The sequence below is a fragment of the Boleophthalmus pectinirostris genome, unplaced genomic scaffold (assembly GCF_026225935.1).
Source record: "Boleophthalmus pectinirostris isolate CB_2022bp ecotype Guang Dong unplaced genomic scaffold, ASM2622593v1 HiC_scaffold_7, whole genome shotgun sequence".
NCBI lineage: Eukaryota > Metazoa > Chordata > Actinopteri > Gobiiformes > Gobiidae > Boleophthalmus > Boleophthalmus pectinirostris.
In genome coordinates, this window is record NW_026571473.1 from 27,443,330 (window position 1) to 27,515,418 (window position 72,089).

General features: G+C 37.5%; 3 protein-coding genes across 3 annotated transcripts; 2 read left to right on the forward strand and 1 right to left on the reverse strand.

Moving 5' to 3' along the window:
- The first annotated feature begins 2,536 nt into the window (after positions 1–2,536).
- On the forward strand, positions 2,537–38,782 carry btbd8 (BTB domain containing 8). Its single transcript, XM_055165080.1, is given in 22 exon segments — positions 2,537–2,839; positions 4,008–4,126; positions 5,952–6,120; positions 6,122–6,132; positions 6,793–6,917; positions 7,169–7,283; positions 11,831–11,920; positions 12,624–12,704; positions 12,784–12,880; positions 15,649–15,737; positions 17,715–17,817; positions 19,654–19,836; positions 20,991–21,158; positions 22,691–22,820; positions 23,832–23,893; positions 25,984–26,250; positions 27,066–27,300; positions 29,353–29,440; positions 30,564–30,679; positions 32,183–33,267; positions 34,303–34,948; positions 36,726–38,782. Coding segments are annotated over 21 exon segments (4,440 nt in total). The 5' UTR covers positions 2,537–2,839; positions 4,008–4,022; the 3' UTR covers positions 37,202–38,782.
- Positions 38,783–40,303: 1,521 nt separating this feature from the next.
- Positions 40,304–42,598, forward strand: LOC110154915 (protein SPO16 homolog). Its single transcript, XM_020918963.2, has 5 exons — positions 40,304–40,445; positions 40,592–40,685; positions 41,862–42,027; positions 42,223–42,301; positions 42,379–42,598. The coding sequence occupies exons 1-5, from the start codon at positions 40,374–40,376 to the stop codon at positions 42,484–42,486; spliced, it is 519 nt and encodes a 172-aa protein (XP_020774622.1). The 5' UTR covers positions 40,304–40,373; the 3' UTR covers positions 42,487–42,598.
- A 535-nt stretch (positions 42,599–43,133) lies between these two features.
- Positions 43,134–54,617, reverse strand: LOC110154916 (glomulin-like). The gene is made up of 18 exons (XM_055165069.1): positions 54,579–54,617; positions 54,135–54,260; positions 49,649–49,759; positions 49,468–49,576; positions 47,460–47,709; positions 46,633–46,723; positions 46,400–46,563; positions 46,272–46,325; positions 46,179–46,209; positions 45,697–45,786; positions 45,570–45,611; positions 45,403–45,476; positions 45,099–45,183; positions 44,902–45,011; positions 44,264–44,327; positions 44,049–44,184; positions 43,431–43,525; positions 43,134–43,348 (listed from the first exon to the last, which is right to left on the reverse strand). The coding sequence occupies exons 1-18, from the start codon at positions 54,615–54,617 to the stop codon at positions 43,259–43,261; spliced, it is 1,761 nt and encodes a 586-aa protein (XP_055021044.1). The 3' UTR covers positions 43,134–43,258.
- Positions 54,618–72,089: the final 17,472 nt, after the last annotated feature.

Here is a 72,089-nt window from a genome sequence, read left to right on the forward strand (position 1 = left end):
TGAATGCTGGAATAACTATTACAAGTACAAGCAAAATGCATGAACTTCTAAAACTAAGAAATTTCAGGCTTTAATTGCATATGATGAGAGTTGAATCAGAGAATTAATGGACCCGTATTACTTTATTTTTTAATCTATGTTATAATGTTGTTTCCTCATCAAAAACATACCTGAAGTTTTGTTGTTTAAGACACAAACCAACCCTGCATATTTAAGCTGAGTTCTTCTTTCAAACAGAAAACACTCTTCCACCTTGTGATGTCATGTGGTGATACAAAAGTGCCCCACTGTGTTTTTAAACTCCATACACCTTCACTAGAAACATTTGGAGATGAAGACAGCGTAATGCAGGTTTCTCAAACATGTGTGGATGAAACAAAACACAATTCGAGGTATGTGTTTGATGAGATAAGTGATACGTTTATTTATTTATGAGAGTCGGTTTTGCGTAATATAGAACCTTTAAGAATGAGATGACCATTCCAAATGAAATGAAACACAACTCCATAAAGGAACATTATAACATAGTAAAAGCTAAAAAAAAAAAAAAACTGTGCATAAAATGTGATCTCTATGACATCCGCCTTAAAGCGTGTGAGTAACTTGTGGCTCGTACTTTTGTGGTGCCTTCTTGAACTTCATGTTGAGAGTGAATGGGCTTTGTCTGCTGTAGTTTCACCACTTTGCTCCACGCTCAATATCAGGCACTGTTGTTGATCAGGTGATGTTGTCTAAAAAAAGTGTTTATGTTTTATAATTTTTCTTTCTATGGTTCAAATGTACTCCGGATGTTGTTGTAGATTTTCCTCAGTGGGGAATCTGTGTTCACTGTGTGTAGAATTTTCTTGGAAATTTAGAGAAATGTGTTTCTATTTGTGAATCCAGGACAAACCCAAGGAGCAATGACTTTATTATGAGATAAATTTTTTGTTTTAAAGGCAAAATTATATGAAAGAGATGGTGTTTTACACAGAACATGAACAATAATAGTTTGAGTTACTTTGTACCACCTATGATTGAGGATCAAATTATTATAAATTTAGCCCACTTATCGATATGCCCAGTACAGTTTTAATAAGTCTTAGTGTTCAACATATGAGGACTGTTTTCTTCTATGTTTAGTAATACTGAACTTGGTTTATAACTATAGTAAACTAACTAACTAACTAACTAACTAACTCAGTAAACTAACTGTGAAAAAACTTCAGTTTGTTTGACATAATAGCTTTAATAATGCCAGCTCATTGTTTTCATGTGGTCCTGGAGTTACAAATAGAAAGATGTTTTTCTGAAGTCAGATACACAGAAAATCACATAGGGCGTTTATGTGTAGAGACATTAGTGATGGACTTCTGTAACTATTTTGTATCACTGCATTTTGGAAACTCGAGCCAGAACAATGCCATTTGATTTTATAAATAAAACAAAGAAGTGTCATTTTCTTGTTCTAAAATACACACAAATGACAGTGCTAAATTTGAAGAGGTATTGTGTCACCCCAGGCTTCTAAATTTATCAAAGTGAGCAGAAATAGAAACAGCTTGTAGTTAATTGTAGCATTTTCCATTCAACAAAGAGGTATTTTTATTAGTAGGTGTCATTAGAAGGTTGTATTTTTAATACATTTAAATACATGTTTTCTATGGTGTACAGTCAGTAGGCTTAATCATATTTTGAAAGCAGATTGCAATTTTTTGGTAGACTGCTAGCCTCCTCACTAAAATTTGTGAACCCATTCCATAACAAAAAGGTTAAAGTTCAACATTTACGTTTTTGCAATATTTCATCTGCGCACCATTTGAAATTATCATCATATTCACACACAAACAGATAAAATGTATTTAAAAACTAAATATTTGTATAAAACTACATTTTTAGGCTGACCAGATTTTCTAAATAAACAAAAAGGACACCCTGGTTTATGGTGGTTGGTAATAATACAATTGTGAAATGAGTGCATAGTTCAGGAAAATGGTTATGCAGAGACCGTTCATGACGCATGTGAGTCAGTATAGTCACATTTTCTTTGTGTTTTGGTCGTTTTTAAGCTGATATTTTTGGATTTTACCTACACACATTACAATCTATTCTTCTCTTCACCGTTGGTAGGTATCAAATTGGTCAAAAATGGGGACACCTGGGACACTGGTTTGGATAAATCCAATGTCTGGTCACCGTATATATTTTCCAAGTGATACAACCAGATACACAGTGATGTCATGAGCTGGACGTGCCAATTTACTGTTGCATTCACGTGCTAATTGAAGCGAACGTTTTTAAAGTAACCGTTGCTATCCTGCGTCGTGCAACTGAGTGAAAATTAAAATGTACTTGTTATCTAATGTTACTCAATGACGCATTTGGTTATATTAGTGTTAATCGATTAAAATTTGCTTTGTGCACGAAAGCCCATTTTGCTGGATAAACAAAAGCCTTTATCAAATACAAAGTACCACATATTCCGAGTCACACTTGAAGCGATCGTGGGAGCTGTTGGGAGTCTGCGCATGCGCCGTAGACTCCGAGCTGAGTTGGAGGCAGCGCGCGGTGAAAGGCGTGAGGAGGATGTCAACAACAGCGGGCACTGGGTCAGCACCTCTGTAAAGGCTAAAGAAGAACCTCTACAACTTCAACCTTTTCATCCAACACCACAGATACACAGATTTTTTGTCATTTTTGCGCAGACAGTCAAAATAGAAGCTCTTAATGTTAGCAAATGTAGCTAGTCGGCAGTTGGAGGATGCATGCTAGCTACTGTCAAAAAAATGAGAGTGGTTGCATTATATTTTTACTTGGATTAACAGGATCAGGACGAACTTTGCCTTTTTCCAATGGCCTGGTAGGTATGCGTGTAAGAGCACTGAAATATTGCGTTTGATTTTAATAGGGGTTCCTCTATGCCACAGCCCGTGCTAAAACTGACGATTGTGATGTCTGTAGCAGCCATAATTGTATTGCTTATTGTTTTTCCTAAGCTGTATTTGTATAGATATCTATTCAATGCAGTTTTAGGTCAAATAGTTTCAGAAATGTGATCTTTCCCTCTGGTGTTGCTTATCAGATAAGCACGTTTCAGTTTTTCATTGTTGTATTGTAAAACAGCGACCCACCTGGGAAAAAGATGTAACAGACACCAATGGGAAACTTATGATCACGTTTCTCATCATTTTTTTTTTTTTTTTTTTTTTTCATATTTTATTTTCAGATTAGTCCAGAAGGATCATAACTATTGTTACTGTCACAACTTTCACTTTTCAGAGAATCTTCATGTCCTTTGATTCTCATGAAAGAGCCTTTGTGTCCTAAAGCAAACTGTGTGCTCCAGGTCTTACACCATGTGTTTTTTCAACAGTAAAAGTATTATATTTACTTACCCACTGAGCTGACCACACAGATGTCAGATATGTCACTGATAATTAGACGTTGTGGACTGTGGCAATGGGTAGGATGTAAGTTTATGTTTGTTTATGAATAATACATACATATAATAATACACCACCAATTTTTTTCTGGGGTTGATGCCACCTCTGATTTTGGACAGTCATGGGTAGATAAATCAAACCAAAGTAAGTTTTATTTAATTTTGTGGATAATATTTGCTAAGTAGAGCAGGCCACACGATTTGGGGAAAAATCTAATTGTGAGTGAGATTAGATTTGATGTTAAAAAGCATGTCTCTGTTCGCAGTGCACATTGTAAACAATTCCGGGACTGTTAACATTTAGAGAAAAGTGAAATATGAACTGATATTACAGAAATCCTGTGCATTTCAGAACATGTCTGTAGGGGGCTACTTAACTGCAGGTGCAACAAGATTTTTCTATTAAATACAGGATATTTTGTTCTTTGCAGAGTACATTCTATAATCGAAATAACTGCTGCTTTTGGATTTGATAAATTGAGATTTTCATTGTGCAGCCTTAATAGAATAGTTATTATGCATCATCGCTTTCTGTTTCCCCCAATCCTTCCATAATATGATTTCTTTTCATTTTTGTTTATCCTAGAGACCTTAAGAAGTCATGCTCACCACGGAGGCAGCGAGAGAGTTCCATGCCAAAGAGCGGAGGTTCAAAGAGCAGCTGAGGAGATGTCTCTCTTCAGCGCTGTCTGCAGATCTCCTCAGGTGAAGTGTCTGACAGGAGCTCCCCAATGTACGGGATAAGCACTGGTCAGGGAAATGCTTGACGTCAGTAGCCAGAGTCCTCTAGTTTTCATTATGCAAGCGTATTATGGTGATGACTTGGGACTTTGAAATAATAAGCTAGTCATTCCATTATAAAACAGTATTATTAGTAACAGTGTATTACGAGGTCAGGAAAGTACACATACATTATAATTACACATAAATACAGGTATGCCCAAAATTATTATTCTAGAGCTGAACGATTTGGGAACAGTAACTAATTGCAAATTTTCTGACAAACTTTGCACTTGCCATTGGTTCTATTTTTTGATAGTAGGATTCTGTTGTCGTGTCCTGAAGAACTGGCAAAAGATTGAAATATGAACTGACAAACTAATACAAGACATGTATTTCAGAACATATTTGAGCAGATCTAAACTTCAGGGTTAGTAGTTTGTATGCAGAATAAGACAAGATATTTTGTTTGTGGAGGAAATTATGGTACATCAAAATCAGCAGCCTTTGAGATTTTCTATTTGCAGCCATTCAAATTGTGATTTTAATGCGATTTCCTTTAATCTTGCAGCACATAAATAAATTTTTTGTTCATTCTTTTCCACCAGTTTTATTTGAGCATATATTGAGCATACACTGTAGCTCAAATGTGGTATTTGTACAATGAAACCAAGACTTACCCCCACACAACAAGAAAAGAAAATCTGCTTTATAACTACAAAATGGGGATTGAAATACCAAATCAAAGCAACTGTAATAAAATGACCAACCATTCATAGATGTGTTAATAAATGTGGTATAGAAGCCATCATAGCTCAAAAATGACTTGCACTAATTGACCTTGTGTCTGCAGTTGCTTCATTAAGCCACTAGTAGGCTCTATAAAGTCACAATCATGATAAATTGCTTTGCTTCCTGAAAGAATGCTTACTTGTCTATTTTCCCTCATTTCCGCTGCAGCTTGGGGGGATGACCTGAGCCAGCTAGGACATTAAAAAAAACACATTTTATCCAACAATAAAGAACCCTACGAAATGTCTGTATGCTGTGCAACCAATGGCCCTTATTGTTGTAAATATGTATTAAATTTTTATTTCTTCCATATTAAACCAACCTCTAAAGCTCTTTGGCTCACATGGAGCACGCAATGTGTTATTTCAAGTTACAAGACATCTTATCAGGTCAGGCGGTCTAAAGTGTGTCCAAAGTTTAGACATTATAGACAGTGTTTGGACTTGTCTTGCCCCAGTAGCCTGGAGCTGAGTGCTTTCGGGTCACCAGGATTATCTACTGAAGCAGGAGCTAATGATAAGGAAGAGCCAAGAAGTAGGAAATAGGTCATCAGATCCAATCCATTTGGCACAGTAGATTTATCATGTTATGGTATGTGGTTTCTTGCAGAGTTGAATTTTTTCTGTGACAAATATTGGAACTGATTTAAAATGTATATTCTGTTAGATTCAGTTCATAGTTGTTATTTTAAAACGGCAATAACATTTGAGAGCAGAGTGAAATAAAAAAAATGCGAAACTAATACAAAAATGAAACAAATATGTTCAACTAACTAAGTTTTATATCTAAACCCCATAGATGCACACATTTTAATAATATGCACTTTTAAATATAGATTTGTAGACTGTATTGCTTTATTTGCAATATAGATAATTGGGAAAGGTATTTATTTTATTATTATGCTTTACAGTAATTGTGTCAGTGAAAGTGCACGTCAATATTTTGATTTCTAATTAGTTTCAGATAGACACTGACTTTATTATTGCTGACCTAAAACCCTAGTGTTGTATGTCCCCAGGCTGCTGCAGGAGGAGATGGAGACTGATGTTACCCTGTGTACAAGCGCTGGTTCTCTCAAGGCACACAGAGCGGTTCTTTTGGCCCGGGCGCCTCGGCTCCTGAAAGGACAGTCCCACAAAGATCCCACCACAGTCCACGTGCCGGGACTGGACCTCTCAGGGCTCAAGAGAACTCATCAGGTAGAGCATGTGTTTTAAAAATGATTGTCTTGTGTACATCTTAACAGTGAATGAGTGTGTAATTATGTCACTCTGCTTGGGAATGCACCTGGAATGAATGTCTTGACAGCTTTTTATGAAAATTACGGTTGGCGCAATATTAGTGTGTTAACGCATCATTTAATTAATCATGATTAATTAAAGGAGTGATCTGCGAACTGTTTAATTCTCTCTTTGCTCACTGCTTGAGAAACAGAGGGTGTGTTTTTTAAGATCTTCAAGGAGTGGTCAACAAAATAAAAAAGAAGTTGTGTTTATTATTTAATTATTGTGTTTCCATTTTCAAAATAAAATGTGATTACTTTATTCAACACACCCAATTTTCCCAATAATGACAAAAAATAACCTAATCAAAGCTTGCAACAGGCTAATTGGTAATCAAAGAGGGACTGAACAGTTAAATAGAATAAAGCTAATCATTATGAGTATGCCTGGCATTTCTGTCATCACAGACTAGTTTAATACTAGTTAAATATTTGCTTTCACAGTAATCGTGAAACTATGATATGTTTCTTATTCTGATGTGGTCCTAAATGCAACACATTTGATCCTTTTGGTAATGACAGAATTGTCGTAATTAGTGATGAACAGTTGGTCTAAATGAGCCCATATTGCCCACAGGCGCGTGTACACAGCAGAGCAGAGTATGCGCTCAGGGGAAATCCTCCCAGATGCGGAACGGGCTAACCCAGATGTGGAACGGGCTGCCCCAGATGTTACAGACCTCCACTGCTCCTCTAACTCCGGTATTGACAAACTCACGTGGTTTTAAATTGTTTTTAAATGGTTTATTGCAGATGGAAAATTACTGGCTCAATTGCACAAAAACATTTTTATAAGTAAGTAATATTGAGTCTGCTTAGACCAAAGTGAAAAAGGTGCTGTAAACTACTGAGCAAAATATGGACTAGTTTTTAAGATTTGTAAATTTACATGAAAACACATCTCCAAATTAAACTAGCACAAATGTCTCAAATTGTTGTGACCCTCTGTCCAGACGGTGGACTGGAGCCAGCCTCAGGACTTGGGGCCGACCTGTTGGGTTTGTATCAGCGAGGAGAGCAGTGTGACATCACCATTCAGGTCTCTGAGCAGCTCTTCCCCTGCCACAGGTAATACACAAATTAATGCAAACAAAATAAGCCAAACAATGAAGCATAAAAACTTTCTGAATTATTACACTATTGTCTGTCTGTTGTCTACACGATGTTGTAATATTGTTTTCTCACCAAAAGCATACCCCTAGTTGTCTTTTGTTTCATTAATACACACTCAACTCCCAAATCATGTGTATTTGAGCTGAGTTCTTTTCTCAAACTGAAAACACTGTTCCACCTTGTGATGTGTTGTGGTAATACAGGAAGTGCTCCACTAAACTCCATGCACCTTCAATAGAATAATTTGGATGACCAATGACCAATCTCTACTGAACAAAAGGTGAAAGGAGCTTCATAACATCACAAGGTGGAACAGAGAATTTTGATCTTTGGAGATGTAGACAGACTAATAAACCAGGATTACTCAAACATTTGTAAATGAAACAAAACCTAACTCCAGGTATGTTTTTGATGTGGTAACATCATTGTAACATGGCTTAAAGCTCACAACAGTCAGTAGACATGTTCATAAATGTGGTACAATATAGCACCTTAATAAAAAATAATGATTTCTAGTAGAGCCCGACCAATATGGATTTTGCTGTGGCCGATATGAAACCGATATAATGGGAGTTGGCGCTGCCGATAGCCGATATAATCGCCAATATATTTAGTGATGTAAAAATTCACTGTAAATGTTGAATTGTTTAAAAAACTTAGGTTTGGCTCTGGTGGATTTTAAATTGGGTTTATTTAGGCAACATTTATTGTTATTCTGCCTCTTTACATCATATTTACAGACAGTAGGTTGACTTAATGGCATTTTTGCATCACATTCTAGACACTAGTGATGGGTATTCCAGTTCTTTTTAGAGAACCGGCTCTTTTGGCTCGGCTCACTAAAAGCTACTGGTTCTTTTGGCTCCCAAGTGGCTCTTCAGATTGTTTTGTTGCAAGCAGGACTGAATCAGGACTGAACCAGGTCTAAACCAGGACTGAAAAAGGACAAAACCGGGACTTATTTATTTTATGCTAAACTACAGTCAAATATGCTAGTTTTTTTATTTTATTTTTTTTTAATCCTACGTACACGTAAATTTCTCAAAGTTTCGTTTTTAGCCGCTGCCGCTGTCAAACCACGTATCACGCGGCGTGAAGAGAAATGAGAGAAAGAGAAAACAAGGCTCCCAATAAGGATCAGGCTCCCGTCGTTCCCTTCAAAGAGCCGGTTCTAAGAGTCATTTCGTTCGCGACGGACCCATAACTAGTAAAGAAAGTAGCGCTATTAGCCTTTAGCCGTGGTAATTAATTATATGCGCAAATGTCATAATTCACACGTCTGTTCACAGCTCATTTACATATCAGTGCAGGTCCAGTAGCAAATATACGGCTAATATAGTCACTTTAGAACAGACCAATAGAAAACAGTCTGTTTATGTGCGGGAGCTACAGCAGCTAACCCATAACAAATGACAAAAACTAGCTTCAGAGTCAACATATTTCCAACACTCACCGCTCATACAGGCTCCTCCTCACATCACAAATCTGCACTAATAAATGTCCTTTTAATCCAGACTCAAACCGATTGTCCGTAAAAAGAATATCATCTCAGTGTTTGGATCTGTGTCTGCAGGTGTAAACAAACACACGTGAGTGACGCGACTCTGTGGTGTGTTCAGGGACAGTACGGACACACACAGACAAATGACTCCGTAGATAAATACTGATGTGGAGCCACATATTAGGACATTTATCTGTCTGTAAATTGGATTAAATGAACAGAATGTAGAGAGTCTAAGCTTTATAACGAGGTATAACATGCCCACGTGAAATATCGGCCCCTATCAGCAAGCATATCGGCCGATAGCCGATATGCCTAAAGTTGCCCATATCAGCCGATAATATCGGTCAACCGATATATCGGTCGGGCTCTAATTTCTAGTACCATACTGCCCACCCCTAAACTGGATGTTGACCTATCCAGCAGCAATTTGTCAGAACCAAGTTTCCATGGAGACCTGTCTTCGAGTCCACAGAGGTCCACGTCAGAGCAGAGCCTGGTTCTCAGTCTCTGCTGCAGTGATGTGTATGACAGCCTTTTAGAGGAGTCTGCTGCTGCTGCTTTCACTTTAGAGTGCCTTTCCCATGAAATATTGACTCACAATAATCTAATATTAGATCAGGGCAGTAACAGCCATGTCTACATTTTATTTGTCAAGGTGGCACCTATGCACAGTGCACAGCGTTTTATATATAGTTCCTGTCTCATGTCTCCTCAATGATAAAGGTTGGCTAAAAATAGCACTATACCTGAGTGGGGCTATAAAAACTCCTCTAAAGATCAAATCACTTGTTTGACTTGTGCCGCTGCATCTGTGAGTTTATGTAAAATGGCATCTTTACCCACTAGACAGTGTGGCACTTTTTGTAGCTATTTTAAACATTAGAATGAGGGCTGCTTGATTATTCAAGATTATAATTGGCAAATGTCACCCTCTGGAACAAATTAACATCTGCAAGTACTTGATTTTGTGTCAGCATTTAGTCATAATCATTATTTTTTCCCTTATTAAGAGGAACTGTTGAGTAATCTTAATGATATTACATTAACTTACGCTTCACATTGCGTCATGTGTGGGCAGCAAAATACATTTCTTAAATCTCCTGACATGACATTTGCCTCACTCTGATAATTAACGTGTTTTAATTTTTAAAGGGGAAATTGTCTAGATGAAATCAAACTCCAAAATCCATAACACACAGACTGTAGTTTATGATGTATAATTATACTGTAGGCCTATATTTTGTTCTACTGTGATATTATTATGAACAAATGATTAGATCTCTCTGCTTGTCACAATACTAAAAACTAGGGATTTTGTATCTGAATTTCTATACTTTTGGCAACCCTACTGTTTATTATTATAATACTGAACACTTAACAAATATAATCTCCAGAGCCCTGTTTGACCTCTGTCTGGTCAATCTAACAACATAAGCTTTTAGCATGGGGTGTAAAAAGTTCAATCTCATTTTAAAATATTTGTTTTATACATCCTGTAATCCCTCGTTCATCTAAGGGTGTTTTCACACCGACAGTATTTGGTGCGCACCAAACGGTCCATTCGAACCAGAAGTGGTTAGTTCGGTTCGTTTGCGTTGGTGTGAAAGCGTCAATCGGACTTGGACCCAAACCAAATCAAGCGGACCGAGACCGCAAAAAAGAGGTGGTCTCGGTTCGCTTGAATCCGCACCAAATGACCAACTTTGGTGCGGTTCCTCTGGTGTGAACGCGAACCCGGGTCCAAACCATAGACAGTATGGACAAACGGACTATTCGAAATGCATCATGGGAGGGACACGCGTCTCCTCTGCCTGAAATGACGCGCTGTACGACTCCAGCGCAGTAACAGATTGTTGTCAAGATGCAGACGCGATTCATTTTCGAATCATTTACCAACAATGGCCATTACTGAGAACGTAATACACGAAGATCAGAGCAAGAACGTGCGAACGTGTGGCTCCAGAGTGAGTAAAAATTGGGGGTGCGTACCCCTGTTCGGGACCTACACGCACAGAGAAGTCCCGGTGTTCCCCGTGATCACGCAGCAACCAACATTTGTTATTTTAGGCTTTAATTAACCAAATAATTTTATGGCAATAGGCAATCGCCCATTCAATTGATACAACTTAAAAAAGTCCCTGCTTTTAGCCTAGTGTGAGAAATACAGTCGGACTAGATCCAAACCAGAGTCCCGAACCAGCGGGGGCAGCTCCGGTTCAGTCCGGGCTCAGAGGAGCTGGAGCGGGGAGCCTCGACCTGAGGAAGCCCTTTCCCCGGGAAGAACCAAATGCGCCAAGGACGGACGCTCAGAACAACATATGACAAACCAAACTGGACTCACGCTTCTGTCCGGATGCTGCACCACCTCGGAACCAGCCGTGGTTCTTGAGCGCGGAGGACAGGAGCAGCGCGCCTGGACCTGTAGTCCACAGCGCATTCTCGCTTTCCCGCACAGAACCAGCGCGCAGACGACGGAACGTACCCGCTCAGACCCAGTCATTGCGCACTGGTCTTGCTCGCCACCGTTTGGAACCAGCACATGGAGGATGAAGCCTCCGGACCATCTGACCAACGAGCTTGTAACAGAAGACCAAGGACCAGACCCCAGCCCCGTCCTGAGGAGCTGCGCGCTACTTTGAGCACTGTTGGCTGCTGCTGTTACCCGAACTCTGGGCTGATGCGATGAGTTTGTACAAAGTTCTACATGTTGTTGTTTTATAAGTTCATGGTGATAATTTGAGATGAGGACGGCCCGTGGTATTGACAGGAACGTCAGTGTTGATAACTGGAGTATCGCTGTTTTACCGGGGAAACAGAGACACGTGAATCGAACCAGTTTTGGTTTGTTTGCCGGTGTGAAAGCGGACCACACTGGAGTGTATTTGCTACATAATAACAATTTTATTGCCTGGTGCGGACCAAATAATCGAACTAGCGGTGTGAAAACGACCTAAGAGTGGTCCAAGGTTTTATAATTTCTTTCCATTTAATGTTTTAGGGCAATTCTGTGTGCACGATCTCAGTACTTCCGGGCCATGCTGAGTGGGAGCTGGATGGAGAGCTCTCGGCAATGCATCACACTGCAGGGGTAAGCACCGGGATCTGTTTAGCATTAAATATACATAACGGGTTGACTTTGGACTGGCCAGAGTGATGTAACTTTACTGATTTTATCCACTTCCCCCTATCTCACAGGATAAGTGAAATCATTTATATTTGTTTACATTTAGACGATCTCCAACCAGCAGCCATCAAATAGAATGATGCAGCAAAGACAACCATCAATATTATGGTTTATTATGAGATTAAAGGCACTGATTATTAAATCATCTGGGTATCATTAAGAAGTTGCTGCTACAATAGATACCTCGATACACAGGCCACGATACGATACATATGTCAATATAGTGCACTTTCGATGTGATACGATATATTTCAAATCGATTCGATATGGTTAAATAAAAATAATGGTTAAATCATGGCTGTGATATTAAAAGTCTTCGTTAAACCACTTCTTGTGCCAAGTGAATATGAAACACACCGATTTTAATCATGAAAATAGTGAAAATGTCAAATGTGCCGCATAAATGAGTTTCCTTCCTCTAAACCACCAACAAAACTGTAGCTCTGAGAGATGCAGGAGACATAGTTTGACCTCAAGAGCTGCTTATATTTGTACTGAGGCAAGACACATTTAGAAATTTCTATAAAAAATGGGCACAGGGCCTTAAATGTTTCTGCTCTGGTCTAATTGCATTGTTTGTTTACGTATCACTTAAACTCTTTTATAGCTTGGGGCCTGAAGAGATGGAGATACTGCTACAGTTTATGTACGGGGCTATTGTGGATTTACCATCAGGGGCCAGTGCCAGGTAAAAAGAGTTTAAATTTTGCCAAAGTGTATTATTATCACACATCTGACCCTTTCTAATCTCTGTTCTCTGGCCACAGTCAGGTGACGCTGGCGGCGGACATGTTGGGGCTGGACGGACTTAAAGATGTGGTGGACATGGTTCTGATCAGAGATTACTGCCGCTTCTTCCCCAAGGTCAGACAAACCTAATGTATAACACATTATCATAGATGTATGTTTTATTCTGATAATGAAATCAGTATATAATTTAAATATTATGTGGTTATACAAGTACTATACAGTACCTGACAAAAGTCTTGTCGCTTATCCATTTTGTAGAAACAAAAGCTTATAACCTGACTTTAAATTAATCGATTGGTTTTAGAAATGTCTCATATGAAAGCTAAAACCCTCCCAAATTATGCTCAGTATACTAAAATAAATTTGCTTCACTGAAGAAAGATTGATCATTTAATGAACACAGAAAGGTCAGATTTTGGCAAGACAAAAGTTTTGTCGCCTACAGAAAATTGAGCAAATAATTTACTTCAAATACAAAAATATGTTGCATAACGTCAGTGAATTAAGTAGTGGTGCTGTGAGATCCATATTTCATATCTTGTATGACTTCCATGAGCTTGAAGGACTGCATCCATGCGGTTCGACAATGATTCATACAATTTGTTGATGAAGTCATCAGGAATAGCAAAGAAAGCAGTCTTACATGCCTCCCAGAGTTCATCAAGATTCTTTGGTTTTGCCTTCCATGCTTCCTCTTTCATTTTACCCCAGACATGCTCAATGATGTTCATGTCTGGTGACTGGGCTGGCCAGTCCTGGAGCACCTTGATCTTCTTCGCCTTGAGAAACTTTGATGTAGAGATAGCAGTATGCGATGGAGCACCATCCTGCTGCAAAATTTGACCCCTTTTATGATTGGGAATGTAAGAGGTAGCTAATACTTCTTTATATTTTAGGCTATTGATATTGCCTTCCACCCTGCAAATGTCTCGCACACCCCCATACTGGATGTAACCCCAGACCAGGATTTTTCCGCCACCAAACTTAACTGTTTTCTAGGTGAATCTTGGATCCATGCGGGCTCCAGTAGGTCTCCTGCAATATTTGTGGCAACTGTGATGTATTTCAACCGAGGATTCATCTGAGAAATCCACCTTCTGCCAGTGTCCATCCTTTTAGCAGGCTGTGGGCCTTGGCAAATGCCACACGGTTTTTTTAATTGCCTTTTGTTTAGTGCTGGTTTCTGTGCACTGATTCGACCATGGAGGCCATTTCGAGACAGAATTCTACAAACTGTTGTGGTTGACACAGGGACTTGAGGTGACCAGGCCTGGTGGAGCTCTGCTGCAGTGGAAAAGGGGCTGGCCTTGGATTTTTGAATCAACAAACGGTCCTCCCGAGCAGTTGTCTTGCGGCGTCTGCCGGACCTGGGCTTGTCAAAAACATCTCCAGTCATTTCAGATCTTTTTCTTATTCTTTGTACTTGACGCTGAGACACATTGAAGGTGTCAGCCACCTCAGCAGTGGATCTGGTCTTCAGCCTCTTGATAATTAACGCTTTGGTCTCAGGGTGGATCTTAGGCATGTTGTCAGAGGTCAAGTTGCAGTTGATGTGAAGGTCCGGTGTGCTGGGGTTCTTTTTATACACACCCACTAATTGATTGATCAGTAACTGATCACAGGTGAGGCTGTAATCTAGGATTGGGTGCATCATATGACAAGGCGACAAGACTTTTGTCTTTCCAAAATCTGACCTTTCTGTGTTCATTAAATGATCAATCTTTCTTCAGTGAAGCAAATTTATTTTAGTATATTGAGCATAATTTGGGAGGGTTTTAGCTTTCATATGAGACATTTCTAAAACCAATCGATTAATTTAAAGTCAGGTTATAAGCTTTTGTTTCTACAAAATGGATAAGCGACAAGACTTTTGTCAGGGACTGTATTTCTCAGACTATAACTGCACCGAATTAAAAAGCGCAATATCAATAATGTTGAATTTTCTCGTCTATTTTCATACATGAGGCGCACCGGATTATAAGGCACAGTAAGCGAAATAAACGAATGACACTTGAGACTGATCCCTTAGCCTAGGCATCCATGATCCATTGGCAGATCGTGACGTAATTCGCCCAGCGTTGCCTCCCTGTCTTGGTGAATGTGTATTATGAATGTGAATGTGGGTGGATAATTTAAGTTTGTTTTTTTATTTCCTACGAGGAGGACCCAAATATACATTGAGTAATAATGTGTTTAATGCAGCTTTGTGCACATTTGTTTACGTTTTGCAGAAATAAAACTTAAAACCACATGGCTCATTTGCATAAACTATAAGCACTGAAAAAAACAGCTCGCTCCTTGTGCACTGACGCTTTCAGCTTCTGTCAGACTAAAGGACACGAGTCCTGACTACGGTAGTCGTAATGCTCCAACAATCCATCAAGCGGTGCAGCTTGGTAGCTTACTAAAGTCGTACTAAAACATTCTGACAGATTTTTGAGTGTACCACATAAAATCAGTTCAAGGTCAGTAAGCACAACCAGAAATAATACATAAGGCACACCGGATTATAAGGTGCACTGTTGATTTTTGAGAAAATTAAAGGATTTTAAGTGTGCTTTATATTCCGAAAAAACAGCACTACTACCAAAAGCAAAAATAAATCACTTAATCCGATAAAATAATCTTCTAAGTAGCTTGACAATAAATCCCTGTATTCACTACTATCTCTTTATCTCATACGTATTTATTATAATATTACAGACTGAATTATGTGACTACAGCTTGGTTCAGTGCTATAAAAACATTGTTTCATAGTTACCAGGGAAAACGTCAGTAACACATCAGTTTTTCTTTCAGAATATGATATGGTCTTTGTTCTTCATTTTACAGCTAACATTGAACTCATTTATCTTATGATCTCTGTATTGTCTCTGGTGCAGCCGAGTGAAGGGGTCCAGAAGGGTGTCCTTGAGTGCCTGTGCCTCACCCATGCCTTAGGCCTTCACAGCCTCAACCTGCAGTGTAAGAGGTAAGAGCACATATAAGCAGAGTGATGGGACTGATATAGAAGCCACCAAACTACCAAACTTTATATATAAGGGCTGTTATCTCACTGGCTAATTCAATGTCACAAGAAGCTAATGTATTAAAGGCACTGTCCCTGAGTTTTACCGTCTTAATAATGTAAAAAACAGAAGTTCATTTTAAGTTCCGAGTTCAAAAGATGCTGCTTATACAGTATATCTGTACTGGGGCAAGACAAATTTTGCTCAAATCACAAATAATTCTATAGACTAAATCAAAATGAAAAATGTTGTCCCTAATAATCAATAATAATAGATTCAATTAATGCAAGTGAAATATCAGAAATTTGGATCCAAATACAGTATGTTATAAAGATCTCTAGACTATAGGGTTAGCAGGTCTTATACAAGTCTCACTCCATTATTTTGTGCTGTATTGCAGTAGCTGATCAAGTTGATACGAAGTCTTTATGAGAGAGTAGAGTGTGTCTGTTCACCACTTACTGTATCAGCTGCGCATTAAAGCCTCTAGTCCTATTCCCTTGTTAAGTGGGATAACATCACATTTATGGTTGACTTTCCGTGATTGCTTGTCCATTTACTGTTTCATTAGTCCTAAACACATGCAGCACTCCCTAACAACAAGCTCATCAGAACTGTTATTATGGCCTGTACGCACCACATCCTCGCAACTAGTTCGGCAGAAAATGAGATGTAGTTTGCATTTCTTTTGTAAATGAGATTTTCGGCTTACATTGTCATTCTTCTCGTGATTTATCTCGTTATTGCTATTGTATATTTTGTGAGCACTTCTTAAATTTGAGAGTATCATTGACATTACAATACTTGTTAAAACCAATGTTGTATCATAACACTTATGCCAATGAGCATACTGGCTTTTATTGACACAAGAGGTAATATTTAGGGATGCACCGATACTAGGGGTGTAACGATATCCAAGTCTCACGATACGATATCGTCACAGTATGAACCTCACAGTATGATATTTATTGTGATATTTTGGGAAAGCTCATGATATTGTGGGGAGGCTCCTGATTAGGGATGTAACAATATCCAATAATACAACAATAACAATAACTATAACCTTGACAAGACTTAATCCAAAGAACTAAGACTTAAAAAGTGCTTAGAACTGTTATTTCTTTCTGTAGTCTACACTGAAATGGAGCAAAGGATCATGGTCTATGTAGTTCCCTATGTAGTCTTTTTTTTAGCTATTGCTGCATCATAACTCTTCATTTAAGCAAAGAAACTTGTAATTTGATATATTGTGATGGTCCATGATATTATTGTGAGAACTTTGACGATATGATATCACAGTATTTCAGTTATTGTTACATCCCTAACCGATACCCATACTGCTATTGAATATTGACGCTGGAGTAGGTATTGGTTCCATGATATCCTGGTTAGGGCTTTTTTGGATGTAATAAGACTATTTTACTGACAAACGTTTCATAATGTTTGAACTTATATTCATACAAAGCTGTTTAAAAGTTACTTGCTGGATAAGACATACAATTTTGTACTTGCCTTTTTCAGTCCCTATGCTGAATATTGGTTAATATCAGCTACTGACAAATACCAAAACCCAAAATATGAATATTGTATCAGAACTGAAAAAGCTGGATTGGTGCATCTCTTTTTAAGATTTGTGATTCTTGGCACCAAAAGTTTGGTGACCAGTCCCCGGTGTACTCAATTGTCTTTATTTTGTCTTTTTATGCATTATTCATGTAAACAGTGATTAATTTATTAGTTATTCATTATTCATTGCTTATTTTCAGTTCTATTTAGCGTTGTCATTTTATGCCCTGAGTTGGCTGTATCCTTGCAAATTCAGGTCAGGAAAGATTTACATATTAAGTTGCAGATTTAGCTGACAGCTCTGGATATGACCCTGCTGTGCTACTGTTGACAAAGATGTTCAAAGAGTTTAAAATAAGCATTTCTATTTCCAGGTGGATTGCAGAGCATTTTGTGAAGACGTGGTCAGAGCGAAACTTCTCCCTCTTATCTCCGGAGCTTCAGAGAGTCTGTTTTAATGCTGTAGCCGAAACTATGGTCAGTGCTTCCTCCCTCAGCTCTCTCCCTGTCTCCCCTTATTTCCATTTTATCTCTTCTCTGTTTCTTCTCTCTATCTCCTTTCTCTCTAATCTTCTTTTCCCTTCTCTCCTCTTTTTCTCATTCTCTCTCCCTTGCTCCTCTCTTTCTCTTTCCCCATATCTTCTTTTTCTCTACATCTTTTTTCCTTTTTATCCTCTTTTGCACTCTCTATCCCTCTCTTCTCTCTTCTGAACTGTTTTTCTTTCTTAGTTTTTCTTAGTTTTCTCTTCTGTTCTCTTTCTCCCCTTATGTCTCCTCCCTCACCAACTTTCTCTTTTTTTCTGTCTCCCCTCCCTCGTGTTTCTTTCTCTCTATCTTGCCCCTCTCTACTTCCTCTCCTTCCTCCTCGCAATCGCAGAATTATCCTCCACTCATCCTCAAGCGATTTGTCCACAGGAAGCAAATTTGAATGTGATCTAATTAAGGAACGCTTTATTCAATTCTCAGTTATTAAAGACAAGCTAATTTAGGATTATGAGGCTACAGACAGATGGGGAGGGAACCAGAGGCCTAATTGATAATGCAGTCTGTCTTTCGTCACATCCAAGTGGAGCGTTGTGTTCTCGAAGGCAGACACATAAACACTTGTACAGACTTGGCAAAACTCTAGCACACGTCTGCCAAGAAAACTATTTGGATCGTACACCCGCTGATCAATATAAACAACCTAGTTTTAGAGCAAGTCTGTAATACCTGCATTATACAACAGATTGAGCTCTCTATTCAGAACTGTTTCATGTTTACAGCTTTTACAGTGCATCTGTGTTGTCGTTTTCGTGAGATGTTACATTTTTGTGCATTATTTTTTTAGTTAGATTTGTGTATTAAAATTAAATTAAACAAATACAAGATTCACATCAATTTTTGAAACTAAGGACATACATAATAAGACCCCATGAACACAGAATGTTTAGTTTATAACAAAGAGCATCATATTACATAATTATTAGAGCCTTTGCTTATATGAAGCATTGAATTAAAATTTCTGCACAAATAAGATCCGTTGCCTAGGCGGTGCCATCAGCATGGTCCAGCTGGCAGGAGTAAGGTGCTTTGTTGTGATGACATTTACTCTGACGCGCCGTAAAAGGCAGTTTTTAGCCAGAAGTCAGCGGAAGTTATTTTAGATGATTATTTGGCCCAAGCCAGTGGGGGATGCAAATGAACCATTAAAAGTAAAAGCATTTTTCCCTGGATTTTTTTTTCTACATATATTATTATCTTTTCTATTTCCACTTTACCAATTAATAAAAATCAAGTGACTGCAGCTGTGACTAGAATGTGAATTCAAGTTTTGACATCTGAAACAATAAACATGAATAACTACCACAGACTTTTAAGTTAAAAACATAATGTTAGAATAATTTGTGTTTTATTTTTTCACAATGTAAAGGGTAATGTTTGGAGAGGATTTACCACTAGTAGTGCCTGAGTGCCTTCCTCTGCTCCTTTACGTTTGCTCCTTTTGAGTGGCAGAATGGCTGTGCTCTTTCACTTTAACGATGAAACTTCAAGAGACGCAGCTCCTCTCATGCTGAGAAGAGTTCAAAAGACAGCTCCTGCACCTTCCTGGACAGTTTCTCATTGTCTTTGTCAGTTACATCTCCAATACCAGTGGTTTGACAGTCTATGCCGGCCTCTGGATCAGACCTGTTTGTGTATTGTCCTGTGCTTTGAGTGGTATCTTCATCTTTTCAAGGACTATACTGCTGCTGATTAGCTTTTGTTCAAGGACTGCTGGACTTTTTTTAATTTCTTTATTTTAATCTCAGTTCTCACATTGTTTCCCTTCAGACTGTCCAGAATGCAGTGACCATGCTGTGTGGTACAGAGCAGCTGATTGGGAGTCTGCCTGAGGTGAAGTGGGCTCAGCAGGTCAAGAGTCTGGTCACCGAGCTCCAGGACCACAGCCTCAAATTCATCGTCCAAAACTTCCCCAAAGTCATACGCACTCAGGCCTTCCAGGATCTACGCAGGGTAGGGCTCTGCTAACTCTTATATCCAGAGCTGTAGATGGCATAGAACATTTCAAACTGTATTTCGATAGGGATAGTGTCTAAAGAAAAGACTCGATACTCAACACTGATTCTCCTACTCCAATAATAATTAAAAACACTCTTTAATTAGACAGTAGAAAGTAATTTTCAACATTAAATAGTACTACTTTCTTTTATTTTACCATTATTTTATTTTATATCTATGTTATGCTGTGTAATTGTTCAGGTACATTCCATAATGGTTCATGGGCGTATACTAGACTATGTGCTCTTATACTTGTGCTAGTACAGCTCAAGATCATTCTAAAACTATTCAGGAAAGATTCTGTCAAGTGAATGACATTTTTAAGTATCAATAACTGCTCAAATGACTATCTCGTTCCGAGACTAGTATTGATTAGTATCTGATTTTCAGTACTTTTGACACACTCAGTTTAAACAAAGCACAAGAATAACAAAACATAAAATAACATAAAAAACATCTGGTGTAAACATCTTAAAAGTAAGACAAAAAAATCTTTTATAGACATGTATATGCAAAAAATATGACCGCCTGTCTTATTTTTAGCCCCATTTTTTTTAAGAATATGAATATGCCTGATATACTCATAGGACAAAAGCATAATCCAAAACTCGAAGTTTGAAGTTAATGGAAGAAAATTTAGACAATTTAGGTTTTCTCTGTGCCCAATCCAACAGTGTAATCGGAGAAGCTCAGATTATTGAAAAAGTTGATTCTGGTTCTAAAAAAGCATGCCATATACATACATTGCATAGCTTGTGTGTGTTGTGTATGGGGCTATATGTTGAGTGGGCTCTTATATCGGGAAAGAAATTCAGCCTTATATCAATAGACATAATTATAATGTTATGGTTGCTTGGTAGAGATCTTATGTTTAGGGCGATTACGATTAGATTTTAAATTGATGTTTTAATACTAGAATAACAGAAAAGACAAACTAACACAAGAATCATATTTCAGAACATCTTGTACAGAGCAAAAGTAAAGGGTTAGTAGTTTTTATATAGAATAAAACTGCAGTGTTTTCAATTTGGAAAAAGCGTCCATTCAAATTGCAGTTTTGATTTGATAATGATTAATTCTGCAGCTCGACTTATGTTGCTGTTTTTTAGAGAGAAGAGTTCACTACAGAGCCCATGTTGCTGCGGAAGCTCTGTTCAGCCATAAAAGAGGGCGTCACCGTGGAAAACAGCTGTGAGCTCTACACTGCAGTGCACTGGCTGTGTGGGGATGACCTGGAGGAGTCTGGTCCGCTTCAGACCGAGCGGAGACAACAAGAGGTGAATCACATCATGGGCCAAGTTTGGGTCCCATAGATGGTCCTGTACTAGTCCTGGTTCAGTTCTGGTTTGTGGTTTAGTTACGGCGTTATTCTAGTTTTGGTTAATTAACAAGTTGTGAAGTCACTAGTGCATTGTGTATGTCTGATAGCTTCTTCTAACTTAGACTTGCCATGATCCTAGTTTCGTAGATGCTGTTATATGTAAGCTTTCTGTTGGACATGAACTTTTCTTAACACATTTGTTTGTTGGTTTGCCTGCAGGGCTGTAGTCCTTTAGTCATTTAGTCGATTAACTGGTCAATGGTGACTTAATGGTGTTTTATTTAGTTTAGTTTTACGACAGAAAGGAGATGTGAGTGAGGGAGTTGGCTGAAGATTTTGCATTTTTTGGTGTAATGTAAAAAAGCAGATTAAACTCACTAGTTTTTTAAATCTGTTTTTATATCTATTTTATATTTCCTAGCACTCTTTTCTGCATATATAGTTATTTTTGTATGAACTCTTGTGCAGTTGTAGTCTAGTGAGTGCAGTTTGGGTCAGAGACATAGATACATAACTAGTTTTTAGAGCTTTTGCCACACCCCCATTGTAGTTTAATCGATCGGCAGGACCTGTTTTTAGTTGACTACATCCCTATTGCCTGGAATATTCTACAATATGGCATTAAACTTATCTATGGTTTATTAACTTCAGTCACTTTTTTGTTCAAAAATAGCTCGCAAAACATCCATTCTTACTGTGAATCTGATCTGTATCTTTGCCTGGTGATGCCGCTTGCTTCTCTCAATGAACATAGATAATTGTTTAATTGTTGAGATTTGTTGATTCTTGCTACGTTTTGAATCTGTGTAGTCTTTTGTTAACTGGTGTGGATGTATATATATATATATATATATATATTGCTTCAGTTTGTGTAGGCTTAAATTTGAGTATGATGGGAGCAGATTATGCCTGGGGAAAGTGACCTGGCTGCTTAAATCCTGTACAGTATGGCACAATGGATTAGAGCTAGAGAGACCAGCAGTGAGTTCCTCTTAATCTGTTCAAGTTTTTTAGTAGTGAAAGGTGGACATTTACTCCTCCTTAACCCCTCTTCAAATCCTCTTTTATTTGTATGTAAAGACCAGGACATTGGGTTGGGTGACATCAGTGATTTTTCTCCTGAGATCCCGAGTCGATTTACGGTTTGACAAACGGGGAGAGAGAGAGAAAGGGAGGGGTTTTTTGTTGCCATGGTGAAAGGTTCCTGAAACAGCTGCTGATTCGTTGAGCTGTAGCGCACCCCTTTCCATTCTTCTTCTCCGGCCCCCTTCTCTCCCTCTCCCCTCTCTCTCCCTCTGTCTGTCTATTCCTCCTCTCTCTCTCGCTCTTTCACCTTCCCTTCTCACTCTCTCGCTCTCTCTCTCCTCGTCTATCCCTGCCTCGTTATCCCTCCAATTTTCCCCTCTCTCCCCCCTCCCTCCCTCTCTCCCTCTCCCTCTCCCTCCCCGCCTGCCTTCCCTCGCTCACTCTCCTCTGTGTTACCGAAAGCCATTCAAGCAGGAGATTTGCAGCCTACACGATCGGCTCTGGACCTTCCTCCTACAGACCTTTTACGCTGTCCGCCACACTCAAGGATGGGAGAGCCTATCACCCAAGCATAGAGAGAGGATATTAGCAGGTAAGGAAATTGAGAATGAGCATCTTAAATACATGTGTCCACTCATGCTTACAGGCTAGTACAAATGGTGCGTGGCTTGCATATTTCTTCCCTCCAAACCGGGGCAGCGTTGCTATCGTAGCTCTGCATCATTTGATCTAAGCAGGCATCTTCGGCGCGTGTGTTTCTAAGTCATTTGCACTGAACACTTAATGCAATTTTGAAAAGTAATCCCCTCATCAAATTATATGTTTTGCTGTATTTGAGAAGACAGCTGTACAGATGTGGGGGCACTCAGACATACCGATTGCACAGCAGCGCCATGCTTGTTTTTAAAGGGTGGGAGAGGAGCAGAAGCCGCGTCTTTGTGACTGCAGATGATTAATGTCCCTGATAAAAACAAATAGTCTGTTGTTTTCCTCCACTATAGACCTAACAATGTGTTGCAATCTAGTACATGAATAATTTATAAGGATTCTATCAGGAATGCTGTGGCTTCACCTGGGCTTTGCTGCCTTGTCTAGTTGAAATTATGTCCCTTTAAAAGATTAATTTGACTACTCTCAGTGATGTTTCATCAAATTGTATTATTGTTTCTTGTTTTTTTGTGTGAGATGCTTTACAATTATTAAAATATCTCTCAGTTTTTTCATATATTAACAATTACACACCTATTTGTAATCATCCTGTCCAGGCAAAGAAATCAATGCATTGATCTGATTTTGTTTTGTTTTTTATGGTAAACAGAAAATACCACAGGCTTGGCTTTTGCACAAAACCTGTTTTTTAATAAATAAATAAAAACGAGACAGTTATTGTGAATGCATGTCTCGTAAATTCAATATTCATATTCCTATGCCAAGAATACACCGTATTAAATATACATGTCAAATACTACACCAGAATTTTATGTTTTTGTACTATGTTTTGTACTAATAATATCTATCCTTGTGTTTTTGGCAATGTTTATAAATAGGTGTGGAGTGTGCTATTTTTGGCTCATGTCTTCTTCTTTTTCACCTTGTCTGACAGATGCGATTGATAAAGGGGACAATAGAAGACTTGGGAAGAAGCCAGTATTTTCTAGCTCACAGGTATTTGAACTTTGAACATTTGTTTACATATATTCACACAATGTTTATCATGAATGCTAATAAATGCCTTTTCTGAGACTAGAATTTTACTTTATTATTATTATTATTATTTTTTTAATCATTTTTCCATTTTGCTATTATAAATGTTGTTATTGGTGGGTTGTTGTAATCCTTCTAGAAGCCAGGTTTATTCTTGCTGTAACAGTTTTGTTAACTAAATGATATCTGTAGTTGTTAGGGATGTAACAATAACCGAAATATTGTGATATTGTATTGTCAAAAGGCGCACAGTAATATCGTGGGCTGTCACAATATATCGAATCACAAGTTTGTCTTTGCTTAAATGTATGGTTTTATAGTAGCAACAGCTTATAAACATCAGGAACTACATATCCCATGATTCATTTCAGCGTAGACAACATGAAGAGATATGTTTTTTACTTGAATTCTTGGGATTATGATGGCAATAATACACACCAAAATCTTGTCAAGGTATTTTAAAAGCAAAAAAGTGTCCCATGTACAATTATATGCACCTCTTCAAAATATGGCAATAAATATCGTACCATGAGATGCATATCGTGATGATATCGTACCCTGAGATTTGGATATCGTTACACCCCTAGTAGATTTGTTTTGATGTATCATCATATAACATAAAGAAACTGTCCCCTATCCAGCGTCACTCTCCTGTTTCCATTAATGGCGTGTGCTGTGTGTATGTGTTGTTAAACTCACAGATAGTTTGCATAGTTTTACTAAATCCCCAAGAGCGATTACAGTCACCACCGGACGCCATATGTCCCTAAGCACCACCCCCACAGACTGACGCAATGTTCTATACAGCGTGAAAAGAACAGCAGTCCAGTGTAAACAGATGTACAGCCCTCACCCATAAGCCAGAGTGAATCATGAGGGGATTTACGCAAGGGTTCAACAAGAGAAGCACAGATTGATTGAATGAATGAAAAGAGGGCACTTGAATCGAAACCTAGTTAGTTCATGTTTTTTGTTTTTGTTTGTATTAGTCCATGTGGAGTGAGTGAGTCATATAAGAGGAAGGGAGACAAAACAGAACAGAATATTGTTATTGTAGCAAGTAATAGCTCAGGAAAGTAAGATCTGATGGATGTAGTGTCTCCTTTATTGACGTACAGTAAATCAATGGTTTTGCCAACTGATTCAGAAAACCAAAGATAAGGAAAGATTGTTAAAGAAACCATATTCTTTCATTCCCAGTTTATATTATCTTATATTTTATAATATATGGCTGCCACAATAAATACATCACAATAACACAAATTTCACCATTCTACAGAAATGTGTTTTTTTGTTTTGTTTTTTTTCTTAAGTAAAAAGTACAAAAAGGCAGGTTTTATTTATGCTTTTCCTTATTAATACATTAGAATTGGTTTAGTCTTGATTGAGTCTGATAAGTTTTTAACACAGTTTGACTAGTCAATGCATTTAACCAAATACTGAATACATTGATGTTATTGATTGTTTTAATTTTTTATTTTTTATTTATTCAATATTTTACCAAGTAAGTCAATTGAGAACACCTTCTCATTTGCAATGACGACCTGGCCAAGGGGCAGTACACACTCACACGTCGACCATAACATGAAACAGTGAATAGAGATATAAGATAGTGAAACATTTGCAGATTAAAGACATAAAAGTGTTAAAACATGTGCAATTATCCTGTAAAATACTCTGAATGAAGTACTGTTGCATATTTTTGTCACATCATGAAGCTCTAAGCTGTGAGCATCTGAACTACAGTGGCCAAATTCATTCAAGATATTAATAAAAACGGAGTAAAAAACAGTACAACTATAGTACGGAGTCCTGGCAGTTCATATGCAGTAGTAGCATCATCAGATCTACACCAACAGATACAGTTTAGTGTTATGTATTTTTCTACTGTACCTTTTTATTTAACTCGGGTTTACAACAAGAATAATTAAAGAACAATATACATGCAAAAGACTGAGGTATAGATTTTACATGTGGCCCAGTAACAGCTTCTTACCTCTGCTTTAGATGACTCACACATTAATGACTAATACCTGTCTTTGTCTCCACAGCCCCGGGCAGTAAAATGCCCTTCCCCTGCTCCTGAGAGTCCTTCAATCAATAGGACACAAAGTAAACAAGTGTCCAATATTGCCAGAACCTCTTCCTCCCAAAATTCAGCCACAGCCATGAAATCGGATGCACTTGGGACAGCTCCCAAAACAGGTGACGGTCCGAAGACGAAAAGTGTGAAGAAGCCAGCAGATCGCGGCGTCGCATCGAAAACAAAAACAGGAGCTACGCCTGTTGCCAATGGGACAAGCATTCGGCGAGATGTGGTCAGTATCAGGGTATTTCGAATTTAGGATTAGGATTTAAAATGTCAATTTAAAATTGGTTCATATTGTGGACTGATGAGATTTTACACTCAACATTTACCGTATAGTATTTAGCAAGACACATTGTTCTATAACTAACCAACAATATCGCTGAACAATTCTGGAAAAATATCCAATTGTGATTTTTCCTCCAAGCTTTGTGATTGCAGTTAGACTTGCGATTATTGTTTTATAATAGGATTCTCTTCAAAATTCACATTTTAAAGTGTCTAGAAGAATGAACAAAACACAATCTTAACAAAAATTCAAGTTTAAATTACAAGCTATTACAAGAATCACAGATCTAAACTTCAAGGTTAGTAGTTCTTAGAAGAAAAGGACTAAGTAGTTCTTAGAAGAAGAAAGTTATGATGTTGTTTGTGGTGGGAATAATGGTACTTTATAGTGTTACTTACTATAATTGCAGCCTTTGCTAATTGCATCCATTAAAATTGGTGGTTTTGATTAAATGACCATTAATCTTACAACCCTGTCCAACAAAACTTAACCTAACCAAAACCAACCATTCTTACGTTTGTGTAAAAAAATTGTCTTCACACAAACTCAAATTTTGACAATTTAATCCTTTCTCCAATCAGTCCAGTGACTGTGTCTTTACTCCAAGTTTTTGTAAGTTGTGTGGTCAGAGTAAGCATAGATTGAAAGCTACTTAAGGGCTACTGAAGTAGTTTATCTTCACTCGAATGACAAGAATAATACATTTTATAGATTTTTTTTTTTCATGGTGCTTAAAATTGACATTATGACTTCCCTAGGTGAGTGCGAATGGCCCAAGAAGTACAACAGGAGCCAAAGACCAAGAGAAGCGGGCAAATCCTGGAGCAAGACCAAAAACCTCTCCTCCAAACCCCACATCCTCCGGCCAGGGACCAGGATCCAAGGTCCAGAAAGTGAAACCTGATGGCCCCACCGCTCAGACCTCCACATCAGGCAGTGCTTCACCAGAGAATGGAGCCAGCAGCCCAAAAAATGATGCCCAAATGGTGTCAGGTTTGTACTGTTTTGAAATGATACATTATTGATTTTCTCTGAGATATAATTTTTACAACTACGGCATGCATCCTTTTGGTGGTGCCTAGAACTTAAACGTACCAATTTTCCACTCAAATTAGGTTGCTGAAGTTGGTCCTGATTTAAACCTGATGAGCTGGTTCAGATCTAGTTTAGTCACGTTTAAGTTTTCGGTTACATTTTTAATTATAATTCATTCATTTGGCTACAACTGATCAGATTTATTAGCCAAAGCCTCCCAAAATATAGCAACACACAAAGCATTCATACGTCTTTATTTTGTTTTAACCAGTTCCCATTTCCTCTTCAAACTTAAACAGGTCTATAACTTGTGGGTGTATTTTAATACTGTGCCAGATTTACTGTTATCTGCTCTATGATTAACACCCAGTGTTCCAGCCAGACAGCTTTTCGCATTATCACTTAGGACACGAGGCCAGTGGCAGCTAATTAGCCTGATGAATGTTGAGCTTCTGTCGGGGGAAACATTTGGGCAGACAGGGGCAGTGTGGGCATAATAATTTGAGAGAAACAGAGAGCACATAGTTGTCCTTGGAAGCTGCTAGCATCAAAGTGCAAACCAGCGGAGCCCAGAAGACGCACTGCAAATGGAATATGTAAGTGTGAAATGACTTGAATACAGATATTTGATTAGATTGGTCTTAGATTTAGTTTTAAATGTAGATAATGATCTTAATTTTTATTTTTTGTCTTTTTTTTTCTCCTCTAAATTATTATTATTATATTGTTATGTCCATTATCTTCCTTATAATCTGTTTAAAACAACAAAAATGAACACATATTGCATAATAATTGAGTCTAAGTCATAAATAAACAATAATTTAACCTTCTGATCTGAACTAGAACAAAACTGGACCAAACGAAGGCTATACCAAGACTAAACTGGACTCAAACTAGGAAAAGTTTGCACCAGCACCCTTTGTTAATTTGTTAAGATGAATTCACTTTTGATTTCTGACCAGTTAATTTTTTTTTTAACTAAACAATATAATGGTGAGACAAAGCTTTAGGCTTTTTTCATGGTATTTTTATAGAGAATGTCAGCAGTTGTGTTTTTTTTTTATAGGGATGGTTTATTGGTGATATCAGAGGAAAATATGAATTAATATCCCTGGTTGTTGAAGGTTTCAGCTTGTCCAAGAAACGGTAGAAGTAAAAGGCTGGAGACAGCTGGATGTAAGCAGGAGAAATTTGTTTACCACCAGTAATACGAGTCCGTGGGGATTTCAAAAGTGAACATAGTCTGATCTTTGAGTGTTCAAGCCCCTTGACTCTGCTTCCAAAGGAGGAGGTTTATAAAGCAAGTGTGATAAGATTATGAAGGCCAGTAGGCACCAGTTAGACAGCAGTATGCCACAATTTAGATAATGGTATGCCGATGGTATGCCAAGGAAAAATCATGATGTTAATATAGCTTTTGTGAGTCAATGTTAAACTAAGAGATGTACGTGGAGGATAAATTACTTAAATTCTCTTAAACTTTAAATTATTTGTGTTATTTTTACAAAAGTGAAAAGTTTATTTGTATACTTCACTATAACTTAATTTAGTCCTCGCTATGGATTTTAAAAGCTTAATATCGGTAATGGGTACCCCGTAGGACTGACATAGAACTCAACATGTCTCCAAAATCACAGCAAATGACAGGTGTGAAGTAGTTTTTGTCATGATGCTGTAATTGGAAAATATTTGATATATTTCTAACACAGTTGACATCCTAAATCAATAATAATGATCTGAATTCAAGTACTTTTCAGTCATGTATATTCCCTCTTTTGTGGTGCATTGGGTTTGACAAATCACTTTGGGCTTGTGTTGTAGGGAGAGGTTATACTCTTGACTTTTACCCAGAGGGCTCAGCTGTTTTACCCCACTGTTACAAAGACAGTTGCAGAGCGTTCCACAGCGGGAGTGCTCTGATCCCTCGCTCAAAAGCAGCATATGTCATTCTGAACATGTCATCCGCACAAAGGTTTTTCATATAGATGTCTTGAATATATTATGTTTCAGGTGCCAAACCGAAACAGCAGGTCAAAACAGTGAACAAGTCTGCACCAACAAAAGCTCCTCAGAAAACAGAGCCAGCCAAGACAAGCAGGTGAGAGAGGAGAAATCTGTTTAATTATTCATAACATTTTGTAGACTCACACATGCTGCTTCTGCATTATTCTACTTTTACAGTTGTACAGTCAGTATCTTTTCATTTTAAAGGTTTGCAGTGATGAAATGGCCACATTAAACCAGTGTTTCTGATAAAATATAAAAGCCATCAGCAGTTTAATAAAGTTAAACAAACGGAAAATGTCTGAAAAGGAGCAGAAAAACGTGCAATCTTAAACTTGAGATCACATATTAAATATTTCAAAACCTACTCTGATAAGCTGCATTTTAGTGTTGTAGTTTCTTATCAGTATCTTACTTTTTAACCAATTTTATAGAGAGCACCATAGTTTTCAGCATTCATGGAAATCATTAGAATACAGCAGGCATAATTTCTGCTCCTGCCAGTTATACTAAGCCTTGCCTTGTTTGCTGAGATATATTTTTGTGTAATGTTTTTGTGTAATTAAAATGGTCTATTGAATCTTGGTAAGCATTAAAGCAATTGTCAGTATGGACCAATTGAATATTTTGCATTTTTTTTACATATTTTCCCTTTTCAGTTTAATATTTTACATTTTATATAATCCTCAGCGTATAAGCTTTTTCAGTGCAGATTTCAACTCTCAGATCAAGACTGCAGTCTGCATTAATACTGCGAAAACGACTAACTGTAAATAATATATTGTCATCTTCCTGCCAAAGGGATTTAAGTACCAGATAGGTTTTTATTGGTCCTAAAGTGTTGTCATTGTAAAAAAAAGTACAGTCTTTTTAGTGTCCATCACCCGCTAAGAGCACATTAATATTTCATAGTGTCCCTGAAATCAGCAATTCATATTAGTAGATTCTCATTTTTGGGTCAAGGCATTTCAGAGGCCGAGCTTTTTCAGATGACAGCGTTTTTCTGCAAAGCAAACTTTTGGAATAGAGGAGATGACTCAGAATAATATGATTTTTATTTCTATAATTCCTGCAGCTCCTTAGGATACTGTCAGAATTTGTGGCCTAAAACACTATTTCAAAATTATACATTTAAATTACCTTATTAATATCCCCTTGAGCATTGCCATTGCCATCTTTAATTTATTGTAATGTACTGTACCCTTTTTCACTCGTAGTTCTTCAGGCAAGCCAAGTGTAAGAGAGACAAGTAAAGTGAAAAGCGCTGGAGCGGAGAAAACGACCACTGCAGTGACGAGAGCAGACCCCAAAGGAAGACCATCAGACAACCATGGTTAGGCATTCATCATGATCCAAATACTTTTTTACATTGACTACTGTAAATTAACAGCTACAAGTGTTGTTTTAGGTAAAATTATCAAAACATATAACACAAATTCATTAGCCCATGTGGATAATTAATTTTTATTAATGGTACTGGTACAATATATTTTATCTGTTCTGTAAACCACATTGATTTAGTACAGTGACAGTAAAAAAAAAAAAAGTCTGTGAACATGGACACAGGCAGTTTTAGTTCAGTATTACTGGCTTTTAGTTGATTAAATTTACCCATCTTTATTTCCCCCTAAAATAGTCATGTTATAAAAGCTTGTACTGTCCTTTAAAGTGCAGTTAAACACCTAAACTCTGCCCACGACCACATTTCAAATGGAAGCTAAACTGGGCAGTAAAAAAAGTGAGGAGAAATGAGGGGCAGGGCCTGCAGGTATAAGGAACAGGGTGATTTGTCTAACAGCAATCCATACTTAAATGCTTCGGTGTGTTTCCAATGGCCACTGAACACTGCACACACTTAGATTTAAATGTTTTTGACTATAAAACTATAAATTTTCCTAGTTCGAACTAAATTTGTGTAAAAAAGACTAGGAGCAATAGGTAATGTTATTAAAACACCTTTTACAGAGTATTTAAACACACAGCTGACAAGTGCTTCACATGCAAGTCAACAAAAACAGAAGAAACTGTTACATACACTACCAGTCAAAAGTTTTAGACCACCCTAACAGCCAGAGGTAAAAAAAACTACCTCAAAAAAAGAACAATATGGGAAGCTTGAAAACATGTGTCCAGCACAGTCTCCAGTCTCCCATCGAGCTGGTTTTGGGATGAACTGGACAGAAGAGTGAAAGCCAAGCAACCTACAAGTGCCACACATTTATGGGAACTTTCGCAATAGAATTGGGAAGAACTTTCTGAAGAATATTTGATTTCTATTGTAAAAAGAACAAGCCACGAGTGTGTTCAGCTGTTATATCTGCCAAAGGTGGGCACTTTCATGAATCAAGAGTTTAGAATAAGTTTTGGTAAAAAAAAAACTGGAAAAAGTGTGGCGTTCTAAAACGTTTGACTGGTAGTGTATACATATATACAGATAACATGTGAAAACTACAATAAAAACACCAAGATAACCTGACTAGCTTGTACTAAATGCCAGGGAGAAGAGGTGAGTTTTCAATCTAGTCTTAAATTGCATTACAGACTGAAAGGATCTGACAGGAAGAGGAAGGTTGTTCCACAGTCTGAGCAGTGCCACAGAAAAGCCTCTGTCACCTCTCGTCTTGAGCCTCGTTTTGGGTATGACCAACAGGAGCTGGTCGGCTGATCTCAGGGGCCTGGGCAGAGTACAGGGCTGCAGTAATTCCTTCAAATAGACTGGACCCATAGAGTGCAAAGATTTGAAAACAATAACAACAACAGTTTAGTAGCGAAAAAGTGGATTTAGTTTAGTGTTTAGTTTCGCTGATGATAAAATCTGACTTCTAATCTGTTTTAGGCTACAGAAATGGCACTTCTGCAAAAAAGCCCCCATCTCCCAAGAAAGATGACAAACAATCTGTGGACAAAACGGCAAGTGAAACTCCAAAGAAGAAAACCACTAAACCAGCTTCAGCCACAGTACCCTCAGCTAAACCCAGCGCTAAACCTATTGTCAAGACTCCCTCAGTCAACGCTAAGCAATCTCCAGCTCCTACTGCCAAACCAGGACCAAAATCTAAGACTGCAACTACTGACACAGCTTCACCAAAATCTGGTCCAAACACCAAAACAACAGCCAGTGCTAACAAGAAATTAGTGACAAAAGAGAAAGAGACAGAAAATGTTAAAAATGAGGATACTAAAGTTGAAGTAGCTATTGTTCGGACTGATGATGCTGAAGAGGAGAAACCTAAAGAAGAATTACCCGTTGAGGAACCAAGTATGGAGACAGAAAGCAAAGACGATGCAGATTTGCAATTGGATTTAAAAGAAAATTTGGAAAAAACTAATGAAGCTGAAAAAGACAATGTCCAGGCATCTAAGATTACGCCCCAAGTAAATCCAGTCAGTGCAGAGATCCCTAAACCTGCTATAGATGCCAAGCAAAAAACACAATCAAGCTTTTCCAATCAAGTCAATGACACTAATTCACCAAAAGAGATAGACCGTCCCTTAACAGGCACACCTTGCAGTATCGGTAGCACTCCATTGGAAGACTCTTGGAGCAGCATGCACCCTCAATGCACGCCCGAATCGGAAACGGGAAGCCAGGCGACCTCATCAGATGACATCAAACCGCGGTCGGAGGACTACGATGCTGGCGGTTCACAAGACGATGATTTTTCCAACGATAGGGGCGTGTCCAAGTGCGGTACAATGAGGTGCCACGATTTCCTGGGCCGAAGCAGCAGCGATACGAGCACGCCGGAGGAGCTCAAAATGTACGAGAGCGGGTTAAGAGTGGAGGTGCGGATGCGAGGAAGAGATATGGAGACAACCAGCGATGAGGAGGCCATCAGACAAAGGCCGAGGTCTTGGTTGCATCAAGATGAGATTGTGGCGGCAGAGGAGGAGCATTCTGAAGTTGAAGCCACAGTAACGGTAAAACTGTCTCTCTCTCTCGTATAATTTTGTATTCTCATCAATAATACATTTGTTTTGAGTAATCCTGCATATTTAGTTCATCTCTTTATCCTGACTGAGCTCAAAATGCTTGCTCCCACAAAATAAGGTCATTTTTTTTTTTTTTTATTTGAGCTGTAGTATTTCACAGTGTTAAAGGAAGAGTATGAATAATTTTGATATTAATTGTCCCCAGATGCGTCACGTATAGCTATTATTCTCAATTACATAATTTGGGCATGAGGGCCAAGTTTATTTTCATAGGCTCTATTCACGCTTACGTCACAAACCAGTAAGACGTTTGGAAAGATGCGATTACAACTTCCCAGGCCCAGTTTTCTTAATCTAAATGTCATTGTAGCGTTCTGTTATGTTCAGCTAATCAACAATTACAACCATACCTCATTTGTCATCATTTCCCCACTGACACACAACTCCAAGCGCACTGGGTACATGCAATTAGAAGAGATGAGGGCGCCAAATTCAAGATGATTCCAAACAACACATATGTATGCAGTCCTCATTTTACCACTGATCACATTTACTTCAGTGGGTTTTATCTCCGTCGGTTGGTGAGCCCAGTGTAATCACATCTTTCCAAACGTCTTCCCGGTTTGTGGCGTAAAGTAGGCTATTTGTCATTTTGAATCTCAAGACGATTCACCAATCACAAAATATCTCATGTCTCATTTCAATGCCGAATTCCAGTTGGTTTGGGACACCAAATGCTGAGAATGAGCAAACATTTAGGTTAAGACAGGGGCAACCCAGATTCATTTGTGAGTATAGTACCTTTTTAAAACCATAACAACACAGGATACATGCTCTTAAACAGTGCAAGTGTTTTGTAAGTCAAAAAGAAGAAAAAAGAAGCAATTAACTTAATATTGCTGCCTTCCAATTATATTAATATTGCATAGGGCCTTTTTCACATGTGTTCAATCATTATTTTCTTATTTTCTTATTATCTTAACACCCCACATTTATGTCTGATGTCTGTTCTCTTATGTGTAGGTGAAAAGCGTTCCTGAGCATCAGTTGTTTTCATCAGAGGAGGAGGAAGAGGAGGAGGAGGAAGAAACGGAGGATGAAAAATCTGAAGTTGAAGTTATCCCCAAAACAGAAACTTCCCCACATTTTCAAGGAATTGTGAACCTGGCTTTTGATGATGAAAGCATAGACCAGGAAAACCAGGAGCAGTACCAGACCTCAAATTTCCGTAGATCCGTGCTGCTTTCCGTCGATGAATGTGAAGAACTGGGAGAAGAAGGAGGCGAAACTGCTCAGCAAAAGCCCGATGCAGCTATAACACCGTGTGATGTTTTCGAACCAGACACTACAGTTAATGAGGAGGAGGAGGAGGAGGACAAGAAAGTCGGCCACCTTGGACTTTCACCAGAGCACAAAACTAATGAGGATGACAAGTCTGTATTTCTAACTGAACTCCAGGAGCAGGTTAAGAATACCCAAGCGGACATATCCCCCTGCCTTCCCCAGGACCCGCCCCAAGAGCGACCGTGCCATCTCGATTTACGAAACACTGAACACTACACCAATGGGTCGTCACGTAAAAATCCAACAGAAAGCAAGAAAGCCGAATTGCATCTAGACTTAAACGAACCTCAACTGACCTCACAACAAGGTGCACAGTCTCCAGCAGGTAATGTATAAATATCCATGGACCCCTCCCAAATTCTCCCACTTAAATCCAATCCCATCTTCTCTCCCCATAAATTAAGGTTTAGTTTGCAAAATTAAACCCTCTTTTGCACTAGCCTTATCTCTGTCCATTAACACCCCCCCCTTTCCAGAAAGGGTTTTCATGGCCCATTCACATCCCAAAACACATCCAAAATATTGTCAGTCAGTCGGTCAGATAAATGCAATCAATTAATGAATCTAACCAGGGACTACAGGTGGAAATTAGCTCTGATGCTACAACCTGGTACAATGCATCTCTCATGTTAAAATTGTATGCTGTCCCTGTCTCAAATAAATAAAATAAAAATAAAATAAAGTTAGACCGACCTTGGCATTTACACCACAGATCGTTCGTCAGTCAAATAATTTAACAAAAGGGAGTACAGTGCGATGTGCACCAGGACTTGTATAATTGTACCATTTAAAAATGCCTTGTGACAAGGCTCTGACATTACAACAAATGCACTTTTATGTATATAAAAAAAATCACATTATTTTTGTTGTTTTATGCAGTGTGCAGTGATGACAAATTTGATATGATTAAAGAGATATGACAATTTAACACCAATAGTTCACTATGTATTAATTTATGTGCCATTATTTATGTGCAGGTTATGCTTAAATTTGAATGTATTTTTTGTATAAATGTAAACACATTATTGTGTCACGGCCACTTGAAATAATTTTGATTTAGTGTGCACATTTCTCAGGGGCAAAATCTCTGTCTGTACTTACAGCACTTGAACTGTACTTTTTAAATGAACTATTGATGTTAAAGTGCCTAAAGCAAACTTCTAAACTTGTACATAACACAATTGGACCAAACAAGTCACAAATTTTACTAAAGAATAAAACTGCCACTGCTTTTGAAACCCTGTTAAACTGAATGAACCCTTTGCTTTCTGTTCTGACAATGCGCCCATCCCCAGCTTCTGTTCTGTTGTTCCTTTTGCACCATGCATGCAGCCATTAAACTTGTTTTACACCCTTTTATGTTCTTTGTGTTATTCATTGTGTCATACCCAGTAGGTTGTGCTAGAAAACAATGTCCTTCTTTTTCTTGTGTTAAGATGTGTAGAGTTTGAGTTGAGTAGAGTTTGTATCTTATCCGTAGTTTCCTCTGTCTGTAATAGTTTGTGAACTGTCTCTACTTAGAAGTCATGTGTCTCTTTTTTCACTGAAAAATTAAGAAGAACAACAAAACTGCACCTGTTAAAATACAATTAAGTTCTGCATTATATTTTTACTAACATTTCATCGTTTTCATCCCCTAAACAACTAAAAAACATGACATTGTGAACTATTTTTGTGCGATGTGAAGCACGATTGTTGCAAGTTTTGTGAGAGTTTAGTCTTGATATTTTATTACTTGAAGATATATTGTTTTTATAAGAACTGCAACTTAATTGGTGCTGGCATTATGGTGCATAGTTTATTTTATGTGAACAAAGAGATACTCTGAAAAATGCTCCTTTTTTGTGAATTACCTTTAGGGCAACTGTCTACCTTTAATTCTGAATGGTTTAGCAGGGTTGTTATTGTACAATCACACTATGTACTTTTCTCATGACCATGAATGTCAAGATATGGATGTATTGTATAAGGCAGCAGTTGCATTAAGGGTACATTTGACTGTATTTTGGTTATTTTTCTTGTTCAAATCCCTCCCAAATTGTCTGAAATTATGGACTTGTGAAAAACAGCTTGTCATTCGCAGTATTATGAATTATTTTTAGGAGACAGTGCTTGTCAAAGAACGGAGCAAATCTGCAAACATGACCGTCGGCCATCTGCCAAAGCGTTGTCTCCCATTTACGAGATGGATGTGGGGGAATCCTTTGAGAACTGCGCGCAAAAGCCTAACCAAGAAGACGAAGAATGCGAAATAAATAGCGAATTTGCAGAGAAAGATTGGAGCTTGCTTAGGCAGCTCTTGAACGAAAACGAGTCCAATCTTGGCGTAATAAACCCGGTGCCAGAGGAGCTTAATTTGGCACAATATCTTATCAAACAAACCCTGTCTCTATCTCGGGACTGTGTGGACACTCAGGCTTTTCTTTCGCCGGAAAAGGAGTCGTTTAAGCGGTGGGCAGAATTGATTTCGCCCCTGGAGGACTCTTCTACCAGCATCACAGTGACGAGCTTCTCACCCGAGGATGCAGCGTCACCCCAGGGCGAGTGGACCATCGTGGAGCTGGAGACGCACCACTGAAAGAGAAGCACAGACAAATAGGGTGACCACCTCAAACATGAGTAATAATAAGCAGATTCTCCTTCAAGTAAATAGAAACGCCATGACATATAGGGCTTGGAATCACAACTGTCCCTCACGTTTCTGTGTGGTACATGGCCAGTGGCGATCCTACACTGTCCATGCCCGTCAACATGCATAATCAATCCATCCATGATATTCTGCCATATCTGTTAGCAGCTTATTTTCTTTATGAAACCACTACACCAGGAATCTCCAACCTTTTTCCTCTGGTGAGCTACCTTTATAAAATGTAAATTCCAGAGAGCTATTCATTTTAGCGGTCACAAGAAATTGAGAAAGTAGAAGAGCCACGGCAAACTTCTAAAACATAAACATTATCCATTTATTAGTGCAAGTTAGGCATCAAAATGACATTTTTACAATGGTAATTAATGGGGGTGTAACAATACCCAAGTCTCATGATACGATATCGTCACAGTGTGAACCTCACTACGCGATATCGTGGGAAAGCTCACGATAAGGAGGGGAGGCTCACGATTAAGGATGTAACAATATCTAAATCTCTTGGTACAATATTTTCAGAATATACATCTCACGGTACTATATTTACTGTGATATTTTGTGCGATATATGCTACTTTTTCCTCTTAAAATGCCTTGTCAAGACTTAATCCAAAGAACTAAGACGTGAAAGTGCTTAGAACTGTTATTTCTTCTTGTAGTCTGCACTGAAATGGAGCAAAGGATCATGGTCTATGTAGTTCCCTCTGTCTTTTTTAGCTATTGCTGCACCATAACTCTTAATTTAAACAGAGACTTGGGATTCGATATATTGTGATGGTCCACGATATTATTGTGAGAACTTTGACGATACGATATCACAATATTTCGGTTACCGTTACATCCCTAGTAATTAATCAGATTTTAGTAATTAAGTGCAATACACATAATTCAGAAATCCTTAAGCAAGCTAATTGGAAGGGGGTGAAGAGCTCCTGGTCGCTCCCAAGCTACAAGTTGGAGATACCTGCACTACACAAACGGAAATACACTAATTTTTATAATCAAATGCCAACCGCACTCACAATTAATCATGGCTAATCAAAAAAATTTTGCAAGACATTTTTTTTAGTGCTGCCACATTTTTGTTTTGTGGATGTAGTCCATCAAAAATATCTCAATGTCTCAATACAGCATTTTGTGATATTAATACTGAAGTAATTTATTATCACGACAGCCTATATCATTCTTTTGGCAGACACCAAGAGGCAAATAACAGGCAATAAATCATTTTCTCATTGTAACTAGACAGACACCCAAAATTCACAAAACAATAATCTAATTTTTATATTCACAGTTTGATGAAAACGTGGGACAAAATTGGTGAGATGCCAATAGGTGGTCACCCTAGAGAAACCTTTGAGAGCCTACACTGTCGACGCCTTTAATTAAAAAAATGTCTTAATCTATTAATACGAGCAACAGCCATTTTAACAGTAGAATTTGAACTATTTGGATTTAGATCTCAGTGGATTTTTCTTGACACAAATAAGATGTACTGCATGCACATATTTTTGTATGTTTTGAATGTTCGATAGATGTGATTTTGCGTCTCTAGAAAAAAAACTAAAGCTTAAGAACTTTTTTCTCATGGGCGTCCTCAAAGTCAATTGGAGTTTCTAAACACCTTCCTTTTGGCTTGTATTTATGTGATATTTAAAATAAAGTTCATGTTTCTGAAAATGTGGTCATCTTTTTCTATAGGCTGATAATATTTAATACAGATGGGGGCAGGTAAAATTAATACTGTTCAATTGCAGATTTTTGTTGTAATATAGCATCATCTTAGGTCTGTTCAATAATAGAAATGATCAAGTTCCACATTTGAGAATTTGCCTTTTCAGTATTTCATGACAAGTTACAATGTAATTAATAGGAAAAACTAGCTCATGCCATCTATTTGGAAATATAACATCATCACATTCAAGAATATAAAAACTATCAATAGGCTCGCTTTTAAAGGAGACCTAGGCCTATGTAAAATTGAAACTGGATTTTTTTTGACTGACTTTTAACATGCTATAACAGTGTTCCCTCATCATTAAAATGAAACTGTATTTTGATGAATATTTGAGAAATCCTGTATTGTACTTTTCACCTAACCCTATCTCCGCCGACTGCTCTAACCTTACAAATATTTTATAAATTCCACCCCTGGGTCATGCACATAAAAAACAAAACAAAAAATCACATTCAACAATAAAAACAAGTAAATAAAAAGCCTTTGCTACTGTGAAGGACATAAGTATAATACAAGTTTAAAAACAGAGGTGGGACCATGTCATTGTTTTGCAAATCTCAAGTAAGTCTCAAGTCTTTGACCTCAAATCTGAGTCAAGTCCCAAGTCAAATACAGGTAAATCCAAGTTGAGTCTTTAGTCACTGGCCCATAAGTCCAAGTCAAGTCAAAGTTGTCTGCTTTGAGCTTCAAGTCATTTGAAGTCTTTAAACCAAAGTACCAAATACATCTTAAATTTCTGTAATTTAGATTAATTTTAAACTAAATTGTACTTTAAAAAGTCATTGTATATTTATGAGTATTCATAGAGTAGAAATCAATTTAGTTAATTTTTCCTTTTCAAATGTCTTGACAAGATCTTAGTGTGAATCATTATAGTCAGAATAGAAAGAATTCAGATTTAAAAGTGCTTCTCAAGTCACAGGCCTCAAATCCGAGTCAAGTCCCAAGTCACTGACCTTAAAGTCCAAGTCGAGTCCCAAGTCTTAGTACATTTTATCAAGTCAAGTCTCAAGTCCTTAAAATAATGACTCAAGTCTGACTCAAGTCCAAGTCCCCACCTCTGGTTTAAAGGCCCATGATGTGAAGTGACATAACTAATCATAATTTCAGTAGTTTTGAACGTTCTGTACAGGTCAATAAACATATTTTTATTACAAAGCTGGTGTAGATCAACCGAGCAACCAAAAAGAAAATGTAAAACAATGATTTGTATATCTTATAGTAGGTCTTATAAAAATAAACAGAGAAGCAACAGCGCCCTCTAGCGGGTTACGTTAGCACATCCACGCTCTTACGGTGGGGAATTTATCAGTTTTACTTATTATATTTTTGCTGCTAGTTTATTGAAATTAATTGATGTATATTTAAAATGGCCACACCACATAATCAAGAAAATGTGACTCAGTGGAAGACAACTATAATAGTCAGCAATTCTCTGGAGGTAAACGTCAAAATGTTCGTATTTTTGTTACACTACAAATGTGGCGTTTGCTAACAAGCTAATACATGCTAAGTAACTCTGAGATAAGTAGCTTTTTAACTAGTTGTAAAAAAGTTTAAAAGCTGCTGTTTTTCATTTTTAACCAGAACCACGACACTATTAAAATGCTCAGAGCTGAACAACATCGCATCAGATTCACAAACAGTGTCGAGAATGGGGCTTTTATTTTCCCTCTCTCAGGTAAGTATGATTAAAATAAGTAAATAAATATGTTTCCTGTACTGTCACTGTTTATTAATAAATTTGGGTTGCTAGTGTCTAAACCTAAAAAATCTGCACCAGGGACTACAGGTGGACATTAGCTCTACTGCTACAACCTGGCACAAGGTTAAAGTATATTGTGCACTGCCCCTGTCTCATAAATAAAATAAATAAAATACATAAAACCTGCAGATAGAGGACACATATTGTTTTATACAGGTGGTCCAGGCCTCATGTGAAAGCTCAGAGCCTCCAAAATTCCCTCTCTGAGCTGCACTAGCACTGAAACATGACTGGCTGCAGGTGCTGGGGTTCAGATAGAGACCACTCATATTATTTTTAGGTTTAAACCAACTGGATTTCTGCGTTGAAACAGGCTCCCCAGACTTAAACGAGGCTCATTCTGTTTTCTATTTTCTTTTTATATTTAAAGGTTTTACTCATTACTTCTTGGTTATTAAAATTCACAGTAATACAACGAGAGAAAATAATGATATATTTTTGTTAATGAATATATATATGAATTATAACAATGTCAGATTCCTAAGGATGTAACGATATCCAAATCTCTCAGTACGATATTATCACGATATGCATCTCACGGTACAATATTTATTGCGATATTTTGAAGAGACTAATATAATTATAGATAGGGCACGTTTCTGCTTTTAAAATACCTTGACAAAATTTTGGTGTGAATTATTTCTGTCATAATCCCAAGAATTCAAGTAAAAAACAAATCTCTTCATGTTGTCTGCACTGAAATGAATCTTGGCATATGTAGTTTCCATTGTTCATAAATTGTTGCTACTATAAAACCATGCATTTAAGCAAAGGAACTTGTAATTCAATATACTGTGACAGCCCACAATATTACTGTGAGACTTTTGACGATACGATATCACGATATTTTGGTTATTGTTACATCCCTACAGATTCCTAATAAATAATGGTAAGGTGGCTCAACATTTGTGGATATTCAGATAAGAAATCCATCTGTGTTAAAAATAAGAAAGAAATTAGGAGCTTACTCTTGGCTTTCTGGATAATAACATCAATTAAGTGTCTCTCTTCCATAATAATGTGAAGAACAACTTTTAATTCACAGTTTGAGCTCAGAGCCATGCGTGTCCTCTGTCTTGTATTTTTTCACAGGGACGGCATTTCTGTTGGTTGACCCCCAAGACCCACAGCATCAGGAGTCTGCTTTGGTTGAGAATCTGAATAAATTTGTTGAAGTCCATCGCAACTGCTTTGTGCTCCTTTACGCCCCTTTCAACGGACCCAAAGAGATGGAAACACTCTCACTGATCCAAAACAGGTACAAGACCAGTTCATTATAACGGGGAATAAGAGCAGATGCTGAGAAACAGTGCTTTAAAAGGTCTTGTAAAAAAATATGTTTCTATAATTAAGCTATACTAACGCCACAGAAGACAAATGGCCACAGAAGAGGTTGAGTTTTCACAGAATTTTCTATTTAGTTTGAAAATAATACTTTTGTTTTTCTTTTTAGTTTCTTTGGGAGTAACTTGCGGATTCTTCCTGTGAGAAACAATGCAAATATAGTCAAAGGAATGCTTACAATTGCCAAGGTAAGTCCATTTCCCCTTTTACATTTACCTGGTAGTTTTGTTTTTCTTAATTGAACTAAGACAAGACTCACTTTTAGGTGACTAGTAAACCTCACGTGGACAACATTCGAGACCGGCTGGCCCTGGCCCGCAGCCGTATCATAGAGAACAGCCCAGTCTGGGAGATGCTCAGAGACCTGTTATAAAACACTAATAATCCCCTGAATGTTATTTTAGAGTCAGTTCATAGACTATGTCAGTTGTGGTGTTCATTTTAGTGCAAATAACACATTCTATTAAAAAAAAAAAAGTTTGTCAGTTTAGGGAGCAAAGGAGAGAAGGATTAAAGCAGCTAAATTTTCCACTAACTTTTTCACTCAGCCATAAATTTCTTTAGCCAGTGTTAGAATCTACGGTCAGGCGATTTATGATGTTTATTCTCTCAAAACTGTATTCAATAAAATAAGGATAAGGTTTGCTTATACCACCACAGTCTCTGTGTTGCTTTATCCTTATAATATTTTCCATTTTGTCCTTGGAAAATAAATAACAGTCTATTCTAAATATGTTAACCAAAAATTGTCAGAAATCACCATCAATATACAATTGTAAAATTATAAAAGATTGTAAAACTAGGAGTGAAAAAACTTCTTTTAATGAACAAAGTAATTATAATAAACACACTTTTTTTCTCCACATTTTGGAAAATTTACATGCACTATGTTTTTTTTATTTAGAAAATCATTTATTCACTTACAAGTATTTTTATTGCTCAAACAGGGATTTAAAAACATGCACTCTTTGTAAGGGTGAGGTCGCCTCTCCACAAATATCATCTAAAACTTGCCTGGTGTCGTCACCTGCTCGTCTCCATGGAAGTAAATCAATCAAATGCCATACCATGGAACATTCCAAGCAAGAGCAATAACATCTCCATGGAGACAATCAGATGTCAGAGAAATGTTAAACAGTGCATCTTTACATCTTCATTGTTTCCTCTGTGATCTCCTCAATGCGGAAAATAAGGCTCTCCATCAGGTCAAAAGTTACCATGGCACTCTGTAAAACCTGAAACACACAACAGTCAAATTAGTAACACAAGGAACTGTCTTCGTACATGAACTAAATAGATTTGTGTTTTTTTTTTTACCTGGTGTTGGACCTCTGGAGACAGACTGGATACTTTCTCCTGTTTCAATTTGATTTTCTGAAGTAATGCTTTGTCTCTTGCTGCAGCTCTGGCCTCTGGAGTAGACAGTAATAAAAAGAAAAAGCTTTTAATACTGGCAATAATATACTCTAGGTTTTAGCTAGAGAAAAAGCAAAAACACACTTTATTATATTGTTTTTTTTATTAGAAACAACATAGGAAATGACCAAGTTTATGTAATTTATTTATTTTAATTTGTGTTGATTTGATTTTATTGATTTATATTTTTTACCATGTTGTGTAGATAGATATTTCAGTATTTCCATTTAGTCTTTAAGTCGTAATCGTTTAGAATAATATATGTTATAGGTTATAAGTATATAACTTTAATACATGTATAATTAAGTTATTGTCCTGCTTATTTTACACTATGGAAAAAGAGATTTGGACTATGGGGGGGTATTATCTTTTGTCTTTTAATGGGAAACTCTTATGAACTCTTTCTTTGGTCTGACGAAATGAAAAAGCATTTATTATTTGGTTGGACACTTTTTAAATAGGTTAATTGATTATTTTTGTGATAGAAAAGAGCACAGAACAAATGACCAAATGTTTTACCTTGAACCTGTAGTTTGCGGTCCTCCTGCAGTGACTTGAGTTCAGAGGAGTAGTAGCCTCTGGATAAGCTGAGACAAACTCGCAGCATTTTAACATAGTCATCTCTCAACCTGCACAGCTCTGCCCACACTGCAGTCTGAAAAATACACTCTGTTAAGGGCTTTTGGACATTTATTTTACCTACACAAACGTTGCATACATTCTCTTGTACTCACATGGATTGCTAACTCGTTGTTTCGAAGGAGAAGGTACCGCAGAAGATTTAGGCTCTCCATGATCCTGGGCAGACAAGGAAATCAGATTGAGCATTTACCCAGAACAAACTGATGTACGAGGACGAAGAAAGCTCAAATAAAGTCTATTGCACTGTGATTGTGAACAGAGGTGGACAGAGTTGCCAAATATTGTACTCAACTAAGAGTACTGTCATTTCAAAATAACTTTAGGAAGTCATAGGAGTTCACAAAATACCTGAGTAAGTAAAAAAGCACTTTTCAAGTAACAGAACGGCATATAATAATACACAAATCTGGCTTTTGTCACTTGTAGACTTTTTGGGAAGAGAAACTAAAACTTTTACTCAGGTAAGACTATCGTTAAACTATAAAATATATTAGTAAAGTAGTGGTTAAGGGTATGGTGTACTCAAGAACTCAAGAACTACTCAAGAAGTGCAATTTTATTAGAAACACAAGTAAAAGGAGCAGTACTAACCACCCCTAAAACTATGCACCATGAGCTCTAGTTAACCTTTAGTTAGTAGATACCTGTAGTATTGGTATTCTTCTCGATTTTTACACATAATCATGACTTATTTAAGCTTTTTGTTCCTATAATTTTGTTATTTACTCACTTGTCCATATTGTTGAGCAGGTCTGTTTCTGAACCATGAGGCAAACACAGCACCAGCCCCAACAGTGGTGAGAGCTCAGGTCCCATGAACCATTTGTTTTCATTTCCAGACTGCAGAACCAAAATATTGACTCAAAATACTTCAGACTTGTACATTGTATTATTATAAACAGAAGTACATAATGTTTTCTTCTTTACCTTTAAGCAGAATTCGACTTCATTCCTGATGTTTTTCACTATGAAGCCCTCTATGCCTGAGTGGTTGCTGGTTTTCAACATACATCTACAGAAGACATTTCGTAAACTTTATTGGTTCTCAAACTAAAGCTCCTTAACTTGGTATGTGGATTATTTGCAGGTTAATTTGGCTTTAGACCCAGAGTATCGGTAGTCCTGGTGGTTCTGAGGGCCAATTATTTTTAAAGATTGTACTTGGGGTAAAAAGATGAAAACCACTGGTCTACAATTTCGGCGTAAAAAAAAATTAAGTACTTCTTTTTACCTAAAAAACTTGTGCTTTGCTTCAGCGTCTAATTTGTCGATGAACATCTGTAAAATCTGCAGTCCGGATTCTTTCTAGAAAAATAAAAATGACACATTTACTGAACAAATTTGTTTTGGGTTTAGTTGCGTTAAAATGACTGTAGTGTTAAATTATTATTCACTTACCAGATGTTTAATTGGGCACTCGCGAAGAATATAACCAAGTTTCTAGATGTAAAAAAATAATTAGTGGAAGACAATCTATCAAAAGAACAATTTTATTTTTTAATGTTAGTGTTAATAGTGACCATACCTGTGAAACACTGCAGAAAGTGCTGAGTTCTAGTAGTTTCACTGAGAGACTGCGATCCTCAATAGTCTCTAATGTGATTTTGTAAAGGGCCTGAAAGTGACAAAGATGGCTATCATTGACAAGAATGTATTTAGGTCTAATTCTTGCAAGATAAAGTTACCACAAGATTGCACACATGTGAAAATTTGTTTGTGTGAGATATTTTCTGTGTTGGTCAGTGTTTGAGAAGCTAAAAAGCAGAACTTTTTTAAAACTAATGAAGTAGTAAAATTGTGGATCTCAAGAGTGAACTGAACTGCACAATTGATTTTTTTTTTTTTTTTACAAATTATGTGAAAATCTCGTCTTATTCTTGTGGATCCGATCTCATGTCTAGTAATTTGTTTTATGGGAATTGTGTCTCTTCCCAATCCTATATGGTTTATGATCTATGATTAGTTTGCAATAAATTCATCCTAGTGAAATTATGCAGTGTTTCTTACCAGTCCTTTGAGTACGTAGGATTCTTTTTTGCTGAAAGTAAAAAAAGTATTATTGCTCTGTGTGTATTGCTGCGTTGATCAACAAATTTTTACCTGTTTAGCATTTGGTCAATGTACTGCATGTTGCACTGGAGAATAAACACAGGGCTGCAAGTAAATAGGTAAATTCATGACGTAACATTTTTTGCTTTGTTTTTCAGGGATTTTGATATGTGTCTCACCTGAATACTGCTGGAAAGCTGTCTGTTGTGATCTGTTGGACAAAAAGCAGGTAGGCCACGCACGCTCTGGAATCTACAGACTGATCATTGTCTGAGACGTGTTTCCTCAATGAGTTAAAAAATAAAATGTCTGGAAGTGGGCCCTGGACTTCACAAAGAATCATCTGTAGAAAAGAGTTACAGTTAGAGCGAAAGACGTCTGATAAAACCGTGAGCCGAGATGGGTTTTGTACCATTATGTCATTGGCAAACAGCCAAAGTGGAGATGTGTTGTTCCTCTGCAGTTGGGCTTCAAGTAATGGCTCCCGCAGGCTCCTCATGCAGCTGTAAAAGACAAATATTAGAAAAACCTTTTAAAATCTTTATTATAATAAGGCATCAAAATCACTTTTCATTGTTTGCTCTTCACCTAGACTGCAGCAATGAAAGGAAGAAGTTCAAAACACAAATTTATAGAGTAGTAAGAAAACTCAGAGGGTTATTACAAAAAGATATTTGGATATTTATTTCTAACAAAATGTTTAAATCTAACATTTTATCATTGATAGATAAGACAGACAATTAAAATAAGAAAGACAATTTTATATATAGCTCTATATAGAGCTCTGGAATGAATGAATTATGCATAAAATTTTGTTTGTTTTAATTTATTTATATTTTGTCTCTTATATATACAGTAAGTTGTAAGTGAAACTGTAAATGCAAACTTCATATGATGCTTTTCTTTCTTGGAATTCTGTCATTGTTTAAAAGGGTTTGGCATTATAAGTACTTTTTACTTCAGCCTAAACCCTTTCGGTCATGATCCATGAGGTTGCAGTCTATGTTTTGTTTTGTTTTGTTTTGTTTTGTAGTGCTGCAAAATGACCAAATAAACTATTACTACAATTTTATCCTTCTCATCATCACAAGCCACATTACTGATACTGAAATGGGCAGTAGAAGTGAAAAAAATATTACCTATGAACAGACCAACAGGCCCTTAAATGGCCCCAGCAAAAAAATAAATAAAATAAACAAACAAAATAAAACATGATAATAACAATCAATCAGAACTCACAACTTGAGTAATTCCACTCTGAGCTCCTCGTCTTCTTTGGCCGTGACCCATTTGCTGCTGTTGAGTTTCACCTTCTCCACAAAGGGCCTGGCGAATGCAATGAGAGAGGAGAGGCAGCCTCTCAGGTCATAGGGATCCTCCTGCTCCTGCTCGGGGGTGTAGGGCACAGGCAGGCGGGACATCTGGGAGTGCAGGGAGGACAGGGACTGACCCACGCACACTGCCTGCTCTGCATCCAGCCGGAGCACAACTGGGGAAACAATGGACAAACAAAATATGGTAAAACGATTAGAGTGGAAAAGTGTAAACTGAACACTAGGGGGAGCCAAGTAACAGCAAAAGAGGGTGGGGAAAATCAGCTAGGGCTTAGAGCAGTGTTTCCCAAACTTTTTTTCTGGGGAACCATATTTTAAAAGTCACAAATCTTTGTAACCCAAGTCAATATTCGTAAATTAAAGGTGGATTACACATTAATGAGGATATTTTATTGTTGACTGAGTGATTCTGTCTCTCTGAACAATTAGTATTACTCAAGTTTTAAACAATGAAAAACAGTAATTGAAGCAGCAATGAAAGGATCCATAAGTCGCCTATTTGGACATTAAATGAAGCCCATTTCTTTTTCTTTTCAACATTCAATTGAACCAGCAATACTGGAACAAAATAGTCAATAAGATAATTACAAAAAGATTATTAAGATTAGAAATTATACAAAAAATATCTAAAAATGTCCCAACTCACACATATATATATGAAAGGAATATGCATAGAAATACTGACCCTACTGAGAACAGGATATTCTGATTAAATGCTTTTCCAGAATGACGATAAGGTCCATGTCTATAACTGTATATTGCAGACCTACATGCAGATCGTGACAAGGCAACCCCAAAAAAATCTCTTGCGACGTAGTTGAGGGTCATGACCCAGTCTTTTGGAAACAATGACCTAGATTGCCAAAAGCTGCAAAAAATGCATAAGTCGTTTGAAATAAGGTTAATATTTAAGCAACATCTCCCACCCCTTACCAAGAATGCCTTTATTACAACTTGAAGGCTGAAGGGTTGGGTTCATATTCTTGAATTTATTTGTGCCAGTTTTGGTTTCATGTGACTTGACCCAGTAATTACAGAGATATTAACTAGAAACCAGATCAACTTAACCAACTCATCTGCAATCTGGCAGTTAAACAGCAAATTACAATGAATTATGACCTGCCCTCCAGCTCAGTTTTACATTATACACAACCTATAACAATATATAGCCTAGAGTATTTTGAGTTAAATATCGCTGAGGTGAAACCAAATATCAGTAGTTTAACATTAAACCATGACAACTTTACCCCTATCTGCATCAGCAATAATAGCTCTACACTAAGCACTGTTCAAGTACTTGGTATTTACACACCTTTCCTGGTCAAACTGACATACACTACCGGTCAAAAGTTTTAGAACACCACACTTTTTCCAGTATTTTACTGTTGACCAAAATGTGTTCTAAACTTTTGATTCATGAAAGTGTCCACCTTTGGCAGATATAACAGCTGAACACACTCGAGGCTCATTCTTTTTACAATAGAAATCAAATATTCTTCAGAAAATTCTTCCCAAGTCTGATGCAGAAGTTTTCATAAATATGTGACACTTGTAGGTTGCTTGGCTTTCACTCTTCTGTCCAGTTCATCCCAAACCAGCTTGATGGGGTTTAAGTGTGGAGACTGTGCTGGACACTCCATGTTTTCAAGCTTACTATCTTGTTCTTTTTTCCTGAGGTAGTTTTGGCAGAGAATTGGACTTGTGTTTTGATCTTTTATATTTTTTTAAACCTCTGACTGTTCAGTAGTTACCTTTGTACCATTTCATGCTCTTCATTGGACTTGCACGACTTGAATTGCAATAAATAACTGGAAAAATGAGGGTGTTCTAAAACTTTTGACCGGTAGTGTTTAATCAAAAATGTGAGTTTTTGTGAGCGCTTTTTAGACATTGTAATTCTAACTGATACTGACCTGTTTGCAGATGTGGAGTGACAGTGACAATAGTTTCAGAGATGGCCCCAGGATCAGTGTCTTTGATCAGATCCAACAGACTGTGGAAGGCCCTCTTTGGACAGCAGGTCTGAAAAAACACAAGTAAGTGAATTGTAGTCTATCGGAGAAATATGTAAAACAACTCTTCGCTGGTTCATACCTGGGTCAGATAAGTGAATGCAGTTTGACAGCGGTCCCAGTCCTTTCCTTTGGTGAGTATTTGACAGAGCAAAGGGGACAGAAGAGTGCAGCCCATAGACGTCACAATCCCCTGCGAGCACAAGGCAAAGACAGACGATCCTTATGTCAAAAGCACCCACGGTTTGGAGGAAGAAATGTTACTTTTTATGTTAAATGGCAAGGATAAAAAGTATGTATTGTTTATGTTGAGGAAATGTATATTGAAAGCCATTTTTATGTTTTTAATTGGACAAAATAAAATATTAAATTGTGACTGATTAACATGAGAAAACAATTGTGATTAACAAATTTTAGCTATAAGAACATGCAGTTTTTTTAAGTCTTCGAAATTACAGTATAACACAGACCTATTGTGAAACAGATGCCTTGAAAACATCACCGTGTTTTATTTCTGTTATGAGATTTCTTTAGTATTAGCAGTTTCCTATGGAGTAAGAAAGCTGTCAAAAATATTCGTGTGCATAAAATAGAAATCCGTGCGTATTTGGGAAATCCGTGCATATTTGGCTGTAGTTGCGCATAAAATAAATATTTGTAAACTCTCAAATGAGTCCAGTCGTACATAAAATATATTGTGTGTATTTTATCCATCAGAATACGAATTGAAAAATTACGACGTCATGAATTACAATCACGAAATGAAAATTTACGATTACGCTTTCATCAGTACGAATACGAATTCACAGACGGAACTTTACTGTCAAAAATACGTCATCACTTCACAGACATTATTCATCGAGCAGAAGAAACATCGATCAAGATCAAGACTGCACATGCTCAAGTTTGTAGCAGAGGGTAAAAACACAAGAAGCTACAACAGCGACCAACAAGTGGGTTAATTAAAATCTATTGTAAAAATGTCTTGGAATTCGGGAACCGAACGCTGCTGTATAATATTGTGTAGAAACACCTCCTTTGAACGGGAAATTGCACCTATATGTTAGATAACATAGTGGAGCCAGTTGGCTAACTGACGTAACGTTATGGCAAATATCAGGTTCTCTGTATGTTTAGTTAAAACATTCACGACTACAGCCACAGCGAGCATCAGCCAGTCTTCATCTCAGCTGCATTTCAGACAATGGGTTTTTCATGAGTTATAATGGGTTATAATGAGCAAATCCATCCACGTCACGGTGACGTTATACTTACCGGTAAATACTGTAAACATACCAAGGTGTTGCCTGTAAACACGAACATTAATTGATGCTGGAAACTGCATTAAACTGTAATGTGTAACATTTCATTAGCTGTGACGTCTGTAACCAGGACAGTTTGGTAGTGTTTGGTGTAAACTGGGACATTTCAGCGTCCCGAGGAACTTTCGGTGGCATTTCATGCGAGAAATGCAGCTGAAGTGAAGACTGACTGATGCTCGCTGTGGCTGTAGTCGTGAATGTTTTAATCTAAACATACAGAGAACCTGATATTTGCTAATTAGCCCTGGGATAACGTTACGTCGGATGTTAGCCAACTGGCTCCACTATGTTATCTAACATATAGGTGCAATTTCCCGTTCAAAGGAGGTGTTTCTACACAATATTATACAGCAGCGTTCGGTTCCCGAATTCAAGACATTTTTACAATAGATTTTAATTAACCCACTTGTTGGTCGCTGTTGTAGCTTCTTGTGCTATTACTCTGTTTTTACCCTCTGCTACAAACTTGAGCATGCGCAGTCTTGATCTTGATCGATGTTTCTTCTGCTCGATGAATAATGTCTGTGAAGTGATGACGTATTTTTGACAGTAAAGTTCCGTCTGTGAATTCGTATTCGTACTGATGAAAGCGTAATCGTAAATTTTCATTTCGTGACGTCGTAATTTTTCAATTCGTATTCTGATGGATAAAATACACACAATATATTTTATGTACGACTGGACTCATTTGAGAGTTTACAAATATTTATTTTATGCGCAACTACAGCCAAATATGCACGGATTTCCCAAATACGCACAGATTTCTATTTTATGCGCACGAATATTTTTGACAGCTTTCTTACTCCATAGTTTCCATTTAGGTCATATATCCAATCCAATCCAACTTTATTTGTATAGCACATTTTACAAACAAAACTGTTTCCAAAGTGCATCACATAGCAATGCAACATTTTACTTTAAAAAGGAAAAAAAAAATCTGTAGAATTATGTTTAATAAAGACACTAATAGAAAAATAAATGAAATAATAATTAAATCAATGAACAAAAATAATAAAATAAATTCATAAAAGCAGTACTAAAAATAAAATAAATAAATAAAATAATAAACACAGAAGACCACACAACTCACGCGGTATTAAAAGCAAACACTCGCAAAGAGTATTTTTTGGTATATTTTACAAAATTATTTTGTTACAGTGCTAGAGTTTTGTTGCTTGTTTAGAGGAAGGAAACTCGTTTATGCAACATATTTGACATTTTCACTGTTTTGATGAAATATTTGTGTTTCATATAAACTTTGCACAAGAAGTGGTTTAACAAAGACTTTTAGTATCACAGCCATCATTTAGCCTTTATTTTTTACTGAACCATATCGAGTCGATTTGAAATATATTATATCGAACCGAAAGTGCACTGTTTCGAGATATGTATTGTATCGTGGCCTATGTATCGTATGTATGTATCGTATTAGCAGCTTCTTAATGATACCCAGCCCTAGTGCTCATTGCTTTGGGTTGACCACAAAAAGAAAAAAAAACACTAATTTTATTTATACAAAATTTTGTTTACATAATATTTTATTAGGCAGGAATAAAATAATATAAAAAGAGGTTGATGAATGAATGGGGAGACACATTCAGCAAATAATTATTACCGTAATGCATCAATAATACATTCTTATACCAACTGATGCCATTTTAATTTACTGTTTAATTACTTTTAATGCTTTTATCTCATCATCAATCAATTTAAACCCTTGAGATGATTTCCTTGCCCTCAGTAAGTCTTAACACACACTGTTTTTCTTTTTTTTTATTCTGGGATGTCCAAGGGCACTTAGAGGAGCCCTGAGCGGAGGAGGGACACATCTGACTGGTATCTGCTTGTTTTTTCCAACACCTCAGGGTCAGGGGTGAGTGTGTGAGTGTGGAGCCCTAATGCCGTGCGCTTCACTGGAGATGTGGTCCCTCGAGGCTATCGTAGTTTGGTTTGACAGATTCACACTTTTTCTGGTGTTTATCTACAAATAGCACATGTATGTACTGTAGACAAAGAATAAACATTTACCTGTAATCAATGTTTGCATTTGTGATACCTTTTAAAAACTGATAAAACACAGAGGGTTGAGAATGGCTGATTGTTAAAAAATATCACCACATTCTGTATTATGATCCTAAAATATCTTAAACTGAGGTGTACTAATGATGATTTTTATTTTGGTTTAGGGTCCTCCTGTTGGATTTCTAGATGGAAATGTTTTTGCCTAGATGTTCCACTGTCTGAAGAGAAACAGGTAATGCCAACAGGCCAGATTACAGGTCAGTTCCATGGAAGGGCAACCTCACTCAGAATAATAATATATGTTTTAAAGCTGTTCTCTTATTTTCTTAGCACTAACAATGCGTCTAATTGAGGAAATGCAAAATACATAACAGACATACAGAACATTTAAGGCAATACTTAGAGAGAAAATGGCAACCCTTCACCAGAAAATTTGCATACTGTACATACTGGACATTTAATCTAAGTAACAATGCAGACAGCATGAAGAAATAACTGTTAACAAGTATTTAGAAAAGGAAAAAGTAGCAATTCTGCAGTTCCTAAATATCTCAATAAATATCGTACAGTGAGAGTTGGACATCGTTAACTTGCGTCCCTACATTTTAGCAATCTGTATAAAATTATCGATAGTCGGTCAATGGAAATCCTGGAAAAGTTGTGATATTTGAAAATTTAATTTTTTTTGTAAATTCACTGGAAGTTTTGGAAAAGTCATGGAATTTTAGTATCTCTTTCCCACAATTACAGAGTTAGGAGTTTGTGAACGTTTGTTCCTTTTGTTTAAAAAAGGCAACAATAAATGCACTAACAGTATTTTGAATGTAAAAAAACTATAATACCAAACCATAAGGTGAGTGGAAAGGGTTAACATTTCATATTTAACCCTAAAAGTATGCTCAATTTAATTTAGTTTATTTATTGAATGAGGCAGGGTCAGTGCACAGTATATATTAACCTTAACAAGAGAGATGCATTGTACTAGGTTGTAGCAACAGTCCTAATTTCCGCCTGTAGTCCCTGGGCAGGTTAGTTGATTGATTGACTGATTGATTTTATTTAATTTACTTTATCAGCTTTAATTGACAGCTATCAGCTTATGTAGCATGTTTTAGGTTGTTTTGGGTTCTACACATGTAGGTGCCTTAAAGTCATGAAAAAGTCATGGAAAAGTTTTGAAATTTTGTCAGTGAAAAAGAGTGGAACCTGGATAGTGTAAAATACCTTATTGTTGTCATCCTGAATAAAGTTTAGAAGCTGTGAAGTTTCGCCCTGAGAGATACAGGCCGATCCAATTCTCTGGAAGTGTTTGTAGTCCTCAGGCTTCAGGACATCATCAGGAGTTGTTCTCTGTAAACAGCAAATTACACTTTTAATATATATTTGGAAAGAAACAGTAGTATTTTAAAAGTAACTGCATTAATTGTATTGCTAGATGAGTGAATATGTAAAATATCCATACCGCTTATATTGCCAAAGTGTAATTACAGACAATGGAAACTACAAGTGCAGTCGTACAAAACATTTACAACAGTAACAGCTGCACAAGGCTGACTCCCTTTGTTAAATTGCTAACATTGCAGTAATGATTTTGAATGGCTCAGACTGTGTACGAGCATACGTCTGTCATGACCGGCATTATCCATATGGAGACTTATGTTGACTCACCCATCGCTGGATCATGTCATTCACCTGCGCTTCATTCATCCTTACGCTATATTTATCTTCAATCTAAGAGCGGACAATAGACAGGGATTCTGCCGTGTATCGCTGTCAAAACCAGTGTCTGTCCAAAGGCGAGTGACAGAGGCGAGATTGGGTCTAGTGAGCTTCTATGGCTAAACCTCTTAAGGCCCTTTGTGAGTCTTGTGTAATAGGATTAAACCAGAGTGCGTCTATGGCTGCAGCAGGCGTGGAACTGTCCAGAAGGAGCTGCTTTCAGTAATTGAGATGTACAGAGTCAAAATAAGTGGTACATTTTGTGATTTCAAGTTTAGTTTGTTTTCATTTGTTTATTTATCATGTTTTTATATTTTGCTTCAATGCACAGAACAAGTCTTTGCATTTTTCTCGTTCTCTTTTTGCTTATTTTGATGCGATTATGGACTTCTGTGCCTTCTTTGTCATTGTTGTTAGTTTGTACGACCATAGTATGAAATTTATTTTACTATATGTAAATATTTGTAAAATTCAATGATCAATGTAGATAAGAAACCACATCATTTTTTAAACTATGTCATGAACAGCAGTGGGTTCAAATAAGTTTTTTCTTCTTCCCACTCCTTTTTGAGAAATGTGCTTGTCTGTTGTTTACAATGTACAGTGGAGCAAAAAAGTATTTATTATTTGTAGTAATAATAGAGGAGACATTTCATTTCAGGGAAGATCTTGTGACTCAAAACAAATTCCATCAAAAGCAAATTGTGTATAAAAAAGTAAAAAAACAACAACAACTGTAAAATACAAAAAGACAAGACATAACATTGATTGATTTGTTTTTTTATTTTGAGTTTGTGCCAAGAGAGAAACAACAATCATGCTACATATACAGTGGGGCAAAAAAGTATTTAGCAGTTACAGAAAGTGCCTGTTTTCTCACTTAAAAAGGTGAGAGAGGTCTGTAATTTTCATCACTCTGTTACACTTCAACTGTGAAAGACAGAATATGAAAATAACCCCCAAAAAATATACATTATACAAATAAATTCTTTAAAAATCACACACTCCACTGTGTATGTAGTATGATTGTTATTTCTCTCTTGGGACAAAAACAAATCAATCAATGTCATATCTTGTCTTTTCGGATTTTACTGTTTTGTTTTTTTTACTCTATACACAGTTTGTTTTTGATGGAATCTGTGTTGAGTCTCAAGAGCCTCCCTTAACTTAAATGTCTCCTCTATTATTACTACAAATAATAAATATATAGCTATCGTTTCTATTCTGCTGTCTATTTGTCTGTATCGAAAGGCTCCATGCTGTGAGTCTAACCTGTGAACCATCAGAAATTCTGATGGTCTTTCTGGAGGTCTGCATGACAAAAATACAAAGTTAAAACCATCCTCCATGAAGACAGAGGGTTTTATGCTTTTATTTAGTCTATTTCCCATTACTGGATTACAGGATTTGGCCAATTCAACTTTTTATGGCTTCATCACTGTAATTTTATGAAAAGGACAAATGTTTTAGAATGATTTATCTCATGTCAGTGACTTTCTGAGATAACCTTTTCCTAAATATATTTGTCATTTGATTACATTCAGTCATAGTTAATTAAAAATGCTTTTCGTATCGCTGTAATTACACTGATGCGTGGAACCTGTTGTGTAGTCTAGGATTAAACATGCTTTCTCAGTAATAGCCTAATGACAGCATATTGCTCCTATGTCTTTCAGCACAATGGCTTCAAAAGGACGGGATCATCTTTTGGCCCCCAGGGTTTGCACAGAACATAATGGAACAACAATCAGTGACTCCAGCCTCGGGGGACGGTGCACCTACATTCAGATTTAAAGCAAACGGTCAGAGGTAGGTACAAAAAATGTACTTAAGGCATTGTACCAGATTTTTTCCGTCTATTTGAGCAATAGTTTGTGTTCTGCCTGCAGCTACTTATAAAGTGCTTTTGTCCAAAAATCATGAACTGTACAATTATCATGCTGGTTGTTGTTAGCTGTACTGTCATAGCAAAACATCACTCTGGTCTCTGAAAGTTGGAGAACACACTTATAATCTAATTGTGATGAGTAATTATGGTGCTCACAATGCAACTTTGGACTTCTGTAAACTGTTTTATTAAGACAGTAAAAATCAGATACAGTGCCTTCAAGTAAAAGCATTGTCATATCAAAATAATTTTAATAAATCATGGTCAAAACAAAATAAAATAAATCAAGGACAAATATTTTTGTTGCCTATTTCTAAATAACAGTAAAAAATATCTGAAAAATTAACATCTGCTCCTCTATATACAAGTAAGGTACAAGAAGCATAAACTTTTTTTCCCTTCAAATAAAGTATCTACACAATAGTGGAAATCAAGGAAGAAAAATTGAAGGACAATTTTTAAAAATTACAGATTTGTACTGAAAAAAATATACACATGAATACAATGGAAATATCGAGAAATAAATAAAATTAACTACTAACCTAAATGTGAAATTAAATAAACAATCCTAAGAAAATAAACAATATTTTATGTAAAGGTACAGAAAATTCAAACTTTTAATCTTCTCAAACTGTCAATACAGTGGGCTTTGTCTCAAAGTGAAGAGAGCAACCAAAAATACTCAAAATGATTGTTATTCATTAGTAGTAACATTACTGTAGTATTAAGTTAGTGTGATGTTAGTAAGAAAAGGATTCTCTACTACTACATAAAAAGTTACTTAACCAAATAAATGTAACTCTACTGCCCTCATCTGTGAACAGTGAGGAGCAGAGCTTATTTGAACAGTAGGATTTGGACACCTGCGTGTGCTGTGGTTTGCCTGGACTATTGAAGCGTGCTGAAAAGTCATAACAAAAGCCTCAAATGTAAATAAGGCCCACAGAGTCATCCCTGATTTAGTCAAGTCTAATGAGAGACTGATGAAGGCTTGTGTGTGCTGTGGTCTCTGTACTACACGGTTCACTTATATATTATTGTCATGTATCTCGCAAAATACAACATGTAATACTGAAAAGATTGCTCTTTAATATCAATGTACATTTGGATAGTTACATTGGGCTGGGTGATTAGGCAAAAAAAAAAAAAAAAAAAAATATATATATATATATATATATATATATATATATATATATATATATGTACAATTTTAATTCATTGTTATATTTTCTTTTAAAAAATAAAACGTCTTTCAGTATTGATTTCGTGAACATAAGTAAGACAGACTATTAATCAGTGCTATTTAATACAAAACACTTCAAACCAATTCTGTTGTTGTGTCCTTAGCCAAGACACTTCACACATATTGCCTAGTATGTGTGTGAGTGATGTGGTGGTGGTCAGAACGGTTGATGACCGATTGGCAGCGCAGCTGTGGCTACAATTATAAATCCATAGTTTACCCCCCAAGTGCTGAGTGAAAGAATGACTACAGTCTAGCCCTTTGAAAGGCTTTGTTAAGCCAACATTAAAAGTGCAAGGCATTATTTTTATTACTTGCCCAGCCCTCTTTTGAATGATTGAATATGACTTTTTAAGGATATTACTACAAAGATGCTGACTATACAATGGAAATATTGAAAACAATAAACTAGCACTGTACATTGTCATAGCATTTTATTATCTGTGAAAACACAATATTTTCAACAAAATATATTCCTGAAAGAAACACTAAGCCAGATGATTAAGTTTAATTTGTGGTATTTATATTTTCTACCTCTGGAGGGCACTGTTTGACTCACTGACAAGTGAGAAAGCAACTTCACACCAATCACTGGTTGGATGTAGACCCTCAGATTTACTTGTTACTTGTGTTGTATTCAGTCCCACAATATTATTTGTATCCTTTACAATTAAAGTATGTATTTATTACTATCTTTTCACTGTTTATTATTACTCACATCACTGCTGCATCACAGCAAAGACTTAGGCTTCTTTAGGCTTATATATTGCAATGTACTGAAGATGACTTATAAGATTTAGACTAAATCTAAATTAAGACTTAAAACACATTAGAATGAACAAAAGTATCTACTTACGAGTATCTACAGCTTGTGTATTGTGTACGCTACTGCGTAAAGCTTTCAGTACACTCCCAGCCCCTGGATCATATATCCATTTATATTTTATTGTGGCGATCCCGAAACACAATGGAGTAACGTGTTTTGTGGTTGAAGCTAAGTGACTAAATAATAACTAAACACAGCTTTATTTCATAACACAATTTTAGTTGTTTAGAAAAAACATTTTGAAAGATTTTAGATTTTATTTGAGACTTAGATCAAAATAAGCTTGCGTGTATCTGTTTTCATGTGTGCGTTTGAGTCTGTGCAGTATTTATGGGGCAGGCTCAAATACAAACAGCCAGGTCCTGTGAGAGCCCATAAAACCTCTCTATTTTCCCTCTCCATCCTGGATTTCCTTGGTGACCTCTTAGAGAGCAAGAGGGTCTAAGTGAACTATTTATCCAGTCAGTCTCCCCTGGGGCACTTCCAGCTCTGGCCCTGTCTGCCCAAAAACCTCCCCAGGCTCGAGCTGCATTTGCCGGTTCCAACTGTCATGTTAGGGGCCCCTCCCACGGGTCCCTATGCTCCAGATCTCACTCCAAATACAGCCACATGAATTTGATTTCAGATTTTCAGATTTACTTTGGTGAATGTACTTTTCCTGGTTTGGAATTACATTTTCAGTGAAGTAAGCAACACCTGACGCCTCAGGAGGGGGAAGCAGTGGTTCACCAACACTGTTTACAGTGCGGGGGGAGAGCAAAGGGTTGCCCTTTGACCGTGACTGGGAAATGTCATTGGGCAGAGGAAGGAATACTTTGAGGATCCCCTCAATCCCACCGTTACATCTTCCGAGGAGGACACAGAGACTGAGGACTCAGAGGCGAACTCGTCCATCACCCTGGCTGAAGTCACTGAAGTGGTTTGCAAGTTCCTCAATGTAACAGAGCCGTATTAAGCCACTGAACAGTCAGACCTGTTCCCGGTGGATGTTGGACTCCGCCAGGGCTGCCCTTTGTCACCATTTCTGTTCATTGTATTTATGGACAGAATTTGTAGGCCCATTCAGGGGCCGGAGGGGGTCCGGTTTGGGGACCACAGGATCTCATCTTTGCTGTTTGCAGATAATGTTGTCCTGATGGCTTCATCAAACCAGGACCTACAACATGTACTGGGGCGGTTTGCAGCCAAGTGTGAAGTGGCTGGGATGAGAATCCGCTCTTCCAAATCCGAGGCCATGGTTCTCGACCGGAAAAAGATGGCTTGCCCTCTGCAGGTGGGTGGAGAGTCCCACCTCAAGTGGAGGAGTTCAAGTATCTCAGGGTCTTCACGAGTGAGGGGAGGATGGAGCGTGAGATTGACAGGCAGATCAGTGCAGCATCTGCAGTGATGCTGTCGCTGTATCGGATCTTTGCAGTAAAGCGTAGAGCCATATTGCTAATATAAAATATCAAACTGACAGCAATATTAGAAATTTAATGTTAGTATTATTTTGTCATTGTCTACCCCAAATGAATAGATTAGTTGTTCATACTTCCACAGAACACCACTGTCTTAGCCCTGGTGCATCCTATAGAGTCCCCATACAATAAGTGTGATGCAGAACAAGCTATAGCCTTGCACTCTATTGATTTACATGTGGTTGTTATCTTAGCCACCATCACTCTATATGTTTGTTATTGGCTGTTCCGACCACTGCGGCTCTGCACTTGTTGTCTTGTTGCGTGGCATTTGTTGGGGAAACACCTTGAGGAGCGCCCCACGTACTGCTAATGGTCCCCGTCAAATATCATCAGGGGTGATTGGGCTACCCCAGTGCACGCTGAGCTAATGGAGAGTCAGGTCTCCAGAGGGCCGAGGCTCTGACCTGAGCGTCTTTTGTAAAAGCTTTAGTCGTGTCTTAAACAATCAAAGGAGGAGAGGCTAACTCAAGTTGACTTATCTGACTGAGGAAATATTTAACTTAAGATATTTTGGTAACACTTTATGATAACTACACTTAAATTAGTCTTAGTAAAACATGAACAAACAGCAAATTAAGAATGAGTCGTAAGTAGTAGTAGTCGTAATTAATTAATCCTGATCCCAAATCCTTGCCTCTTAATTAAACAATACCAATCTTTTTTATTATTTAAATACAGAGCAAATAAGGAATTATTGTATGTTCATTCGTAAATGTCTAAAATGTAAGAGTAAGGTTAAGGTACGCTCGTCTGTCCTCTGTGTGACCCATCCTTCAGTGTCTCTGAGACGACTTGTGAGGAGCAGTGGTGAGCTCCACACTGCTGTAAATAGCACCTTGGACACTTATTCAAGTGGTTAGACTCTGCATTGGATGTCTTGCATTGGGAGACCTGAGGCATTGACATAAACTTTTAAATAAAAAATTAACATAAATTTAAATAAATTTAACATACATTTTGACTCGAGCAATGAGTATTTGAGTGCGCTCTATTGTCTAACATTATTACTGCAATAAATAATATAAAAGTTTATTGTCCCATCCTTACTAACCTACCCCAGGATATTTGCAGTCACGTGAGCATGTAACTGCAAATATCAGCAAGTGAGTGGATTAATAATGCATGAAATTATAAAGTGACTTTTATTTAATTTTCTATTTAGTGCTAGTTTGTTATTATTTTTATTTTTCTTATTACTTCTAGAGAAAACCAGTACCAATGTGATTTGATTGAGGGTACAATGAGCACTCTTTGTGTACAGAATGCCTTATTAGAAACTTTTAACATTCAACATGTTGTTTATTTAACAAGACAGTTAGCCTCAGAAACAATAAATCCATACGCTTTTTGCTCCTACTCTGTTCTGCTACTTTGTAAACCAGCTTTTTGAGGACAAGTGTAGCCCAATGTCCGATCAATAGATCACGACGCACCGACAGACACAGAAACTGCTGCTTGTCCACTGCAGGAGTGGGAGACTTACACCCTCCTGATCAATACTAACCCCCCCTCCCTCCCTCTTTCTCTCTCTCTCTCTCTTTCTTTCTCTCTCTCACAAACAGGGGCGAGCTTTGGGTATGGGGTCCCGGAGGAGGAGAAAGAGGACGTGTTACGTGCGAAGCGGCTGTCAGATCCACTCTGCCAACCGCACCTCTGCCCAGTGTTTAAAGATGCTGACACACTCGAAGTTTGGGACCATACAGTGTCTTGTTGGACGTGATGGAGGCTTTTAGTCTTTTCTTCATAGACCTTTTATCCATTTAAAGTGCTCATTGGAGTGTTAGGATATTTCGGCTGCCACTCGTGTCTCCTGGCACATCACGCCCAGATAAACCTGAGGACATAGGCTTATTTCTTGATTAGGAAATTATTCTTTAGACATATTCTTAGACTTGGACTTTATTGATCCATAAGGGAAATTATTTGGACACAGTAGCTCAAACATCACAATATATTATAATAACAAACTTTGATTATTGCTAATTAATATGCACTGTTAAAGTGAAGAACTAATGAATCTAATCAGACTATGCAAAAAGTACCATACTTTGAATTCCAAACTTTAAACTTGATGCAGTTTTGCAGATTTTTCTATTTAATTTGCATTTATGGCCAAATTATATTATAGTTTTCATGATAGTTGAGCTAAAGATGTAAATAAAACAGATTTAAAGTTGATTAAAATTTGTATTGAAATTAGAAAAGAATAGAAATAAGTCAAATAATGGTCCATAAAGTCCATCCATCTATCAATTTTCTTCTGCTTGATCCATAAAGTAAAAAAAATAATAAAATTCAATTAAATTACATTTTACTTAACCAATATATATTTTTTACAGTGAAATCTCTGTGCCATTTTAACATTTGAGGCATTAGTACAAATAGATTTCATCAAAATCATAAAATCATAATTTCTTTTTTATATTTTGACTTAATTTAATTTACTTATTTTTTTGTTTTTGCAGTTGAGAGTTGGAAGGGACCTAACGACATTTGCTTAAGATTTCTGTGAATCAGCCAGGTAAGCAGCTATATGTCCCAAATTTAGAAGTCAAAATTGTATTCTTAAAAATATACAAACTCACATTAAGAGCTGTATATTAAATTCAAAATAATGTTCAAAATACTTAGGACAAAAACTGAACGGATTAAATCATAAGCCAGATTTCATTTGCACCTAAACCTGCCAATAACTAATGTTACCTGATCACTTTTTGAAACAGACTTTTACCTTTATGCACCAAGGTGAAAACTCATGATGCAGGTTGTAAATTTTGTGTGCAGCTAGTTGAGCGCACAGATAAAGGCGAGTAGGAGACAGATCAGATTCTGCGTGGGGTCATTAAAGTTTCAGAGGATGCCAGAGGGAGAATAGGAGAGTCGCGCTGCTGCCGGGATACATTTCCTTTAACTGTGGCCTCACATTTTGGCTCCGTCCCTTTAACATAGCCCTTTGTCCAGCCTCTCACATGTAATGGGCAACATCAGATACCGCTTCATGATCATTTTGCGTCACAGATCATTTTCATTATATGTTCGTTTGTAAATTGCTCTGGGTCATTAAAGCATAAGTATTTTATTTTATTTTTTTTTATGATTTACAATGTTTAAAAGATTTACTAAGGTTCTAAAAGGCTTTTACTTGAAATGTGAGTCATGTTTTAATTCAATGTGATTGGATTTTCTATAATCTGAATTTCATATTAGGCAAATTAATAAACTTATTTCAAGGTATATAACAATGGAACAAACTAGTGACTTTTAATAGATCAGCCTCTCTTCTTTCTCTTCCCTTTCTTCGTCTCTCCTGTCTCGCTGCTCTGCTTCAGTACCTGCCATCAGGTCAAAGACTGGCTGTGCCAAGGTGCTGGACCAAAAGATACAGAGTCAGTTTTGTGCCTGCAGCCACTGCATACTTGAATAAGGTCACTCGGTGCTATTAAAATTTATAGTTTTAACCATTTTCTCTATTGATTGTGTGCCCTCACATCTCCCTCTCCTTTCCCTCTCTCTGTCTTCTCCTCTCTCTCTCCTCTCTCCCCTTACATCTCTCTTCCCTTATGTATCCCTTCTTTCTCCTCTATCCCGTTACCTCTCTCTCTCCAGTTTTACTTTTCTCTCTCCACCCTGTCCTCTACTTCCCAAACTCCTCTGCCTCTCTTCTCTTATTCTCATCTCTTTCTGTCTACTCTCTCAACTTATTTTTATTCTCTCCTCTCTCTTTGTACTCTCCCTCTCTCTCCCTCTCTCCCTGTGATCCAGCCACAGTCTGACACATGAACCACAGACCCCTGGATGGGCATTAGTGCAGGCTTCAGCAAACCTAACATGTCCCCCTCGCAGCTCCGCGCCGCTCAAATCATTCATTAAATCAGAACACAAAAAGTAACTTTACTTGAATGCCTCAACATAAATATTTGATCGAGGCTGAGAATAAATCTTTGTCATTTCGTGCTCTGTGCTGCCAGTGTGGTAAAGGACTGCAGACTTACTAGTAGAAAGCGGCTGTATGCGTGCCTTGGTCATTTGTGAAATGGATCTTATGAATTTTTTAGAAAGATTCATAGCTGCAATCAGGCCCTGTCAAAGTCTGAGTGTATCAGAGCAACATCATGTGCTGCCGTGTACAATGTAGTGTCCTCAGTCCTCCTCTGTTCACATACACAACACAATCTGGGATTAAATCTTAAAGACTTCACTCTTTCTGCACACTCACTCTCTAATTTAGATTGTAAAAACTAAGGATACATTAGTTTAATTGGAAGAAGTGCTCCCATCTAAACCCAACCACCACCTTTATGCTACTGTGTCCTTGGGCAATACACTTCTCTTACCTTACATTCTTATAGTTATCGTGTGACTCAAATCAGTTCCTGCTCACACTGCCAACGTGTGTAGATGGATAAAATGACAGATGGAACTGTTAATTCATTTAACAGTACAAGAGTTTAACAAGGACAAGTGATTCCACTGCAGAATCTAATTTCTCCTCCACATCAGTCTTCACTCACACATTCAGAGTTTGAGTTTAATTATGGTTGGTCACAGTTAGATTGGTTAGTAGTGGTTTGGCTAATAAGTACAAAGGGAGTTTAACGTTAGAGATAAAGCGCGTCACCATTTGGTCCTTGACTTAAAGTGTAAAATGTTTTCAAAAGTTCTCTTGAACATGTTTGAATGTATTCTCTGGACTGAATATTTTAGCATACATTGTTATTGCAGTGATTGTTACTTTAGATACTAAAATTCAAAACAAATTTTCGATATAGGAAAAGGCTCAATACTGCAATGAAACATAATAAAACGGTTTAAACTGTGGAATGTAATTTTCAATACAAAACAGTAACATTCATGTGGTCTGATCTAGATCAAGACTATTCTAAAACTGTTCATGAATAGTGAAATTATGTTCTATTGTGTATTTTCCCCAGAATCCATACTTGCTGAAATTAGTATCTAGTTCCAATATTAGTTTTAGTATCGATTAGAATCTAGCAACCCTAGCACAAACTGTAAATTTTAAACTGTATGTGAACCTGCTTTCTTCTACCTTGCTTCATATATAGACATGAAGCCCTTATCTATAGATACAGAGCGAAGTCACAGCTTTACATTGCATCCATTATCCCGTCACACGTGTCAGCCATGTAAAACCTTTAAATATGGAGTACATATAAAGAGCTGCAGTCTCTTGTTCTTGTCACTTGTATTAAGCAGATTTCTCCCCTCTGTTTCAGCCCCAGAACAGAAGTGGGTACTTTTAATGCCACTTCAAGGATGTGAGTGGAATGAGACATGACTCGTAATAAATGATGAAACCAGGCCACTGCATCGGGAACAGAGAAGGACAGAGGGATTTCAGATCTCTCATGTCCAGGTACAGCAGAATACAAAACCAAGGACCAGACCACTGCCATTGTCAGAAGGTGAATTTTAGGGTAACTTTATTTGTCTCTTTTTGGAAGCAACTGCACTGTTTCAGCATAAGGTATTTAATCATGGGGTATTGTGCAAAAATTTTAATTTTTTATTTTTTTTTTTTTGCTTTCTACTACATTATAATGTTCATCAAAAACAAGCTTGAAGAGGTTTTAGATGCCATCCATTCATGTTTCAGTAATTTATATAGCAATTTTATAATTAGCTGTAAGAGTCAATGTTCAGTGTTTAACCCACAAGTCTGAGTCATCCACTTTTCTGCACAGTGACGTGACAAACCTGATGTAATGTGCAATATTTTCATTAGTGGGATGATTCATGGTGTTTTGGATGAGTGGTATTAAAAACCGGAACTCCTGGAAACGTTCCCCTACACAGTGATATGTAATGCTAAATGAAGCAGATAAACATGCCTTAAATGCAGCCTGACTCTCCAGTGAGGGACCCCTCCTCTCACTCCCCTCCTCTCTCTCCCCTCTGGACCCATGCTGTTCAGGGCAGGCCCACATCAGAACAGAGCGCTCTAATGGAAAGCTTTCAGTGTGGTCAGTGCAAAGATGTGTGACCGTAACCGCACAAGTCTCTGTAGGCCTCTACACAGCAATCTGCTACAATCTGCTACTCTGCTTTCATGTAAGGTTAAGGCTGAGGAGACTGGTTAACTCTGCAGTCTCTATAGTCAACTCAGAATGTGAGAGTGTGTAAAGATCTCCTGCTTAATCTTTGAGCTTTTAACCATTAAATACTTTGTTTATATATCATCATGAGGTATAGTCATATATTTTAGGCTACCGTATTTTCCGCACTATAGGGCGCTCTGGATTATAAGGCGCACTGTCATTGAATAGTCTATTTTCAATTTTTTTTCACATATAAACCACACCGGACTATAAGGCGCATTAAACGAAACACAACAGTTAGATGACTCAGTCGGACTTTGTTTGGCGCGTTCACAGTGACTCTCAGCTTTGCTCAATTGTGGCGTGTAGGGAGGGTGCTGTCTGGGACCGATGGATTGTTGGCATGTTCGCAGTGACTCAGTTGTTCAGTTGTGGCTAGAAGTGGCACATTGCACTCGCTTTTTCAGTTCATTCTTCTGTTCCTTTCCTCATCCACGTGGAGTGATGAGTGTGGCTGTGGATGTTTTTTACCACGCTGCTGCTGTCTGCTCTGTGCATGTTTGTGTGCCCTGCGGGTGGTGCAGCTTTGTAGTTTACTGAAGTCGTGCTGGGACACCCGAGTGGATTCGGGTATATGTCTGGATTGTGGTGCGCACAGTCATTTTTTGATGGGGTTGGAGGCTTATGACTGCGCCCTATATTGCAGAAAATTCTCATGATACGATATCGTCACAATATGAACCTCACGGTATGATATTTATTGCAATATCATGGGAAAGCTCACGATATGGTGAGGAGGCTCACGATTAGGGATGTAACAATATCCAAATCTCTTACGATATTTACACAATATTTTCACAGTATACATCTCACGATATGGTACGATATTTATTCCGATATTTTGTGGAGGCTAACAAAACTGTTAATATACTACTTTTTCTTCTTAAAATGCCTTGACAAGACTTAATCCAAAGAACTAAGATTTAAAAGTGCTTAGAACAATTCTTTCTTCTTGTAGTCTGCACTGAAATAGAGCAAAGGATCATGGTCTATGTAGTGCTCTCTGTCTTTTTTTAGCTATTGCTGCACCATAACTCTTAGACTTGTAATTTGATATATTGTGATGGTCCACGATATTATTGTGAGAACTTTGACAATACGATATCACAATATTTCAGTTATTGTTACATCCCTATGGCTAACGTAACATATAATATCCAAACCATGATAATAATATCTTTGGTTAGACCAACTGAGGGCCCCAAGAAGCATTTTGCAAAGGACCCCCAGAAAACCAAACAAAGGCTGAAACATTTCCCCACTAATATCCAATGCATATTCATGACCACTGTCAGCTGAAAGACCAATAAGCCATAGTCAAAAGCTTCTAAAAGTGTAAATTGTTATGGATCAGTCAAGATAAACCTCTGTGATGTATCAACAATGTAATAATAAACCATAAATATTGTCATATATCATCAGTTTAACTACTACTGATGTATTTTCACATGATGCAGTTGTAGTTGTAGATGTTTCTTCATCCCTTAAACAGAATTATTCTAACCTGACTCACTCCAGATTGATATGGCGCACTCTGAACTTTGTTAACTCACAGATATCACGTGCACGGTTAGAATTATTTTGGATATTCAGAAGATTGTCAGAGCCAGAAATCAAAGTCGCGGCACAGAGGCAAGAATATGTGCTGCAGTCCAGACTCACATGTATCACAGCTAATCCATTTATGGATATGTGGCTGCTGACAACAAACAAGTTGGATTTCCTCTAAAGTTTGAGTTATGACCTCCACCTCTATTGTCATATTCAACATTCGTAGTAGGTGCAATGCATATTCTTCACATTCACATAACAACTGCTACACTTGCACTGTTTTTCCACTAACTGCTGCATAGTGAAGGGCTCCTCCTGCTCATTTTAAATGCTAAGTTTAAATAGCCATCTCTGTCCACGTGTAGGCTGTCAGCTGCTTGTCTCTTGTTATTATTTTGCTCTCTTTCGGCCTCAGCCTTTTCTTTCCGGGCGTCATGAATTATTTGTGTCCACGCCTTGTTGCTCCATGACAGCTGTGCAGTTGGTTTGCAGTCTGTTTTTCAGATCAGGTGAATAATGGATAAGGCCGTGCAACAAAAGAGCGGTGTCCTATATGAGCTGCACTTGTTGGGGAGGGGGACAGGGCAGTCTCGGTCAACAGCTAACTTCAACGCAGCTTGGTCAAATCACTAACAAGACTTCGTTTTGTGCAGCATAGATACATGATTTGCTCACTGTAACCTGCCAATGCAAAGTGTTTGGAATAAAAAGCAAGGTTTTGATTCAGAGTTGCGCAAGGAAACGAGGCTGCCAATCTCCGCCATCAGCCCCTACGACCACCACCAATCACTAACTCACGCACCACGTTCATGTTAGGCAACGTCAGGAAGTGTCTTGCTTAAGGACTCAGCAACAGTACGCACCAAAGCAGTCACCAAGTTCTTAACCATAGGACCTGGGAACAAAGTAGGGCTGCACAATCAGTACACTAATACATTTAATATGAGACTGGGCCCCAGGTTTCTTTTTACAGGCAAAGTCATGCCCCAGGGTGAAAAAAAAAGGTTAAGAATCCCTGCACTAGAGCCACTACTGCTTCACTGCAGCACCAGGTATTCCCAGTGGTCTCTCATCCAAGTATTAGCCTAACCCTGCTTATTTTTTGAGATCAGATGAGACCAGGCCTTAACAAAGTCTTAACAAGATCTCTTTAACACATACAAACATTATTTTTCATGAACAGTGGTGCAGTGGGTTAAACATTTGCAGAAAAACAGGAGAGTCAGAAGTTGGAATCTCTTGTCCCTGTTACCTGTGTTTGAAGTAATGAGAGTTGAGGTAGTTGGATCCTAGCCAGGCTGGTGCCACCTAGTGCCTCTGCTCAATTTCATTTCTCTCCAGCGACTAGATCAGGAATCGGAATACACTAGCTCAGGGGTGGGCAAACTACTAAACCTTTTAATCCGGCCCGCCGAACTGGAAGAAATTACAATAATAAACCTTGTTGATGTTTTATTTGTCATGCATTTCCAGCGTTTCCCAGTAGATGGCGCACTACATATACATTGAGGTGCGGCGTATTATATTGGCCGCAATGCTTTATGGGAAAGTGTTCTTACAGGAGTTATTCGGACCAATAGTGAAGTAGTTGGTGTTCAAGATATAAGGCTGCACTGCTTTTATTCAAAGTTGGTACAAATAAACCTTAAAAAGCTGAAAGACTCTGAGTTGCAGAAGTCAATTTATGCAAGCGTATAGTGTCAGGTTTTACTGCATGTGAAAGTGTATGTGTGTAATTATGTGGCATTGGCTTTGTTACTGAGTTATTTTTACTCAGATTTGGAAACAGTGAGCTCATGATATTTATTTCCCTGTCGTGTGCAGTGGAACAGATTTGTACACTTTTATGTGTCTGAATCGTTCACAGAAATGTCGAAGTGCGTCTGAAGTCCTACATAAACGTGAATATGATGTAATGAAGCCGAGCTCTTAACACGTTATATGTTGTCTTCTGTCCGGCCCTTCAGCCAAACTTTAGGACCCTATGTGGCCCGCGAGCCAAAAAGTTTGCCCACCCCTGCACTAGCTGGTTCATAAAAACCCTGGAAGTGCGAGTTCAGGCTCCAGCCAATCAGTGAAGAGCCATACATTCTGTATTGTCAGCAATTCCTGAGATCGAGGATTTAAAGTTGGAACAAGGAGAATGTTTGGTGAATATGATCAAGGAGAAAGATGTTATTGCCCTTCTTCCTATGGGATTTGGGAAAAGCTTAATATACCAGTTAGCCTCGTTAGCAGCGCATTACATACATCACGACCAAACAGCAGCGATCGGTTAAATGAAAAAAGTACCCGCCTACCGAACAAATCCTAATGCTGCGAAGTCAGACAATTTCTACGAAGTGAAACCGGCTGATGAATCAGGCTAGTTGGATCCAGAAACATCCAATAGAATTTAATTATTTGTAAGCTTTTTTGTCTGCTAATTTGATATCTGTAGTCTCCCAGGCCTCCTTTATGGTTACACTTGTTTTTATATATTTATTAATTACTGTCTTTTCCTTTGGTATGACTCAGTTTTTTCATTTTAGTGGTTGTCATATTTATATTAGAAAAATACGTTATTTTGTATGGACATGGGAGTGTTGTAATCAGTGCTTTTTCCACTGAGGTTGCCGGTCTGAGTCTTGCATTGCTTTAACTTATCTGTGCACGTAACTGGTCAGACCTGTGTCAGAGCTGCTGATGCGAGCAGGACTTTATTATTACATTATACACACAAAGTCCACAGAGTCTCCGGGTGAATAATCACATTTGTCTTGGCTTTTAAATCTTTGCACGGGAGGTCAGAAAACAGTTTAGTGGCATATCCGAGTCAAGGTAAACAGTGGTGGTTGTGTAAGAGAGGGCATCTGATGGGAATTTAATATGCACTCTTATGTGCCGATAACAGCAACTCCCAAAGTACTCACAAAGGTTTTGAAACAGTAAGGCTGCAACTATGATTATTTTAGTAGTCGACAAGAGTTTTTTATTTTTTGCTTATTTCTTCTTTTTTTTTTTTTTAATGTTGTTTATTAGTTGACTTAAACAATCATTTCTTTTGCAAATTTAGATGTAAATAAAGGCGGAGCTATGCCTTCTAGATAGAACAAAAAATGTACTATTCATGAAAATCCAAAATTGTTCAACCTTTTTATGACATTTTGATCTAACGACGTTGCTATCTTTGTGATAAAATATTTTTGTTCTTTGTTTTTGAGTGTATAGTCCAGATAATATGCCAAAATTATTCAAATAGTCAACAATTATTTCAATTGTTTGGTGTTTCTCAAACTGAGGAGCACACACTTGCTCTTTAGTTTGTGTTGTTATCCACATTTTGGTTAATTTCTGTATGATATAGTCAAATTTTATGCCTGGTTTAGTTTTAGATTAGTCCTAAATTAGTACTTTTATAGACCTGGATGAGACATGGAAAGTCAATTTTTTTCTTTTGGTGGCACATTGTGGGAAAAATTTGAACCACTGCAGTGATTTGAACTAAAATAGTGAAGTTACAATACTTTAGAAAACAAAAAATATATAACATAACACCAAAGTCCACGTCTCTTTTATTATTCATGCTTCATTTACCATCAATTATGAATCATCCCAAACCACAAAACCAAGAATTCTGAACCTTTTAATTGCAGTACTCTATCTGTCAGGATAAATTAGCCCACCCAGTCCCCTTATGTGGTCTATACAGTATATTTGTGTACCCTTCATAACCCCGGGATACTGGATGGCTCTGATTCTGGCCCTCTCAAATCGATGGGCAGCTTTTATTCATATTTGATAACACCTCAGGGCAGTGGTGAGGCTAGGAGAAATCAGGGCAGGCTAATGGTTCACTTTAGACTTTAAGGTTCAGAAAACTCGCTCTGAGATTGCAGAAGGAGCGCCGGGAATTAAGATGCATTTCAAAGCTAAAATGTGATAAAAAAGATAAGGAAGAGATTTATGGTTATATTATTTTAAGCAACAAGTTCAAAATGGATCCCAAAAGTTTTAGCTGAATAACACTAAACTAAGTATTAAATGTCCTATATTCCCCGAAAATGTGAGTTTTAAGTCATGTTAAATTCTGTTACCTCATCAAAAACATTTCCAAAGTTGTGTTTTGTTTCATTAAATTTTAAGTAATTGTTTCTTATTAAGTCTGTCTACAGCTCCAAAGCTCAAAATGCTTAGTTTTTAAAGTTATCAGCTCCTTTTACCTTTAGTTCAGTAGAGATCAGCAACTCCAGGCCTGAAATGATCCAAATGACACTACCGTAGTTAAGGTGTATGGAGTTTAAACAGCAGAGCACTTCCTGTATTACCACATGACATCACAAGGTGAAGGAGAGAAGAACTCGGCCTAAATGTGCAGGATTTGTGTGTTAAAC

Excerpts from the sequence above, each read along its gene's own strand:
- LOC110154915 (XM_020918963.2), top strand. The coding sequence starts at position 40,374 with ATGGCCACACCACATAATCAAGAAAATGTGACTCAGTGGAAGACAACT. Across the intron at positions 40,446-40,591 it reads TAGTCAGCAATTCTCTGGAG|AACCACGACACTATTAAAAT; the intron begins GTAAACGTCAAA and ends ATTTTTAACCAG. Across the intron at positions 42,028-42,222 it reads CTCTCACTGATCCAAAACAG|TTTCTTTGGGAGTAACTTGC; the intron begins GTACAAGACCAG and ends TTTTCTTTTTAG.
- LOC110154916 (XM_055165069.1), bottom strand. The coding sequence starts at position 54,617 with ATGAATGAAGCGCAGGTGAATGACATGATCCAGCGATGG. Across the intron at positions 47,710-49,467 it reads CACTCCACATCTGCAAACAG|TTGTGCTCCGGCTGGATGCA; the intron begins GTCAGTATCAGT and ends TTGTTTCCCCAG. Across the intron at positions 44,328-44,901 it reads CTGCTCAACAATATGGACAA|GATCATGGAGAGCCTAAATC; the intron begins GTGAGTAAATAA and ends TTGTCTGCCCAG.